The sequence below is a fragment of the Physcomitrium patens genome, chromosome 26, assembly GCF_059467195.1.
Source record: "Physcomitrium patens ecotype Gransden chromosome 26, ASM5946719v1, whole genome shotgun sequence".
NCBI lineage: Eukaryota > Viridiplantae > Streptophyta > Bryopsida > Funariales > Funariaceae > Physcomitrium > Physcomitrium patens.
This window is the reverse complement of record NC_143435.1, coordinates 10,723,900-10,792,856: the sequence shown is the minus strand read 5'-3', so window position 1 is coordinate 10,792,856 and position 68,957 is coordinate 10,723,900. Positions and strand designations below refer to the sequence as shown.

At 38.9% G+C, this 68,957-nt stretch overlaps 6 protein-coding genes and 2 long non-coding RNA genes across 45 annotated transcripts; 5 read left to right on the top strand and 3 right to left on the bottom strand.

Moving 5' to 3' along the window:
- Positions 1-4,832: 4,832 nt before the first annotated feature.
- On the bottom strand, positions 4,833-8,626 carry LOC112277690 (uncharacterized). Of its 29 annotated transcripts, none has more exons than XM_073531821.2 (7): positions 8,372-8,626; positions 7,390-8,025; positions 6,281-7,164; positions 6,095-6,184; positions 5,836-5,892; positions 5,526-5,656; positions 4,833-5,310 (listed from the first exon to the last, which is right to left on the bottom strand). In XM_073531821.2, exons 3-4 carry the CDS (start codon positions 6,923-6,925, stop codon positions 6,128-6,130), a joined length of 702 nt encoding a protein of 233 aa, XP_073387922.1. In that variant the 5' UTR covers positions 6,926-7,164; positions 7,390-8,025; positions 8,372-8,626; the 3' UTR covers positions 4,833-5,310; positions 5,526-5,656; positions 5,836-5,892; positions 6,095-6,127. The 29 variants fall into 29 exon arrangements, with proteins under 29 accessions (XP_073387922.1, XP_073387924.1, XP_073387908.1 ...); XM_073531823.2 differs by having other exon boundaries at positions 5,526-5,603; XM_073531807.2 differs by having other exon boundaries at positions 6,065-7,164.
- Positions 8,627-12,669: 4,043 nt separating this feature from the next.
- On the top strand, positions 12,670-20,918 carry LOC112277834 (uncharacterized). 6 transcript variants are annotated; one of them, XM_090248121.1, is made up of 15 exons: positions 12,670-12,797; positions 12,992-13,128; positions 14,441-14,596; positions 14,846-15,009; positions 15,531-15,971; positions 16,265-16,385; positions 16,769-16,865; positions 17,115-17,451; positions 17,672-17,925; positions 18,115-18,269; positions 18,416-18,789; positions 18,996-19,106; positions 19,281-19,587; positions 19,916-20,142; positions 20,385-20,918. In XM_090248121.1, the coding sequence occupies exons 5-15, from the start codon at positions 15,721-15,723 to the stop codon at positions 20,515-20,517; spliced, it is 2,367 nt and encodes a 788-aa protein (XP_090104247.1). In that variant the 5' UTR covers positions 12,670-12,797; positions 12,992-13,128; positions 14,441-14,596; positions 14,846-15,009; positions 15,531-15,720; the 3' UTR covers positions 20,518-20,918. The 6 variants fall into 6 exon arrangements, with proteins under 6 accessions (XP_090104247.1, XP_090104245.1, XP_024366379.1 ...); XM_090248119.1 differs by having other exon boundaries at positions 19,269-19,587; XM_090248122.1 differs by lacking the exons at positions 12,670-12,797; positions 12,992-13,128 and adding an exon at positions 13,208-13,456 and having other exon boundaries at positions 14,441-14,622; positions 15,531-15,642; positions 15,788-15,971.
- Positions 20,919-21,601: 683 nt separating this feature from the next.
- LOC112277835 (uncharacterized) lies at positions 21,602-24,619 on the top strand. 2 transcript variants are annotated; one of them, XM_090248123.1, is made up of 6 exons: positions 21,602-21,740; positions 21,896-22,008; positions 22,112-22,968; positions 23,218-23,324; positions 23,557-23,661; positions 24,061-24,619. In XM_090248123.1, exons 3-6 carry the CDS (start codon positions 22,675-22,677, stop codon positions 24,455-24,457), a joined length of 903 nt encoding a protein of 300 aa, XP_090104249.1. In that variant the 5' UTR covers positions 21,602-21,740; positions 21,896-22,008; positions 22,112-22,674; the 3' UTR covers positions 24,458-24,619. The 2 variants fall into 2 exon arrangements, with proteins under 2 accessions (XP_090104249.1, XP_024366387.1); XM_024510619.3 differs by lacking the exon at positions 21,896-22,008.
- A 1,957-nt stretch (positions 24,620-26,576) lies between these two features.
- On the bottom strand, positions 26,577-28,794 carry LOC112277735 (protein LATERAL BRANCHING OXIDOREDUCTASE 1). Of its 3 annotated transcripts, none has more exons than XM_090247934.1 (4): positions 28,406-28,794; positions 27,799-28,231; positions 27,299-27,626; positions 26,577-27,166 (listed from the first exon to the last, which is right to left on the bottom strand). In XM_090247934.1, the coding sequence occupies exons 2-4, from the start codon at positions 27,891-27,893 to the stop codon at positions 26,918-26,920; spliced, it is 672 nt and encodes a 223-aa protein (XP_090104060.1). In that variant the 5' UTR covers positions 27,894-28,231; positions 28,406-28,794; the 3' UTR covers positions 26,577-26,917. The 3 variants fall into 3 exon arrangements, with proteins under 3 accessions (XP_090104060.1, XP_090104061.1, XP_090104059.1); XM_090247935.1 differs by having other exon boundaries at positions 27,799-28,111; positions 28,406-28,675; XM_090247933.1 differs by lacking the exon at positions 28,406-28,794 and having other exon boundaries at positions 27,799-28,395.
- Positions 28,795-28,954: 160 nt separating this feature from the next.
- Positions 28,955-32,763, top strand: LOC112277737 (replication protein A 32 kDa subunit A). Of its 2 annotated transcripts, XM_024510420.3 has the most exons (10): positions 28,955-29,348; positions 29,701-29,814; positions 30,132-30,229; positions 30,664-30,711; positions 30,971-31,048; positions 31,309-31,384; positions 31,519-31,691; positions 31,853-31,924; positions 32,037-32,137; positions 32,432-32,763. In XM_024510420.3, the coding sequence occupies exons 1-9, from the start codon at positions 29,232-29,234 to the stop codon at positions 32,116-32,118; spliced, it is 858 nt and encodes a 285-aa protein (XP_024366188.1). In that variant the 5' UTR covers positions 28,955-29,231; the 3' UTR covers positions 32,119-32,137; positions 32,432-32,763. The 2 variants fall into 2 exon arrangements, with proteins under 2 accessions (XP_024366188.1, XP_024366187.1); XM_024510419.3 differs by lacking the exon at positions 32,432-32,763 and having other exon boundaries at positions 32,037-32,405.
- Positions 32,764-33,357: 594 nt separating this feature from the next.
- LOC149986238 (uncharacterized) lies at positions 33,358-33,979 on the bottom strand. The gene is made up of 2 exons (XR_016501171.1): positions 33,831-33,979; positions 33,358-33,659 (listed from the first exon to the last, which is right to left on the bottom strand). It is a non-coding gene; the product is annotated as an uncharacterized LOC149986238 (long non-coding RNA).
- A 1,734-nt stretch (positions 33,980-35,713) lies between these two features.
- LOC112277736 (serine/threonine-protein phosphatase PP2A-2 catalytic subunit) lies at positions 35,714-39,272 on the top strand. The gene is made up of 5 exons (XM_024510418.3): positions 35,714-35,972; positions 37,426-37,540; positions 37,756-37,864; positions 38,074-38,343; positions 38,638-39,272. Exons 1-5 carry the CDS (start codon positions 35,720-35,722, stop codon positions 38,809-38,811), a joined length of 921 nt encoding a protein of 306 aa, XP_024366186.1. The 5' UTR covers positions 35,714-35,719; the 3' UTR covers positions 38,812-39,272.
- An 836-nt stretch (positions 39,273-40,108) lies between these two features.
- Positions 40,109-41,478, top strand: LOC149986237 (uncharacterized). The gene is made up of 2 exons (XR_016501229.1): positions 40,109-40,242; positions 40,727-41,478. It is a non-coding gene; the product is annotated as an uncharacterized LOC149986237 (long non-coding RNA).
- Positions 41,479-68,957: the final 27,479 nt, after the last annotated feature.

Here is a 68,957-nt window from a genome sequence, read left to right as displayed (position 1 = left end):
CAATATGCTTACACTCAAAAAACAATAAACATCTCAGTTTTTTTTTTTTGTATTATTAAAATTAAATCATATGATTACTCTTAAATACTATCCAAGTGTATCTTGTAAAATATCAAGGTATACAAGACACTTTAATTTTACCACCTTATTAAGCATAATTGAATAAGTTAAATTACGATTTTAAAAAATTGTAAGGATTTGAACTTGAATCATGTTTAAAAGATTTGTAAAATTGATAAATTAAGTTATATGATTTAAAAACTATACCAAGTTTTCTTGTATATTCATAGTAGCATAGAAGATACTTGGTACACTTAATAGTATTAAAACAAGTCATAAATCTTTTTGTGTCCATTGATTGTTTTTTTGGTGTTATTGAATCATTCTTAAATGGATTATTGAATGCCTTATTATTTTCCTTTGCTACATGTAAGTATATTGTGACAAAACAGTATTCACCTTTATACAATATGAAATAGTCTTTTTATATAAAGTTGTTTTATAATAGATAGACACCTTCCTACCTTAATAATATATATATATATATATATATATATATTCAAATAATGTGGTGGACAAATACATTCTTTCTCTCAAAAATCTGCTACTTATCAGCAAACAAATAAATATCCTGCAAATTTGGTAGGTACAACACTGTACAAGACTGTACCCATCAAAATGATCTATTATGTTTGGCCTCAAGAAATTCACGACCAGTTAGTTTTTCAGTTGTTTGACAAAGTTGCACAAAGGACACACTCTTTGTGCACAGGAAGGGGACAAATACCATTGAAGTGGAACTGCGAGATACTTCGTTTGCATAGAATGTGATGAATTCTACACTTTTCATGTCGTTGGTTTCCCAAAGCTTTTAGCATTCAGAAGGTCCATTTCATTATGTTGCCGTCAGCTATGCTAGAATAGAATCACTGAGGGACCTCACATTGTCACAAGTTCACTTGTTTTGCAGCTGTAGATGGCAGCAACTGCTCTGCCACACCTTCACATAACAGTCAAAGCTTCTTTCTCATTTGGGTATCTTATCTATTGAAAGGTGCCTGTTTTGGCACAATTCATAGCTCCAACGGTGATCAACGAAACTTGAAAGCAGAAATGAGATACTGCAGTCTCAAAACAGATAGACCCAAAATGAATACAATCTGATCAACAGTAGCAGAAAAACATGGTGCACTACACAGAAGAAGACCACTGAGGTTTCTGATAGCAGAGAGAACAAAACCAATTCGTTGTTTTCCTAGTTTTTCAAATTCACAAGCCAGTGACAGAGCTCTTGCCATGGATCATAAGATGAGACTCACTGTGGCGCCCGATTTGTGTGCTCTGGATGTCACCAGTTCAAAACACCAAGAATATTGCTTGAACAAAATATGACAACCTGCGGTTAGAACTTGACCAAAGCCTGCACCCAATGTAAGCCACAACACATGATAAAAGTTTGATGTTGTTTATACTAAAGACGCTGAATGTTGATGAATCGGTGGCAAACATAGGAGGCTGGAATCGTGAGTGGTGAATAGTTCCTTACAACGGTTGAAATCGAAGGTCTTACTGGTTAGTTCTAATCGACTTTAGCTCCCAAAATTATGATGAGTTCCATACACATCAAGAATGGACCCACAACTTGAAGCTGTTATGGAGATGCTAGCAGTCAATTCCTTGTGCAGTAGGTGAAGTAACTGTGAAGGTGGAATTTGGAATACATGTATACACAAACATACAAACGTGTAACAAAATCAAAGCGATTTACTTGTACGAATGTAATAGTATGCATAGTTGAGCTTTTAGTATACATCAAATACAGAATCAACATCACAGATAAAAAGTGAAAGCTGTGCATGAAACTCAGAACAAATGATACGTCTAAAACGTCAAAGGAAAGATGTATATATATATATATATATGTTACACAAGAACACATTTTTTAGTTACAGATGTGTAGCGAGAACGTTTGAGAATGCATTGATTCCATTTTTCATCGTCTTCCGTGATTCCATTTTTCATCGTCTTCCGTGATTAGCGTCGGCGTTGCACTACGGACAAACTTCGACAGGACATGATTCGTGATGTGGAGCTGCACTGCACGTCGACGAATCGGAGCAAATGCGCAGGGACAAGATGAACGGACCCATCAAGTTGGCCACAATCTGTCTCGCTGCGGAGTGTGCTGCGGGCCGCGCCTCCGACAGCCCTCCTTCTCATCAACCTGGACACGTTCGAACGATTCTCGCCGCAAAATCGCCTTTTCCAACATCAACACTTACACATACACACACACACACAGCCAGAACTCGCACGTGTCGGCCTGACTCCCCTACTTTTATTTTCGTCGTAACCTTCAGGATGTCGTCGCTGGCATGTTCTTCGAAATCGAGAGATTTTCATGAGAATGTGATGACTGCGCCGAAGTCCCACTACACACTAGAACGTCCTGAGATAACTGTTGCGGTGCGACAGTATGATTTTTATCAGCAGCACGTCGGTTTGAACTTTTTGCGCGATCTAAATCCTCATGGCATGACTGCTCTCGACCTTGGTGTCGAGAAATCCTATATAAACGATATGCAAGCCAGGAATAGATATGCATATTCATTCAACTCTCTTCGAGTTTCAGCAGATAGTTCACGCTCGACCTCAATCGTTGCGCAGATTACAGCTCACCATGGCGTCGAGCATCAGGATGTTCAACTCACTGGCGGTCCTGGTGGTGGCTGCGACACTCCTGGTGAGCTGTGCTGCAGGCGCGCACGGGCTTTGCTTCGAAAACAGTCTGAACGAACCCATTGAAATTATCTATGCTGTGCGGGGGGGACAGCTTCGGACTTTTGTTGTTGCGAGTGGAGAACGGTTCACACTTCCAGCAGGCACACGGTTCCCTCTTGTTTCCCTGACGATAGTGTCCTGTGAAGTTAGATACGTGGTGTCTTCGAATGACCTCGTAAGAATCCTCACTGCAGGGGCTACGGTTGTCGTCGGCACGGGCGTCTGCGGACAGAACGGTCTTCAAGCTTGTGTGTGGCTGAACGGAACGAAGCTTACTTCGATTTGCCTCAGTGCTTCCTCGTAAAAGCCACAATCTTGTGTCTTCTCGCTAAGAAAACTACATAACATTCTGCGTCCATGTGCGAACGTACTGTGCGTTGAACACAATTTTTCCTTCTACTCTTATCAGTCTCTCTGATCATAAGTACCTTCTCGTGGCCGAATGAGTCGAAATGCGACTACGGCGTAGTAATCTAAAGTATATCAGCTCAGTTTTGTCACCAAGTCTTCAGATGTTACATTTGTTGTCAACGCTTCTGGACTCATAGTTCGACATTGTTATTTTTACACGATATCGTAACACCCCATAAATGACAAATCTGCATTCATTTTACTTCCGGTCTACAATGACACTCTCTCTTTCTCTCATTGAAAGTGGGTGACATGAACTGCGTTTCTCTTCACGGTAACATGCCTCCATTGAATGCTTAGCGGCAGCTGAATTTCACTCTTCTTGCAGTGCACATTGAAATGTTGTAATATGGGCACATTAGCTCTACTGTTAATATTTCTAGTGTTGATGATTTATTGCTTTTAATGTTGGTATCAACTTCAATTTATAATTTGTGATCAAATTCTCATTTGAATGGTTGTTATATTCTGTAATAGACTTAATTACATGAAGTTTTGATTGTGAGGATTTGTACTAGACAAGAGAGTTTCAAAGGCAATTCATGTTACTATTGGAAGGGTTTACATACAAATATCAAAATCAATACTTTATAAATATACATCACATCAAAATTATACATATTGTGATATATATTTATAATTTATATATCACAATAGATTATAAATATATATCACATCAACATCAATATGATATCAAATATCAACATCTCTTAAAGGAGAAAAATATATTCACATCTTTTACCACTATTGTTGTTTATAATTAGAATGATCCAATTGGACTAACAAACATAATTTATATCAATTTTAAGTCCTTTTTAATTTCTCTTAAGAAAATCCTCTTTAAAAAATTCTTGTTTTTTTCATATTATTGATGAGGATATTTCTTTGGACAAAGATTTATTTTTCTTCAATCAAAGCTTGCATAAATTACAATTTAAAATTATTTTAATGACATGTATTGATAAGTTTACAAACCTTAATAAATATCTTAAATAGAAGTTTAATATAAAGATACAAGACCTAATCAATAAAAATTAAATTAAATTACATTAAACATGTTATTAGAGTAATGTTACAAATGTTAAATTAAAATATTATATACAAAGATTTTAACTTTGTATCAAATAGGGCATTGTTTTGTAATTTCTTTCAAAATTATCAAAACTAATTACTAGATGATTTGGATCAAATTTAACATTTATTTGTAAGAATAGAAATATGCATTTTTTATTAAAGATATCTCTTAGAAAAAGACATCATTGTAGAAAAATAAATCATTTGATTGTAAATTAAAACATGCAAACAATTCATTTCAATATCTTTACAAATCCAATAATTCATGTTTAAAATATTTTATATTATCAAATCATTCTAAATGGTATAAAATCTGGTCTTTCTTTAGGTTTTTTTGTCCATTATTTTAGTTGAATACTCTTAAATTTAATAATATTTTAAAGGATAAAAAAAATGTAGAAAAAGACACAAAGTCTTTAGATTTATAATAAAGCATATTTTAATATTGAATGGTATTTGGTAAAGTTTGTGTGCATATTTCTCAATATTTTAAATAAAATTAAGATTAGATTGATATAAGTGTGATTTTAGTAGATGTTAAGAAATAAAGACACAAGCTAAATATGTTGGAGTGAACTGTGTTGGTAAGTTTTCAAAATTTAATCAAAATTTACACATGCTAATAAATTGAAATTCCATAAAAACCTTTCAAAGTTCCTTTCTACATAATCAGCCTTGTATTGTCTTGCATTGCATCTTCCTTCCTCTAATTGTCTTCAACATACTCTCATACTCCACATGCATCAATCAAATTACAAGTGGGGCTGGCATAAACCCTAAACCCTAAACCCTAAACCTTTGCATACAAACAAATTGTACAAAGTATCCATGTGAATTTTGTTTCATCTCCATATTCAAGGCTTCATGTAAGAATGTTGTTAAATATGATATACCTTGATTTCCAAATGCTTAAGATCAGATATGTCCGCAGGAAAGCTGAAAGTATCGAATTGTTGTAGGTGATATAGTTTTTACTGTCAACACTGTAATTGGTTGATACAATTTGTTTTAAATATTCTCATGCAAATTTGACCTGCCAAACATCTGAAAGCACGATTTAGTTGCTTCTTATATTGGATCTGGTTCATCCTTGTACTTAAGATTTTGGCAAGCTAGATACATGTAAATGCACGTGATTGGTGGTTTCATTGGCACAGAATCGTGATGGGCGATACTTCAATGCATTTGAAAACCACGCTTCAAAGCAAACCAAACAAACTTGCAGAGACAAAACACAGAGAGGGAGAGTGTAGGTATACCCGAATTCATGTCAATGACACACACTCATAGCTGATTTCAGTTGTCGTACACGTAACTTGCAACATTTCACCAACTTCCTGATGCAGGGGCAACAAGTTCTCAATATGCCGTTCGAACTTTCACAGAAAATCTGTACACATCAAAAACCTACTCACTCAGTACAGACTTGGACTAGAAGATACTCCCATTAAACTTCTCACTATAGCCAGTGTATAGGTCGTTTCATGTCCTGGTCTTTTGAGATGTTCTGCTAATCCAACGGGCGCTTGAAGAAGTTGAGTATCAAACGATTGCAAGAACACATTCCACCTTGCAACATCAGTAGCTTCTCCTGAGGGATTCGGATAATTTTCGCAATGATTCAACCTACTCCACCACGTCTAATTCAGAAAAGAGCATCGTTGGAGAGCTCAGATGAAGAAGAGATGATGGACTACAACCTATTCCTAAGAAACTATGCTTGAAACTTCAGGCATTCGAAAATTGAAAACCAACGCAACAAAGAAATAAAAGAAACGCATGGAATATGCATCCATACCTCGAGCTTGTGAGAAAGATATCCTATTACCTCAGATAAATATATATATATATACTTAACCACTCATTTGCCCGTGAACGGTCGGAATCCCATCACGATACTCGTTTCATAAACGTGTTCCTACTCCACGAGCCAAAAGAGAAAATTCAGGAAGATGCTGCGAATCCGAAGAGGTATGCAGCAACAGAAATGCGCCTGTTCCTGTACAGAACCTACCCGTTCATGACGGATAAGGCTATCATCCACAGAGTGTCGTGGGTTGAAAGGGCAATTGTCGTGAGTCCCTGGCCATCCCCAGTCAATCCATGTCACACCAGCTTTTCCCGAGCCTTTGCTCGCAGTACCAACGCTTACTTGAGCAGGCTCGGATCCCTTTGAAATTGGAATTTGTCGGCTGCCCCTTTCAGAGGAATTCTCTAAGCTTTGAGATGTTGAGCCAGAAGAGCCTTGAGATGTTGGGCCAGAAGAGCTTTGAGTCTGCGTGGGTCCTGCGTCAGCAACAGCCGGGGCTTGGCCACTTCTGTGGTTAGGACAGGATTCTGGCTCATTGCAGGTAGGAATGGAATCAGTGGTATTCTCAGGGGAACTGGTTGAGGAAGAGTTTGAAGAGGATTGATGGGGTGATTCTCGGCAGCTGGTTTGCGCCGAACACCGTTGAGATTCTTTGATAGATTGGAGTGAATTGACAGCACGCAACAATGCATGCGTGTTGGAGGGATCAAAAGAAAGACCATGGAGGCTCCCGTACAGACTAACAGCGTCGAGTTTGTTCTCTTGAATTGGACGTGTGATCTGAATCTCCCCATTGTTCTGAAATCGGAGTGGACGAACCGAATTGCAACATATACTGTTATGATACATCACTCTTCGACATGCTTATGGCTCTGAAATCATGATGAAGGATAGGGACCAATGAGCCAGCTCGCTGAACTTCACGAGGCCATCGTGATCAAGTATTCATGAAATAATGCGGAGGATCACTTTCGGAATGAAGGATAATGGCCAACATCAGGACCTCCTTGATCATGCAACTTCGATGAACAATCCTGATAGGCATAATAGCCTAATTCCCACTTTCTCGCAGATCCACTTCCTTCCAGCTGTCCTAATCACTTGGACAGATGTCAGGAATTACATTTTCATAAAAATAAAATAAAAAATAATTATTTTTTAAAACCAATCTATTTCCAGGCGATGTAAAAATTCTGCCTCTGTAATCTACCATATCTACAATGACGCTTAGCGCCTCTTCTGGCAGCAATTCATGATCCCCTAACGTCAACATTTCCGGGTTCTTGAAATTAGAAATCTGAAGAAAGACGTACCTTCACCGTAATTTGCACTTTTCGAATCGAAATCTGTTTGCCCCTACTTCAATCTCCACGTTAAAAAGGTTTTTCATAAGACTTAAAACAGCATGCCTACACGAGATTTGGATTAAGATGGAGACCTCCGTGGTTATGCTGATCCAGTACCGCGTCGTTTCAGACAATTAAGCGATGAACAATGTGCAAGATTTGCGATAAGAAAAGGTAAACCCAGCAAAAGTGCTTATGAATAAGATCGATTCGGAAGAAGAAGAAAGGATTGAGAGCAGAACTTCCTTAGGTGGCGGTAATATTGCCAGAAGTTTCACTCCAGAGGCAGCACAAAGACTAAGTTGTCTTCTACCAACGTTTCACATGGACTACCAAAACCTGAACCGCCGTCTTCACTCTTCAGCTTTGTTTTCTACAAACTTCCAATGTCTCTCCTCGTGATTAGATGCATCTTATCAAATCATTAGCGTAACCTAGGTCGTGTGCTGATGCAACCGATATCGTTTCCAAAACATGTGCCAGTTCCGAAAAATGGTTCAGCTTTCTGCTTGAAGTATAATACCAAACGCTAGTGTCTCGTTGACACTGGAGTAGATAGCTTGGTATCATCCAGAGACGCCATTTTTCAGAACTTTGTAGACACTAAACAACACAACGGTTACAAATTAGAATTACCATCACAATCAGAAATAGAGGAATCAACAGCCAGACATGAACTCATTCACTAACAACACCTTCGAGATCAGTGCATATAGAATGTGAAAGCGTACGATCACGCGCTAAGCAGACCTTCCCGCATGGTAATTACGAGCGCAAGCCAAAGCTAATTCTTAGAAACTTGGTAGGTTCCAAGGTGGACGGTCTAGTTCAATCTCACTGACTAATGGTCCAAAATTCACGAGAAGTGTGTTCTTATTTAAAATTGAGTTTGGCATATCGTTCTAACTGTAGAATAAGGACAGAAATTCACGTATCAACTTCTCTTAACCTGATGTGAAGAAAGGACGGCAGCAATTGCATTCGACAACTTCCACCTCCAGATTTGATACAAAGGGCTACGAGTCACGAACAGGAATGATGCATCACCAACTCTTCTTTCTTCTCACAAATCATAAGTTGTAATGTGCGTAATCACTGAAGTCGGTCTTGAGTTAATTGCAATCGCGGCAACTCAGCAATCCTCCTCCGCTGCGGAGATACGAGGCTGTGTCCCGGACCCCACTCGGCACAAGCCCTCGTTTTCAAACGCCTCCATTCGGAGACGACGACGGTTCTGGAGCAGAACGTCACGTCCTACCCCTGGTCACAAATTCTGCCCAGAATCGTTGCGGAATCTGCCGTCGATCAGCAACGAACTCTGTTCTGTCTTAGTTTCCAATTTAACTGGAAAATAAAAAGTAAGAAAAAAGGAAAAGGAATAGACATAGTTACTTTTTTTTAGCTCGTCTCCCCTATATTCTCATGTAACCATATTTTGCTATTATATGATTTAAAAGCTATCTCAAAGACCCAACTAACTGTTTTAACACCTTGGTATTATCTTTAATAAGAAAGAATTATACAATTACTTCGTGATACCAATTTTTATAAAGATTCTCCTTTTATATTAATTCTAAATGGATTCAAAGACACTTATACATCTTACACACAAACATGTATACACTTGTTTCATATAAAGTCTAGTAAAGTGTATCATGAAACATAAATTGAACAAGTAAATTGGATGTTTTGTCATAATTATAATTTTTTCACAGTGATTTTCAGATGGTGTTCTCAATTCAATTTGGAAAACAATCAAAAATCTAATTTTAATATTTTAAAAATCAATTTTTAAAAGAAGTCACACAATGATTTTTGATAAATAGATACTAATTATTATTGAAACTTTATTCATGAAAAATAATAATGTATTTAATCATATAAGTACTTGAGTGACTTTTAATTTAATTCTCATGAAGATACTTGTTCTATATATTTAATAATTTGGAAAATTTGCTACACTAGAGGAAAACAAATTGGAAAAAAAAACATTTAATATAGCAATTTTTAAAAACCAATAAAACTTTTATTCATAAATATTCTTTTATTATTGAACTTAAATTATCATCATAAATTCTCTTATTTATTTCAAAGAGGGAGAAGATATATATATATATATATATATATATATAATTTATTATTCTAAATTTTACTTTCAATTCATTCTATTTTTTTTTTAAAGCATCACATTTAAACAAGGGAACTGCTAGGTGAACACTCCACACACATATCCTCACAAAAAATAAATAGTTTTGATTTTAAATGAGATTTTTTTAGCTTTTATTTTGTATTAGTGAAATATTAAAACCTAATCTTTTATGGTTTTACCATTCAAAAAAGAAAATTGACAAAGGTTTGCAAAGATGAAAATTTTAAAGGGTGAGAAAATATTGAAGAATAAAATACAAATAAATAAAGTTATATTAAGTTGGAGAAAATAGTAATAAACACAATTTGTATCAAGATTTAAAGTAAAAACTAGTTATTTTGTGTGGGAGGTATTGGTGCACCAAAAGGGGAGTGTTCACCCAATAATTCTCTTAATAAAATGTGATCCTAAGCAAACATTGGCATTAAATCATCTTGAAGTTTCTATAGCTAATCATAGATATTTCAAGAATTTTAAAGTTTTTTAATGTGTTTTAAAAGAAAAGATTTGAACATGATGTCATTTGTTATTGCTCTATAATAAAAATGTAACATTGAAGAGCTTAAGCAAAAGCCAAAAAGACAATAGTCCACAAAACTAGATCTATGATGTGATGTAACAATCAACACATTTTTTTTTTTGAGATAATTAAAAATTACACTAAAGCACATTCTGTATATTAGTGTTAAAGTTCAGATGGAACTGTGTTAAATGTATATGCCTAAATTAATTTTCTCTCTTAGAAAAAGACAAAAATAAAATAGAAAAATATAATATGAAAAAAAAAGGTAAGGAAAATTTGTATTGATTTATTTTCAAATATAATGCTGATTTTTACTTATGTAATTGAGATAAAACTGTATTTGTAAAATTTTCTGATAATAACCCCTAAATTTGGATTATTTTTTCTTTAAATTGTCTAATAATATAATTAAATATATGATTTTTTCAAAGAGGTATTTTCAAGCACACATACGAAATATCCAAAATGAAAAAAGTGATTGTTCAATAGATAGATGCTTTTTATGGAATTCTATGCTACACATCCATGATGCAATTGCTTTGAAAGACAATTTCAACAGATTGTGGTCTTTAACTTGAGTTCTTCATACCCTCTGTTAAAAAAATTACATGCCTTCCTTTAAAATTATACATATTGTTTTTATAGTAAAGTATAGTTCTTTGTAATAAAAACCAAATTTATTTGAAAGGAATTTCAATAGTGTAAAAAAATCCTAAAATAAATAAATAAATAAATAAATAAATAAATAAAAACACAATCCATATGTATTATAATTGCCATAGTTTTTAATGCTCAAATAAAATTGACAGTGACAGTCTATTCATTCTTAGTCCATTTTATTTTACAACACATGGTTCTTTTTAGAATAAAAAATACATAAAACAATTAAAAGGTAGTATTGCACTCACACATCAAGAAGAAAGCACGAAAGCATTTTTTAGTAGTTTTAAAGACATTCAATTGAAGAGATACATAAGTTGTCTAGAACCAAATTTAAGCAAGTGCGAAAAATTAAAATGTGTAATATTTATTAGTTGAATTATTTATAATCTCATTTATTATTTAGACATTTCAATATTTTTAAGATTATTTTTTACTTCAAAACAATCATAACCATACTATTTAATTCTTTTTTCAAATTCAATTTTCCTTGTATTTTTTTCTTATAGTTCTTTAGATGTTTGTACTTTAAAATCTATTATTTTAATATATAATGGCATTAAAACTATAAGAGTAAAAGATAAGACATATTTAAATGTTTAAAATAATATATCTTAGATAGAGAGTACTATGTGTTGGTGTAGTTGTAATACTAGAAGGTTGGATGCTTTAAGAATGTTTTGCTTTATTTTCCAATCAATAAAGAAGATTAGTGCTTCTATTGATACATTAGAAGTGGATAATGCTTGGATATATTCTTGGGTGGTTTAGCTAGCAAAAAACTAATAAAATAACATTCTTTTATAGATTTATTTTACATCATAATAAAATAATTTCAGTAAGTTATAATGAAAATAATCTCTACGATTCTTTTTTACATTTTTATATTTTGTAGTACTTTTATCTATTTTAAAGAAGAATTTTTATGTGATGTCATTTATATTTCTAACTGTTGATGATTTGACACAAATGTTTTATAATCAATAATCTCATATCCAATTCAAATTTCATAATACCATGTTATAATTTTTTTTTTTTTTATTATAATGTTAAAATGACTTAAAAATTTCTAAATTATTATCTAATTAAGATAAACAAGAAATTATTGGCTTTGTTTAAGAATAACACTATTAATTTTGAACAATGTAAAAACTAGACAATGAAGTGGAAGGTTGTTTATTTAGAAATGGCACCATTCTTACACACAAGATCAACAATAAATTTCATACAAATTACATATCCATTCAGTATTTGCAATTTGAATCTATATTATGACATATAAATAGCCTATCATACTTCAAAAGAATACATCTATGTTTTCTAATCCATAGAATTTGTTATTAAATTGTTTTGTACTTCATATCAATGCCAAAGTTACAAATTGAATTTTAGTGCTTATAAATTACAAATTGAATCTTATAAGCACTAGTGACCTGACACTTACTCCCCTAAGTGTAGAAAACCTTCTAAAAAAACAATAAAGCAAAAGATGAGCAAGTGAGAACAAGAGAAACAAAACCTTCGTAAGATCAACAAAAGATGGGGCAAGATGAGTATAGAATAATTCCTTCAAGATAAGATCGAAGCACACCACCTTTTATTTTTATTATTATTATTATTTACCAGTAACAATCATCACCCGAAAATTCACTCTTTCATTTTCCCAAACACTTTGCACCCAATGGAAGTAAATGGCTCCTTTCCAAGGGCGAATAGCACAAAGCCCAGAAGCAGCTACATCAAAATCTATTCTTTAGAAGAGTTTTATTTACTAGTTTTATAACGACAAGCATCCTCTGCAGTTCCATTCAGCAAAAAAATTAAATACGGGCAACCCAATTGTAGAAAACAAACAAAAAGCAGAGACTCAGAAGAGGGCTTTTCGTTTTATTTTTTTATAATTTTTTTTTTATAATTTTAGGGCAAAGCAAAGGCGGTGTGTGTGTGTGTGTGCGCAATGATGTTCGTAGCCGTCCTGGAGAATCATGCCATGACATTTAATGTGCAGAATCTTCTGCCACAAAATAACGAATTCCATGGAATGTGAGTGCCGACTCATTTTGCATGGAGCACGATTCATGAAGTCGATTCTCTTTCTGTCTCTGACTCTGTCTGTGTGTGTGTCGCTTTCTCTATCCATGGCTGCATTCAGAAAAGCTTCACGTGAAGCAACGTGAGTGTAGTTTTACTGTACTTGGAATTGAAGCAAAGCTGTTTTTGTGTTGTTGTTGCAAAAGTTTGTACAGCGATGGAGATGGTGCGTGGAGAGGATGAGAGAGATGTAGAAAGGGGAGAATGGTAATGGCAGGACATGGCGGAGCTTGTGTGGCGCCGTAGCCATTCAGGCCGATCGTGTGATAGTTAAAATTCGGTGGTATGGGTAAACTTTTCCCTTCTTCTTAAGCTTCATTTGTTTTGTATTGAAGTTGCTTACCGCTGCTGAGAGTGGGTTTGACGTGACTTGCGACGATGGCGAGTGGTGTGTGGAAATTGTGTCTGCAATTGTTTTTGCAACTGGTGTAATCACGTTCATTTGCTCGGTGAGAGTGTCGAGGGGCGTGGAACCGGGAATGAGTGCAGCAGCAGGGGTTCTAGTGCGTGATTCGGGGGTTTCGCTTTTGGCCCTGCACGCGGTGGACGTTGAATTGGTCAAATGCATTAGTGTACATCTGGAAAAATGTGTGGGAAATATTCTGGGAAAGGTGGGTGGAAGAATTAGAGCGCCGGATGGCGATATGCTGATTTATGCATGATGGTGGTGGAGTTGGTGAGGTTTTCTTTTCGATTGTGGGTTGAGGATATGTGGGGCGCATGATTTTTGCCATAGTGGGTGGGGTTGTGTGTGTGTGCGCGACCACAGCGGGGAGGGAGAGGTGTTTAGGGGATTTTTTTCGAATTTATTGGGTTCTGGCAAAGTGTTGGATAAGCTCAGCATTCTCGCATGTCAGAGATAGGCAGCTCTTCACCGAATTCTTCATTGTGTGAACGATAGTGATCGGGTTTCTTATTTCGTACTTGATCAATGGAGCTTGAGTTTGAGGATATTCAGGGCTGATTGCAGTTCTGGAGTTCGTCTTTTTCTCTTCACTGGGTGGCGAAGCAAGTCTTATGAAATAAAGGATGACGATGAAGGGTGGGAAGACGGTCTAGTCTGTGAGCCTGCCTTTTTTTTTTAGATGTTGCGTTTACGAACAAGGTGAGCAATCGTGGCTGGCGAACAGCCTTCCTCGCATTGGAAGTCGGTGTGAGGAAGAGAGGATTTTTTCCACCGAGCTAGCAGCTTGTGTAATCTGTGGGTTCTATTCCCCGAATGTTGATGCTTGATACAGAGGTTAAGAAAGCACCCTTTGACCTACGACACCTCTAATTTTGATGATTTGGGCTAGAGACGAACAATTCCTCTCACAAGTAATGCAATTACTACCTCAGAGCAGCTAGGAGCCACTACGCCTTTGAAATCTGGTGATCGTTTCGGATATGTCATGTAGGATGCTGATATACTACACACGAAAGGTTGAGTAGCGACTATGGTGAAATGCTCATCACGTTCGTTTTTACGTGGATTCGGATGTGGTACGATCGCGAAATCATTGATGTGATCAGAGTCAAATTTGTATGGTCCGGGGTCGTTGCTGGGATGCAGGGTGGTGATGTGAACGTTCTGAAATATTGGGTTGTTTCTGCAGACAACGATTAGTCGTCTATGTTCTTGTGGAAGACCTATTGCAAACAAGTGTGGATCCTGCCAGGTTGAGTGACGCCTGAATCCCACATTGCCGATTGGAGCGGGTTTATGAATTCACATTGCGAGACTGCCCGTGGTTGCAGATGCCACGCCGGAGGTTGTGTTGTATCCCCCTTTGTGAAGGCGAGGTCATGTGAACCGTAGCTTCTAGAAATTTCCAAAATGTTAGGATTCGGGGAGGGGACCAACAGACATGAGCATCGCCATTAATTGCTATCGTGGTTTGTGACTTTCGTTGAATCTTAGGATCGAAAATTAAGTTAACTTGATCATTGCTTACTCGTGTGTGGAGAGGAGAATTGAAGGGAAAAATGTTTCGGGTTTTGGCATCTCTGCTTGCCTGCAGACGATCTAGTGGGTTGATGAGCATAGAGTAGTCTCTTGAAGACCCTCCCAGAATGATTCTGTTGAGGCTGCTGTGGATTAGGCTTCTTCCAGTATCTCTGTGTCGAACGAAGGAGCGGTCGAAGGTGGGACAGGCTTGAGCCCCTTGAGCCAGCTTCCCATGAGGTAATGGGGCCGCGACTTTTGTACTCTACCTCACTCGTGTATGATTGTTGACCATCTAACAGCAATGAGCCTCACGCTTCATCTTGCTTGAGCGTTACCTGCTGTGTTAATGGTAGTTTTTTTTAGGAAGATGTAAAACATTTTGTCTTTTGTAGTTCACCTCAAGGCCAAAATGATTCAACCTAGGTGCATTTTGTGGAAGTGTTTTAGAGTTTTGTTATTGGATTCTTGAGGGCAGATATTGGTAATTTACATGGTGGCGTTTAGTAAGTGTGAAAGTGTGAGAGACGTGACGTATCAACCATGACATGAATAGTGGGGACGTCCATCGGATGAAGAGATCCACTTTTAAAGCTCAAATGATTTTAAATGAATTTCACCAATGCTTGCACTTATCGCGTCGAATATTAAAAATTGGATTGTCATGATCAACACGTTCTGGTTTATCATATATTGAGATGCAATTTAGTTTCTACAAGGTACTTACTTAATGTTCTGAGTTTTTGCTTTTGATAACCCAGGGCGTGATCGGAATCGACCGTGTAATGCGTCATGTGGATGTCCTCTTACGAAAGGTGAAGGACTTTCGGGCAGCTTGATAAGAAATCCGGAGCTGGCAGTCCCTCTTTGACGGTTAGAAATATCACACCATTAACACTCTCAACCGCACTCAGGTGGAGATTTAACCCTTGTAAACAAAAAGAGGAAGAGATGGCTATGGAACCCTCGGGGATAGAATTGACGGCTTCAGTTGGCATGCCTCATGATGAGTGTCCAGGAGGCAAGCCAAGCGTAAAGAATGATTTGGAGGGACGACCAGCTGAGGAAAAGCAACGAGGCACACCTGTAGGTGGAGCGTCTCCAATCGATCAGATTAAGTCGGTTGATGAGCTTGATAGACAAACGCAAGCAGGAAATGTAGATGAAATCGCTGGCCTTGAGTCTTCTGAATTTCTGGACAGGTGCTTTGGACGTACCTCAACTATTTTGCACTAGCCCTCGTTTCAATCTCCCGTTATTTGCACTTGTCTTGTGAACAAGCTCTCTTCGCCACTTGTCTGGTGTGACAGATCTCTCTTTCGGCAACAAGGCTCATGGTATCTGTATCAATGCTGCAAAACTTCAATCAGTCCTATTCCTAAGGTTGTTTGATAGACAATTTGATAGACAACCTTGTGAATATCGCTGATTGCTTTTGTCATCAAATGAGCATAAACTGAAACTAGTTTGTGCTCTTGCATGCAACGTCTTGAAGGAAGCTATCTTCAGGAGACGATGTCATGTCGATGACAATTGAATGCTTACGATCTAGGCTTCTGTCTGAACGTTCTGCATCAAAGGCTGCGAAACTGAGAGTCCGACAGCTTGCTGCGCAGGTGAAGTTTACTTCGTATTTTTCGGAAGATTGTATTGTTTAGAATGAACACAAGGTAGTAATTCGTAGGGTTCTAGACATAGGTTTAATTTAGCACCCTCTGTCACTTGCTTTGCGAAGAATTTGAAATAACCTTAACCAAATTATAACTGCAATGTTGATCATCAGTTCTCATCAATGTTGGTTGATCAGTTCTCATTATTCCTTCAATAAACTCATGAAGCTAATGAGTTCTCTTTCTATGTCCTTCCAGAGATCCTTTACTTAGCACTTTCCATTATTCCGTAACGGCCTTTCTCATCTTTAATTTTAGTTCTGTTCGCGAGGATGTTATTAGAGAGAGTTAAGAGTTAGCAGCTCATGCAGATTTGTGTACATTGCCAGGTTTCTGAACTGCAAGTAAAGCTGGACCAGGCGATTGAAGATCGGAGGAAAGCACAGGTCGCTACCCAGGAAGCAGTCATGAAGTTGAAATTGGCAGGTTAATACATGCCATTCTCCCGTGTACTGGTCCTAATTCGGAGAATTTGTCATCAATGCGAGATTTAATGAAGTTAAATGTGATGCTTCGTGGAATAGTGGCAACCTGATACGCTTGCAGCTCAATAGAGTGCATACGTTGAACTGGGTAAAGAGATTCATATTTTAATTTTGTTCATTCTAATTCAAGAACCAAGTTTTAGATTTTAAGTTTTATGGGATGACAGGTTTTAATCTATTTTGGATGCAGAAAGCTCCAATCCAGTGACAGGAAGGACATCATGCGAGGTATCAGATAGATACATTCCAAATTTGACCAGAGGGTCCTCGCTTTCAATGCCAAGGGTGGGTATAGAGGATGACAAGTGCTCCTCACGGCCCGATGTAAGCAGTTTTGAAAAATTGTCGCAGACAAATTCTTATGGAGCTCCTGTTGAGGATGAGGATCCCAACACTAAAAAAAAGTTTCCAGACACTGCTAGTCAGATTGAAGAACGTTCAGCTGTGCCAGTTCGACTCAGGGAGAGACCCACTCCTCTGAAAACGTTAGAGCGATCTCAAGGGACTCCTCAGAAGCAGGATAACAGGTAATTGCAATGACCATGACGATCTCGAACTTGTAGGTATTTTATTGAGGCTCTTTTCCAGTGAGCTGGTCCTGTGCTCTCAAAATATTAGCACAATCACTTGATCAATTTCACTGTGAGGCAGCTTCTCGTGTCCTTTTTGTGGAATTGTTAACAAATACTCATATTTAATTTGTGGTGGATAGCCACGTTAATTAATCCCCTAAATGTGGTTGGACAGGGTTGCCATTGAAAACCGCTTACGAGACTTATGGAATGGGATTAGTGAAGGGATTGCTGCTCTTGCCGAAGAGAAAAGCAACGAAGATGTTGAGCGTGAAGAGATCATGAGCTGGATGGGCCAAGTACCTACTGTGCTCCAGGATATTATTCCTAAGAAGCTAGTTAGCCCCTCTCATGATATGTGCATGAAATATGAAATTGAAAAAATGAAATCTCAGGATGCACCAGTGCAAATGGTAGAAGATCATCCAGGTTTGTAGAGTGGATTTAGAACTCCCCATTCAGGAACGCCATTTTGGCAACTAACTATTTTTGGTGGTCAAATCGTATTGTGCTGTCTGTCCATTTATCTTCGGAAGCTTTATTCAACGCAACGATGATAATCAGGTGCTCCTTGAGCGATGTCACTCATTTAGTCTCTTTTCGATTTGAAAAATGCAGAGCTGTCGTCACACATTGTACAAGAAAAGGGCCAGTGGCAGGGAGATCCGAAGAAGGCAGCATTCTGGCATGAACAGTTCGCAGCTCAAGAAATTGTGCAACGAGAATGGGAAAGAAACTACGTGGAATCTCAACGGAAATTAGAGCAGTTTAAGGTACGTGCACACCTCCCTTTCACACTTAGCCTCTGCGAACTGGAACGTAGGAAAACTGTACGAGCAGAGATAGTACCCATCACTGTTTTGGTCTTGATTCCGTCAGTATTGCAATGCTTCAATGGATCGATACCTTTTGATGGCAGGGAAATGATCTTAACACCAATCGATTACCAAAAGCTTCTGCCCGGCATCGGCACCATCAACATGCAGAATTTAGGCATGAAGCAAATGACGTCGCAGATAGTTCGTCTTTCTTGAGGTCTCATCAGGCAAGATTGGCCAAAAGCAAAAGCACATTGGACCTTCCTACGGGATCCGATGGGCGAAATTCAGAAATAAATTTACCTCGCCGTGAAGAGCCGTTCGTTGAACCAGACTCTTCGACTAGGGAGAAGCCGTTGAGACATGGAGCTGGTGGCCCACATCATGAAGCAGTATACATGCAAGTGCCAATTGATCCTACCTACTTGAACCATAGTACTCGAATGTACAAGGATCGCGCTGCTGCACCTTCCATGTGAGTCATTTATATCTCCATAAACCCTCAAGTGTGTAGGCGTATTCGTACTTCATGTCCGAGGACCAATTGCTTTGACGATTTTTCACTGCACTTGTAGTTCTGATATGGGCTTCTTCCCACAGCCAGTCCCAAAGTGTTACTTGATATCTGGATAACTACCATACGTCAGAGGTCTTCGTGAGAGATCTTAATTTTTCTGACAGGTCAAAGGAGGATGTATACCGAAGCTTTCAACCAGATTTTAGGGTTGGACAACCCATTTGGGAGGGCACTGATCGGGGTATCAGTGAACGTCATCTGCAAGCTCAGCCTGGGTATGGCGATGCTAACTGTCAAATGGAAATAAATAGCTTCTACGTGGATGAACTATCAACTTGAATCATATCATCAATGCTCGATGTGTATTCTGTGTTGTTGGTGCTGTGTTGGAAGTTTTCTTGTAACTGGCACTCATTAGTGACATAATTCCATGGTAGTCATTGTGGCAGGGATAGCGAAAGAGAGGAGTCTTGCACTAATTCTCAACCTGGGAGTGCTCATCGTCATCAAAGTTCTCACTCTGATAGTAATGGCTGGCTAGCTGTGGAAGAGTATGATGGGATTCATCAACGCTACGAATCAAATCCTGGTTTAGGGAGACGACAGTCCTATCCTCGGCATCCTGCTGCATTGGCTTCGAATACATCTCATACAAACTTTGAGAGGGCCTCCGGATCTTATGACGATCGGCGTTACTCTGATGAAAGTGTGCATGGGGCAGGTGGGCAGAGACGGGTCAGCTTTCCTGCTGCCAAGGTTAGATTCTATTTGTGGAACTTTGCCTGGACTGTAGTACTGCTCGGAGTTGCTGTATCTCCGCTACGTTCGAAGCTGGCATCTTGCAGTCATCGTTGCGTCTTTCTCATATGCATTTTAATCAACTATTGGCCATGTCTACTCGTGTATGCTTCATCTTCTAAAGCCTTCGAATCTGATTAGCTAGGGTAGATCACAAGAAATATTTTCAGTACATTTGTACTAAATCTCTAAGTACTGTCTGGAAGACAATTCCTTCTTATGCTGCTAATGTTTCCGACATGCTGGCGATATGAATAATATTTGGTTATATCTTTTGGCAAAACAGATAGACTGCGATCTCAGACAGCAGCATTCACATCGAAATGGCTATTCCAGTGCTGAGCTTATTCTAAGTCTTGGATACGGGCCGACACATGATTTCCCGCAAGAAGGTTCCGCGGTACAACGATCTCCAAAATCTGAACCTAATAAAAACATATGTGATGTGCTGCGTGCGTTGCAAGTGGCAAAAACCAACATTCAGAGTAGGGTTACAAGCACCAAAGATCAAAGGTCAGTAACATCCTCTTCAGTGCGTACTCAAAATGTAGTAAATTTTATGTCTTCCTAATCCAGGATACCAAGTTTGTGCTTGCACTATCTCTAACTTTCGCACATTTGCTAGCTGTCACCAGTTGATATTCAGGCTTTTTGAATCTCGAATTCGAGCTTTAAAGTTTACTCAATATTTGTTAATTAATTTTTCAATGGGTAATTTAAACTCAGACTACCCTCTTTGAGTGGACTTCTTGCAGGCTATTGAAGCCAGGCTATGGGATGGAGCCCTCCGCTCAATATATGCAGGCATTCCGGCAACCGACGTCAGAACAGATCAGATACTCTGAAAGGCAAATTCTGCATTCACAATCCTCGAGATCTGCATTCTAGTCCAGTCACCGCATTTCATTCTGCAAAACATAACTCATGTGAAGCAGAATTTCATCGAGAACGATATTAATCGGAGGGTGACGCTATTCCTAGCATCAATACAAAGAGTAGTTACGTCGACCAGCTAAATGTTGTGCAGGATATCCTACTTTGATCTATAGGATAGTTCCAAAAAAATGCAGGTTCATTAAAAAAAAGAAAAAAGTAAAAAGAAGGTTAGTTTCTTGATTCCCCGATTCTTCTGAAAGAATCGCAAGTCACTGTGACAGGTCTTGCTACACTTTTTTCTTTTCTTATTTTAATTATCAAGACAGTACGACCGTAGCTTTTCCTTGAGTCAGGAAATTAGAGATAAAATGTGCAGAACTTTACATCTGCTAATCTTTACGCTTTGAATTGTCCATCCCGCAATCACTAAGTTTGACTAGTGCTGACCCATGTCCAAGCGGAAGAGCTTTTTCTATGAAGTCTTAACTTGACTCTACAAGGATAGTGCTGACTGTAAAAGTCTTCTGCGTGACTTCAACCTTTGAATCCAGCAACATATCGTTCAATCTCTGTTTGGACCTCAAAACCCATGAGATCACAATAACACGGAGACATGAAGTCTTCCACATATTTAGTTTTTCCACATCAACGCCTCCAGGTAGGGGCTTAGGGTGCCACTCGGACACCCTAGCTCAGAGTAGTAGTAGGCATGGCGTCATTTCAGATGGTGGTGAAAACGAGTCTTGCATGACGGTGGACATGTCACCACTTCGATCGAAAAGACCCCAACTTCATTTAGCAATTACTTCCAGACGCATGGCTGTCGGAGCGATCGACACACCCAGAAGATTAGTCCGTAATTTCACAACGAGAGATGGTAACACATATGTCAGAATCACAGAGCAAAACACAGCATAATCCACATTCTCTGGTCTAACCAACTGGTATCGACCGCTGAGACTCCGGGAGAGAAATCCGACGGCCACCGGTGGGGCTTGAACGTGGGTCTCGAATTCTACAGCTCAGGAGGGCTCCACCGAGCTCTTCCATGGTCGCTTTTGTGTGAAACCCTCGGCAGCCATGTCCAGTGGTTTTGTTTAGCGATCTGATCGAGCTGCGGGCTGTGATTGCGTCGGTGTTAGGTGGCTTGGTTGTGGCCGTCGTGTGGCGGTTGCAAAGTGCTCTCTTCCTCGGGAATCGGACCAGCCGTTTGAATTTGCGTGGACACTGAGTGGGTGAGTTTTTGTGTTGTGGTTCAGCTTGCGCAGGAAGTTGCTGCGAGAAATAGAGGTTTGTAGGCTAGCGCGAAGTGTTTGTGGTGGTTTTTTGACGTTTGTAGCGATTGAATTGGCTTGGTGGACCTTGTGTTGACAGTTCTTGTGCTTTTTAGAAAGTTTTACAGGCTTTGAAGGTGGTCATGTCGGAGGTGGGGAGATGGAGCGAGGCAGCATTTGAATGCCGAAATAGTATTCTACGATGATTGTTTTAGTTGGATTATTTAAGGTAGTAAGTTTTTATGTGGAGTTGGTGTGGTGAGGGATTGGAATTGGCACTCAGGCTTTTTCCATGGCTGCGTCGAAAGCTGATGTGTTGATCCTTGGCTCAGGAATTTTGGGACAGTCTCCGACCTAGAATTCTGGTGCAGTGAGCGTTTCGGTTCTTTTCAAGGTCGTGGATCTTCCTGGTGAAGAAATTTCATTGCCTTAAAGGCTTGGTTCTGTTACAGACTTCGTTCCGATGCTTGGCATCTTATTTCGGCACGCGTTGTCGCTACCGACCCTGGGCCCCCTGGGTGCTTCTTTAACGAAAGTCCGCCCCAGGAGGTGGATTCCCGTGAGGTCGCGTTCAGCTACTAACATTGAAGGGCTCTCACTTGTGTTACTTACATGATTGGAGCTGGTATAGAGCCTAATTGCGGACATTTCAGGAATTGACAACTTTGGGGCTCGCATCCACCACTTGGCACGAGCTTTGCCTTAGCTGCTTTTGGTGTGATAGTGATCACGAGTTCGGCGGGCAAGAAACAGAGTAGCGGAGTAATACGATTACCTGCACCGTTGCAGTTTCCCTCTCAATTGGAATTAACCTGGTGTACACAATTTTCAGATCGTCGAGTCTACTGTGCATCTTTTAGAGCTGATTCAGGGTTTACTCTGGAATTCTCGAGACATGGACGGAATTGTGGCAAGGAGTGACACAATGTCTGTCAATGAGGTATGGACTGATGCAGTTGGTGGTGGTGCGGTTAGTGATTCAGCTGATAGTCATGGTACGTATGATGAAGCTTATAACACGGAGGAGTTATCCGGAATTGTGGCCTCACTTTCGTCAGCAGCAGAAGTTCCTGGAGGAAGCACAGGCCCCAAGGAATCTCTGGGAGGAGTGCATACACATGCCGCCCTTGAGGAGAAACTTGAGGAACAGGCTAGTGTTAGTGTACCAGCCTTGACTTTTTCTGATGTGGTGAGTTTCGAATTGTCGTTGCATGTTTAATTCTTTATTTCATTTTAACAACTTGTTACGTAGCTATGCGTTCAGCACTGCTACTATCGTGGGTTTTATTTTTATTTTTTACTCAGGACTTGCCTGATATCTTTATCACATGAGTCATTCTTTGAATGACGAATAATGATTTTTTGGAGTTCAGTTTGATTTGCAATGCAGGTATGAGACTTCTTCGTGTAGTAAGTTGTGTTCATTGGGGGGTGTCAGGTGGGCGGGAGCGCAGGTCCATCTGATCCTGATATTTGTGCCATCTGCTTAGATAGAATTAAGCTAGCAGAGACATCTCAAATCAAAGGATGCGAACACTCTTATTGGTAATATTTCCAGAATTGAATCGATGGCGGATCTCGCTTGTGCGTATTTGATTGACAAAATATCATTATTTGCATATGACTGTGGCCAACCAATATGTAGCTAGATTTTCTGGTTGTGTTGAAGGAGTTATCATGTTACCCTGGAAAGTTATAAATGTTTGTAATCTGGGGCTCGTCTGTTGGTTGTGGCTTGTTGAAGTAAATTAACCCTCTGTTTATCTAATTGATGCAGCGTTACTTGTATATTACGATGGGCCCTGTATCAGAATAATACCTGGTGCCCTCAGTGCCGACTTCCTTTCACCGAGATGTATGTATACAGATCGCTTGATGGGAGGTTTGTGTCTCAAACCTAGTCCAATTGTGTTGTAGAATCCATATTCTTCTTCAAATGATTAATGTAACTCGTGTAAAGTTCGCACAAACGTCATGATCTTTGAGCATAACTGAACGTGATGTTTTTATTCAGAGTTATGCCTCTGTCTGTTCAACAGTTGATTGCCTCAAGGTTTCTGCTACTTATGGTCAATCTACATGCAACTCTTTGCCACTGCGGTCATACGTTAGTACGGGAGTTTAATATTGTAAATTTCAGTGCAGGTGTTTGAACTGTTTCATTATTACGGCCTATTCTTATTAATCAGCTGACATGCTTATATATATATATATATATATATATATGTGTGTGTGTATATATTTCTGAATGAGTTTTCTGAGGAGCAATTGTTGTGTACAGCCTCAATGATTATCTAATTGAAGAAAGCGTCTGCCTTCTGCTGAGAGCATCTTGGTTTGAAGGCATGCCCGTTTTCGCCCAGCCAGAAGAACCCGAGGACTACTATGAAGATGAAGAATTTGATGATTACTATTTCAAGTCTAACGTGCGCATTGGGAATCGACGTTGGGGTGACAATGGTTATGTCCGTGCTGGCCGTCGCGAGGCACGACCTGTGGGCGTCCGGCATCTAGCAGCTGCAGTTGCGCAAGCTGATGAAGCGGGATCTTCTTCCTTCCGTCCAGGAAAAGGCAAGGAAAAGGCTTCTCCGAAAGAGGCTACTGGCCGCCGGGCCAAGCGAGCTCAGAAACGTGAAGCTCTTGATAAACAACTAGCTACACAGCGCTCTGTTAGGTGAATTGGGTGTCTCTAACATGGAAGCGTCTTAGTTTGTTGCTCCCTAAGGTGTGTATTGCAGTCATGAGTGGCACAAAACTTATATCTTTTGCTAGTGTTGGAGGGGATCATTAGTTGTTACTCCTTATACCTTCAGCAGTAAAGGATATGTTTGATTGTTTGATCCTCGTTGCTCTCATTCTTCACCCTAGTATTAAGAATGCGTTGTATGGGTTGTGTAAGGCTTCTCGACTTATCACTTGTCAACTCGTACATGTGCACCAATTTGGAACAAACATAAAAGGTTATGGAAACAAGCGCTATTTTGTTTGACGTTCTCACTGTTCGTCAATTATGTGTAATGACCATATTTGTATGTGGTTGTTCTTCCATGTAAAACATGCAGTCTTTGGTGTGAAATTGCTATCACAAGGCTGCGGCATATAACCCTGCTTAGTATATTAACTCCATGTTTGATTGTTGTTTTCTGAATGAGCCGAAATACACGTATAGATCGTGCTTGTCAACGTAGAGTCGTCAGTTTTGCATCACAGAGATGCTCGCCGGAGCATTGCAGTTTGTGCAAATTTTGTTAAAGTTACTTAGTTCTTTAATGTTTGAGTTTACTCTAATTCACAAGTGTAATATTCTACTTATGTGTCTAGTGGCACAGTAAAATACTTTAAATTCATTACATTAAAAATAAAGAGATCCAATTAGGTACTAAAAATCGAAATGAATTATTAATAATGATAGAATATTAGTTGCATTCCAAAAGGGTTGACTAGATGTTAAAACCAACAAAAACAATTCAATTAGTAAATAGAAACATCAAAATATATTTTTATACATATTGGTTAAAAGAACATCTTATTTGGGATGGCTATATATTAAAGCATGGTTTTTAAAAAATTATATAGAGTTTAGTAGACATTGTGCAATTATTTAAAATAATTTTTTTTTATAGCAGTGACACCACTAATAATAATCAAAGTACAATGCAATAGTATCAAATAAGAATATAAATTTAACTTTAAATTTATACAAATAAATAAATAAATTTAAAAATATGATATCTATGTGTAATTACAAATAGTTAAAAAACTAGTAGATTAATTAAGCATTAAATTTTAATACTATGTTACATCTACAAAAGCATAATAAGTAATAAATAATATATTACAATCATTTTTATATGTAACCAAAAATCCTTAACAACATTTCTAAAAAGCTAATATGTATGTTAAAATATAAACATATTAAAATTTTAAAAATAAATTTACAAAAAAAATATATTAAAAATGAAAGTAAATATGATTATAAAAGAAGAAGATATTAAAATAGTTATTACCAAGTTTAAAGGATTAAATAATCTTGAATTAAGAATAAAATACAAGATAGCTAGTGATAATATAAAGAGTGGTCTTAGTTTTGTCTTTGTACATAATAACCAACAGGCAGGCCATGTTGAAGACTTTATGTTTTTTTGGAATATTAATTGTTATATATTATTATTTTTATTTATTAGAAGATACTTTACATGAAAAGTAAACAAAAGAAGAAAAAATTACAATTTTCATGTGGATAGCTAGGTGTTGAAAATTACACAAAGATTGAAAATTTGAAAAATAAATTTAGGTTATTCTAAATATGTAGTTCTGCTCTTATGGTATTTATTGCAAAATAGAAGAAGTAATGAAATTTAAACAATTATGTGCTATCAAATAAATAACTATTATGCAATAAGTTATTAAAATCGTATATTTATACGTTGTGTAGGGAAAAACCTCTATCACATGCTAAATGTATACAACAACTCTCAAATGTTGTATAATATTGTATATCATAATGCTGTAGGACTATTTGCTAGAGACATCCCTCAAGATGAACAATCTAGAAAATTTTCTTTTATCACTCCAAGAAAAGCAAAACAAAAAATTAATGTGCTGTTCTGCAAAGATTTTCCAAATGGCCATTCTCCAAAGTTCGATTCTGGTGCTTTGCTTATTTAGCTGGCTCTCAACACAGAACATTGCATGTTTGTTAATTCAGGAGATGTTTTAAAGTGTCAATTCGTTACTTCATGAGAAAGAGGAAAAGAATCTGGACCCCAAAAACACATTCACAAAAAAAGGAGTAAATGAGTTAAGTAGAGCTTGCTAAGTCTTTCACAGTTCTCCATTGAATCATCGAAGAAGACATTTATCACCACACTGCTATAGGCTGCCCACCCTCTCCGACATGCACTATTTACTTGGGAAATTATGCTCAATCTTCATCAGTTGAAACCCAGAAATACTCATCGAGACTTCTGCAGTCCTTGGCTGGATTATGGATATTGAACACCACGATGCAAGCAATAATATGGACTCTAATGGAGAAAGTACATCTACAAACTTCTGTTTAATTAAAGGCTCTCAATTTGATGTGATTTTTGCAACAGCAAAAGTAACCTTTGCAGCAAACCATGAAAGATTCAAAGCTACAGAAGAAGAGAGTTGAGGGGACTCTCGAAGACTTTCTTACCGCGATTCTGCAGGATCTGCTCGACGAATTGTTTGTATACAAAACTTCTATATCGTAGGGGACAATCACTGCTTACCAACGCCGGTATAGGGTCTATCTTTGTGTCAGGATGAGGACCGAAGAAGTAAACCACCGATAATCTGGGTTCTGTTGTGTTTACGAGGGCCCTGTGCATCACGCTCTTGATTCTCCCGTTACTCCAAGCCTGCATCCATTAGAAGATGCATGTGACTTACTAGCTCCAAAATTTCAAGCAGAAGCTTGGTTTCTAGACAAGCGTTACGAAGTTGAGATGATGGTTCAAGGATATGAGGGTTTTGGTTTTACGATAACGCACATGTAAAGTGTCGCCGACATTGACAACCAGTGCGTTAGGATTTGGCTTCACGGTGACCCACTCGTCATTGTCCTTAAGCACTTGCAGCCCAGCAACGGTGTCTTGCAGCAGGATTGTGAAAATGTTGAAATCCGAATGTGGCGAGATTCCTAGCGTCCGAGAGGGCTGTGGGCAAGGTGGGTAGTAGTTCATGCGCACAGTTGAGGTGCTCGACCCTGCAAAGTGCCGAGAGAAGGTTGTTGCGTCCAGGCCAAGACCTAATGCCACAAGTTCCATGAGCTGCACGGCCAGCTTCTCCGCCTGAGAAGCGTATTGCTCCACCGCCTCACTTCAAAAGTATCTCGCGCATCGATAACAAATGTTAGAATTCGAAAAATTCGTAGTGATTGTTGATAAGTCGCCCGAAGTCAACCCTAGCATGAGAGCATCAGAATCCATATTTTGAGAGGCTTGGAAATTCCATGTACAAAACTGAACCAGGTTACCGCAGAATTGCTCACCAGAAACCTTCGAATTGAGGTTGGGGAATCCCAATTCGTTCCATGTGCCTGCGCACTTGTGAGGCAGGTGTCCATTCCATGTGAAAGGCCTCCATCCATGCGTTGGGGGAGTACGTACGTCCCTTCGCAATTCCATAGCCATAGAAGCTATTTGCGCTACATGCGGCTGCTCGCTCCTTCTGTTCCAATGGCAGCTCAAAGAATGAGTGAGAATGTGCTCGTAGTCGGTTTAGAAGTTCCAGTGGGATGCCATGATTTTGAATCTGAAAAAAGCCCCAGTCCCGGCAGGCTGCGGCCAACTGCTCCGCTGCGCCTGCACAGTAAAGGTCGATGGTAGGCAATGCATCAGAGGAAGAGAACAGGTTCTGCGCAGGCAATGGCTGGTCTGAATCTTGGAGGACAAATTCCCCCAGCGTCCGAGATTGCAATAATCCTGAGTTCAATAAGATATGGTTAGCTGCGTCGGAGAGAGTCATGGCAGTGCAATTTCGAGAAATTGAGTCTCGATGACAAACGGAGACAAATTCAAAGTGTGAACCTCCCCCTTCGGTTTGCGAAGACCAGTTGGCTAGAATGAAAATGCTGTTCAAAAGCAGAACGGAATTACCTATCAAGGATAGAAGCTCCGCAGTCGATTGTTCGCATTCGATTCCGGATAACCCAACTCAGTTCTCACACTCAAAGGATTCATTTGCAGCTTTTTCTGGGCGGTGCCGTGACACTTGAAACATGATGCTGGCAACTGCAGATCCATATATTGCTGGACACGTTGTATGAAACACTTGGGATTCGGTCATGCTCGGATTTCATAAATTCATTTACCGATGAGCAAATCCTACCAAGATGTACACAGTCCAACGACATGTTGAGCAGCTTCACTTGCGAGTCACACATTCAAATCACGCATGATCCATCATATTATTTGATATTTGTCTCGCACTGTTCACTAAAAGCTCATCTATTCCCTGAAATACAACGATATACTTCCCAAGTCGTGCTACAAGATGATTTTTACAAGTTTCCCTCCCTACCTCAATCAGACCCAAAAAAAGCGCAAGGACTACTGCACCTATGACTGCGTATCCCTACCAGCGTGCCCTATGTCCACGAAGGTTTAAGAATCGGGGTTCGTGGTGTCGACGACAAATGGGCGGGAAGACGTTGGTAGAAAGAAGAGACGAAGGGACAGACCCTACCTTCCATTGATCCTTTAAGTATTTTTGGGGGGTTCGAACCACGGCGCCACAATCTGGCTTTGTGTTTGCAGCGTAAAAATTCAAACCCGCACGCTTCTGCAGCGTGATTCGAGAGGTTCTAGTCGTTTTATGTTTCAGGGTGCCACTGTTGTTTGCTTGTCAAAGAATTGAGGCAGGTTTGATATTGAGGATTTGTGAAGAGAGCGAGGGAGGGAGAGAGAAAAGGAAGGAGAAGACATGTATCAAGAGAGTGGAGGTGGCGGAGATGCGTCCTTGTTTGCTGGGGGTGGCTTCATGCCGTCGCAAGCTGCCACTGGCAATGAGTTCAGCAGCTCTGTCTCAGGAGCTAGCAGGGTACGCACTATTGTCCGACTAATTTGTGGGTCCTCAAAACTCGATCGTGCATGTAAACTTTATGAACTTGAGCTGAACTACGACATGCACTTCATTTACACTGGATTTGGAGCTTGCTTATTATTTTTCTCTCAATTGTGCAACTGTCTCCTATGAGGCGTGAACCCTGGGCTTCTATCTTAGTAATCCCCTAATAGTGTTGCTGAACTCATCTTTGCCAGAAGTTAATGCAACCCAATAACTAGAAATGTTTAGAATCGTCGCATTCGTAATATTCTTGCGGTACCTAGGGTTTATTGGACTTCGTTTTAGGTTCGCTGATGATACTGAGGTTTTTGGCGGGAGTTTCCAGAGATCAGGGGGTCAGGACGGTGGACTGCAGCCCTTGACAGTGAAGATGATCAGTCAAGCTTCACAGAAGCCTGGAGATGATGCTTTCTACGTCGATGGACTGGAGATCAATAATGTACGTGTGGAAAAGCTTGCCTATTGCACCTGCTCCTCTCTTATTGCCTAGTCGTTACATACCTTGCTCCAGTCCTTTCTTCATTGCATGAGAAGGTCTTACTTTCTCTGTGAGATATTGAATTCGTTTAATTGAGCAATGTAAGCGAAATCAATGTCCATTTGTGAATATGAACTGTTAGGTGGTTTCTCTTACCTTCAGTCTCTTCAAATCCTTTATTTTTACTTATCCAAGTTTAAGGTCGTCAATGCAAGTTGTTTAGGATGCCATAGTGACTTACACGCTTATTCGTTGTCTTTGTATTTGTACCTATGCAGGTAACCCTAGTGGGCATGGTGCATGACAAGGATGAGAGAAATATCGATACTTCTTTCATGTTGGACGACACAACAGGCCGCATCGAGGTCAAACGCTGGTCAGTTTTCTTTTTGTTTTGCCTTTGCTTTCATGATCCGCATATTTATGTTGGTGGGGATAATTATGTTAACGTGTAACAGTCATTTACAACACTATGTGTACCGTACCTGACTTTATTCAAAGATCAGGATCATCAATTGCTTATCGTAATTACGCAAGTCCGTTTAGCTACTTTCTCTTTGCATGCTCTTGCGACGGGTTTGCACCATTTCCTATCAGCTCATGGTCGATCTTCTGAATTCCCAGTCTTTGACCAACAATGGCTAGGCGAGTCATTAGTCCAGTATGTAATGTTTATACTGTGTATATTAACTTACCTGTGATGGATCCAAATTAAGTGCTGTAAATCTATTTGTAGCACTTCCAAACTTTCTAATTGGAAGGATGTTCGTCCCAGTGTTGTAACAAAAAAATCATGATGCTCCACCGCAGGATTGATGGCCAGGACTCATATGAGTACTTTGAAATGCAAAGCGTACAGTAAGCACACTTTCTCATTGTGTATTTATGTGAAAACGGTTGGGTTATTGATGAAATTGGTTTTTGTCGCATGGTTTGAGATTGATCCAACAGTTCTAATAGTTCAGTGCCTTCTTCCCTTTGGCTTTATCAAGTGTGTAGGTGCTGGTTTTGGTAATCTTTAATGTGGATGCAATGTTTTGACTGCCTCTTCAGGCTGCAATATTATCATTATGTTCTAATCATGTGTTGACTGAATTTAATCTGGGTTGTGCTCCAGAAATTTTATGTACGTCCGTGTTCACGGTCATTTACGGACTTTTCAAAATAAGCTTAATGTAGTAGCCTTCTCTGTAAGGTACTTGCTGTTAAGGCTATTGCATATTCTATATTCATCTTTCAAATGTAATTGCGATCTGCAAAAGATCGGCCTTTCACATGCAAATGGTTCTGTTTTGCATGCAACGTTTTAGTTATACGATCGTTCATATATATTCGAAGAGGATGGATTCAAATTGGCCAAACAAAAAAATTATGTGCAACGCAAATAGATTTTGGCAGCCATTTTCTTGTTCTTTCAGCATGTTTGATCATAGCCTGTTACATACTTTTATGCAGGCCTATTACTGATTTTAATGAAGTCACGTTTCACTTTCTCGAGGTGATCCATGTGCACCTTTCTCGAACACGGAAGGTGAGTATGCCACTTCCCTTGAAATTGATTTCCTGGATCTTTCTATTGTTGGCATAGCCTATTGCGAGGTATATTCTCGATCTATTTAAGAATTCAACAGATCCTAATCAGTCTGTTAAAAAATCATGTTCTAGGGGGGAGTATCTGCGGTTGCTACACCGGCTCTAGGGAACACAATGGCAACTCCACAGAATGGGATGTATACGCCAGTGAAGACACCCATTGCTTCCTCAGCAATACCTGCTGGTGGAGCCAAGGAGGAATGTCAGAGGAGGGTCCACAGCATATATGAAGAGCCTGCTAGCCTGTAATACACAGTGCCTTTCTTTCACTCTGATCTTTGAGACTATGACTCCTTTATTTTGCACTTATATTTCATAAACAGGGTAATATGCATCTTTTGTAGATGTACAACGAGTCTCAAAAGGACTTTCCAAGCTTACGCTCGAATATTTGTCATGTCTGTAGACAAGTTGAGCAGGGACTTCATGTTGATCAAGTTGTTCAGAGGATGGTTGGCTTTACTCGAGCTCAAGTCAGGTAGTTATGATCTTGTTATTTCACTGCTTTGATTCGTTGAAATTTCTCGTCCATGTGTGTTCACTTAGACGGTTCTACAATGAAAAAAATCTTATCACGTGGAAATTTGCAGGGAGGCGATTGATTTTCTTGTCAATGAAGGTTATATATACTCCACCATCGATGATGATCACCACAAGTCCACAAATGGGTAACTAACTAGTGACAGAAACGGTAGGTGTTTCTGGGTTTTAGTCTTCAGTTTTTGCACCTAGCTCTTCATCTGCAAAATGGGGCTTGATCTATGTATGTGAATACGATCACTTCTGCTGATCCCGGATGGTTTTGCTAACTGTTTCTGCTTTTTCATCGATTGTTCAGGATGCAATTAGTTTACGTGCACTTTGCTTTAGAACACTTGTCTATTGGTCAAGCCTTAGTAAATGTGTTCCAGTGCCTTAAATGATACATCTTGCTGCTGTATAAATTTGTTCACTTATTATTTTCTGGTGTATTATCTCGCCGTAGGTGAAGAAACTCTACATGCTTGGCCTACCGGAAAGAAAACTTCACTCTCCAATACACGTTGACAGGACAACCCCGTGCTTGTATTGGACGAAGTGTATGATAAAACTCTGCCTTTACTTTTTAGATTTTTTTCGAAGACGTGTCCATGTAGACATGCCTTGTGTACTAAATTGGGTCGGACTTTTCTTAGCCTAGAAGATCGGAGACTGCATGTTACTCCATATTTTCGTCTTGGTATTACGAGCGTGGGGGCGTCCATTCTGCACCTACCAATGCAGCTGAGTTTGGAAGTTAAATAGATTCTGAAATTCCAGAATTTTCTAGTTTCATAACTAGAAGGTACCCATCTAGCAAGTGAAATGATCGTTATAAACAACATTCAACATTAATGGGAGTTTAAAATAAAAACACCACACTTAGCGAAATGTAATAAACACTATACTCTCACATTCTGAACACATATTTTAGTGCAATAGAATGATTCTATGATCAGCTAATGAAAAAATCGGCTGCTGCATGGAGGGATTTAAAAAATAATGAGAATATTATGTCTCAATTGTAATGATAACAACATTACAATAACATCAGAATTAATGTTTGATTAAAAAAATTGATTCTACTATGAAACACGTTGCACATTTCACATCCTTCTACGCAAATGAAATCACTTACACAGAAGCGTAGATGTATTCACATTACATACCCTCACTAAATTACCTTAGCCTTGGAATGACGCGGGATCAATTGTCATGAATTATAAATCAACGATCATCCTGTATCCTTGCGCAGCTTCGAAAGCTTTGGAGGAGAGTTGTCACTGACATCCACGGATTGCGTGTCACTATTGCTGAACCAACCGCTTAGTTCTCTAATCTCCTCACATCGAACAAACGTGCTAATTCAAAATGCAACTTCACTGTCAAGAGAGCATTGGTTGAGACACTACATCATTGCACGTCAACGGTAAACTGAAAGCATAGCATCTTTGAAGTCGACCATTTGTAACGTCTCCTGAAACCTGTGTCGCGCGGCCTCCAATGAAGTGTGCAAAACCCTTAGTATCCCGGTTTCATACTCCGAGTAAGAAAATCTCGTGGGGAATCACTCGAGTCTTTGTTGTAAGCAAATGCTGGGAATTCACCCTTAAAACCCATTGTTTAAGATTTAAATGGATTCGTCGTGGGTTTGCCTGTGGATGTTCTGATGTGAGTAGTCGAGGACCACACACCTGCACCGTCAAATTCCACACACGATTAACACATCCCCTGTTTATATATACACAGAAGTGCGCACTCTTTTCCATTTAGCACACAACCAAGAGCACTCCACTGATCATGGACCCATCACTCCCTTGAATTTCCATCCTGGAGAAACGAACACGGCAAAATCGGGTTGTTACCTTCTCGTTGTCAGGAGTTTCCATGGAGATGAACGCTGCAACCATGAAATTAACCATGAGACCTGGATCCAGAAGTGCGGCAGTGAGTTTTCCGTTCAAGTTTACATTGTGCTTTCATTCGAAAGCCTGCACAGGAGCAAAGGGCTTGCTGTTCATCAAACAAAAGCGTCAATTATACAACCATGGTCACACATCAATGTGAACGCAAACAATCTCGAAGCTAACTAACGATTCATCATTTTTCACTAAGCGTGGGAGATGATTGAGCTCAGATTATTCAGGTTTTGTTATTTTTAGGAACAGATTCCGAACCATTAATGAGTGTTTGCACTTAGGCAAGCGTGGTTGACAATCTTCAGATATCATCACATAGACACGTTATTGCAGGAGCAATGTTTTTATTAAAAAAAAAATTAATGAAAGTTTTATTGCTCATCTCCACTTGAAATGTGAAATCGTGCAACATACTGTAGTAAGTTATATATCAAGGAAAAATCATGGTACTTCAAGCCAAGTCTTAACAGCTTTTTTTAAAAATTTCTAATTCGTATTATTTATTATTATTATTTAAAAAAAAAAAAATCGTTCACGACTACATCAACCAGTTATTGTCTTTTTATACTCTACAATTCCCAAAGGAAAACATGGAACAAAATAAAACAAAACAACGAGCCAGAGTTAAAACAATGGTCAACAACTACTTTAGAATATTTAGTTGCTTTAGAATTACTGTAACTGCCAGATATCTGAATTCAGATAGGTGAGATAAACAATTTCATGTAAAATTACTGTATACTTTTATCACTTGCAGTGTCAATTATCCTTACACTTATTTTCAATTATTTACTACTTGTCAATTAACAACACTTCATACACTTAAATCTTTAAAAAATAATTATCTTGGATAATACACGACAACAATAAGTCCAATTTAAAAAAACCCCAATCCCTAATTGATTCAATTTCAATAAATAGTCCCATATAAAAAAACAAATATATAAGCAAAATCTAAGAACTTTGTCAAATACCCAAATTTACTTCTATTTAAGTCTACAATAATTAAATGAATATATCTCTATGTATAAGGTATTTCATTTTGAAACTCAAAAATAGACATACTTAAAATTCTAATATTGTTTTATGTTTCTTACATATCAGCCCACTATCAAAAACATTTCTAAAACCATCACCACGTGGCTCTCAGTAGATGGGATTAGTACCTCGCTGTGACCAGGGTTCGAACCCTCGACGATTATACCGAACTGAAACCACCTCGGGGTGTGAGTTTGCGAACCAGTGCGCTGTCACTGGACCCCACACCTGATCATCCTACGTGGACTCACGGAAACGCAAGGGGACAGCCAGGGGTATGCCGGCGGATAGGAAGCAGAAGTCGGGCGTCGGGCGGGGCTTGGGGAGGGGGTGGTGTAGAGCAGGGGAGCGTGGTGGCTGTGGCCGGTTGTCGCTGAGCTTTGACTCTGCCTCTTTCTGGACTCTGCCTTGGTTGTGCCTGGCCAGCACTCGCGCCCTCTTCACCTGCGCTGAGTCGCAGCTGGCAGGCGCAAGCAGGTTCAGGCATTGCTTCTGCAGGAAGGAGAGCTGCTCGCTTTGTTTCATTTCGCTTTTACGGACTGGGAAACGGTGCGGGATCGCGGTTTTTCTGCTACTTTGCGCGTGGGCGATAGTAGCTGGATCGGCTGAGCAGGAGGTGTTGCAGCGTGTGGAGTGTTAGTGTAAGTCCGTGTTTGTGGTGAGTCGTGACCGAAAGTGGTGGTGGAGTAGAGTGTTGTTGGAGAGGAAAGGGTGAGGGAAGGGGGAATCGAAATAGCTCGAGAAAGCGGGCTGGTTAGGGTTTGGTATAGGGCGGGGTTTTTTGCGAGGCTGGCACAATGCCGTCCTATGCAGATGTAGACCGGCAGATAGAGCAACTGACGGAGTGCAAGCCGTTGTCTGAGTTGGAGGTGAAGAACCTGTGTGATCAGGCTCGGACGGTCTTGGTGGAGGAGTGGAATGTGCAGCCTGTGAAATGTCCCGTCACTGTGTGCGGAGATATCCATGGCCAGTTTCACGATCTCATCGAGCTCTTCCGCATCGGAGGCAAGGCGCCCGATACGAATTACCTGTTCATGGGCGACTACGTGGGTAAGTTGCGGATTTATGTATTTGCTCAGATGCCCAATTTTAATTTCTTCTTCCTTTAAAGTGTCTGTGACCCAATGCGAGTGGCACTTGTGGTGAAAGAGGTGATCGTTCGTTACTGATCTTTTTCCTTGTGGATATCTCGTCTCCGGTCTGTCATTGGATCTCAAGGTTTAGCCCAAACAGCTCAGTGGTCGAGCTCTCGCCTTGGCGTTGTACTGTTCACGCAGTTTCCCTCTTTGCATCGTAGGAAGTTCTCTTCCTCCCGTGGGTAAGAGCTTTCTCGTGCACGAGATCTCCGCACTTTGTGCACTCAAAATAGTGCGTTGCGCTTGCATTTGCTTCGGTAGAATTTGGGTAATGAATCAATCTGGTCGCTGATCGCACAGGATTTGTTGGCTTTCTAGATAATCAAGTAGCGCTTGAATCGTCCTGATGGCTTCCTGCCCTTCAGAACGTGGTAATCTCATGGCCAGTTGTACGCACGTCATTTTCGGAACCGGCGTAAGAGATTATCTGCAATTTTATACACGGTGGTTTTGTTGCACGAATCTCTCACCCAGAAAATGGGACTGTGTACATGTTCATTTGTTAAATGCCAGTTGTGAGTGTGTAGCTGTCTGATACTTTTACACCGACAGATCATCGCAGATGTTCAGTCTAGGCCTGGGCTGCGGATCGCATCTGTATTGTGTGATCCACTTGCCACTTTATCGCATTGGCTTTTTAACTTTGACATACTCCGAAGTCATGCTCCTGTGATAAGATTAATAATGTTACTGGAGATCCTTTCTCCCGTCAACTAGCTCTATATCCGGTTTTTGGTTAATTGGATCAGGGGAATTTTAATCTTAGCATCTTGCTGGTCAGTACTGGTTGTTTCTGGTTAGGTGTTGCAGCTTCTTAACGAATGTGCTTATCCGCCCGTTTTTTCGAAAGCCTTCGGGAGATGGCACTTTCCAATGGGTAGTTTATCGTATCCTGTGTTAGTGAGATTGGTGATTTGATTTGGTGGAAGTAAACATGTTGGTCACATGGTCTGACGCAGTTGCCAGCGTGATTTTCGGAACGCAATCCAGTGTAGCTGAAAACTTCATCACACTCCCTGTACATGACCACCTGTTTTCCAAACAGAAGCCGTGTCGTGTGACAGGAATTTTTCCATGTGTGCTTGGTGCCGCAATTCCAAATTTCTTATATTGGAACTGTAGCAAGGTCAACCCGATTCAGTGAAAGACTGCTGTACCTGATAAAGGAAAAGTACTACAAGACTACAGGGTTCTGTGGTAGGCTTCTGTCAATGATTAGTGCTCTGATATAGAGCGATGAGAGATAGTCGCCAAATCTAGGCCTGTAGCTTTTTATTTTGGAAAAGGTTTAGTTCCTCCCAGATGCGTTCGATTTGTCTTGTTTATGGACATTTTAGGTAACCATACACTTGTTCGTTCTGTTGCAGATCGTGGATACTATTCTGTTGAGACCGTGTCGTTGTTAGTGGCTTTGAAGGTGCGGTATAGAGATAGGATCACAATTTTGCGAGGGAATCACGAGAGCAGGCAGATTACTCAAGTGTAAGTAGCTCCACTGTTCCTTTACTGAATATAAACGATGTCTAAATAGCACTGGGCTGTATATAAACTAATTGACATCGAGTATGCACTGTCATGGAGTCGTAATCGAATCGTTCTGTTTTGCGCTATATAATTTAAGATGCACCTAAAATACTACCTTCTGAAGCTAACCGGAGTATGCACCCATCTCTCAGCTGATCTCCTACTGATTGCAGGTACGGTTTCTATGATGAATGTCTGCGAAAGTATGGAAATGCAAACGTGTGGAAGTACTTCACGGACCTTTTTGACTACCTTCCTCTGACAGCTCTTATTGAGCACCAGGTATTACATTGACAAAGAATTCAGGACGTAGAAGAACTTCATAATTTTAAACCATTTATTATTTCCTAATTGTGGATGTTTGATAATAAGAGAATTTAATAAGCATATGTTTTCATGGGGAATCAGTGATTGGTTCGTAGATTAACCTTTTGTCTTTGCCTGGTGTTCCTAATTCGACACGTTCTACATTGATATGCTTTTGTGGGCAGATTTTTTGCCTCCATGGTGGTCTGTCTCCATCACTCGATACATTAGACCACATCCGTGCTCTGGATCGTATTCAAGAGGTCCCGCATGAGGGGCCAATGTGTGATCTGCTCTGGTCTGATCCCGATGATCGTTGCGGATGGGGTATTTCACCACGTGGTGCTGGTTATACGTTTGGCCAAGACATTGCAGAGCAATTCAACCACACAAATGGCCTTAGTTTAGTTGCACGTGCTCACCAGCTTGTGATGGAAGGCTACAATTGGTGCCAGGTTCGTTTGGTTTCCATCCCTGCTGTGCTGCTTGATCGTTATCCCTGTCGTTTCACTTTTGGCGTACCCCCGCTTTTCAATTGCTGCAGGGCATTTTCTAGTCAAGTCTGCTTGGAATGAATCTGTCTACTTTTGCTCGTTCTCTCTTCTATAATGTTCTACTGCTTCGAAGGTCTATTTTTATTTTTAAATATAATGATTAATTCAAACTAAAATTAAATTGACGTATGTTTGGAGAGGATGTCTCAGTTTTGATTTTCCATTCTCTAACCTAGCTGTTTTGATGAGCTGCAGGATAAAAATGTCGTCACAGTTTTCAGTGCTCCCAACTACTGTTACCGATGTGGGAACATGGCAGCCATAATGGAGATAGACGAAACCATGAATCGATCCTTCCTTCAATTCGAACCAGCGCCGAGACAAAGTGAACCAGATGTGACGCGAAGGACTCCGGATTACTTTCTGTAAAACATGGCCAACGCATGGCATCTGCTACTTCCCGACTTGTCATGTATAGTCACCCTCCATGGAAGCGATTTGCCACTGAATGAAGATATTTCCTTATGATCTAGTAGCAGAAAATTATCATCTTTGAAGTGTCTCCTCTTTCTCTGTACTAGTCCCACTATATATTCACAAGTTTATTTTCACAACTAAGGTTGTGTGAATATAATTGTGAAGGAAGGAGCAGTACCAACACGAGCAAGGGTGATTGTTGTTAGGGGAAGAAGTTGGCACTTGTTACTTCTGTTGGATTATAGACTTCTAAGGGAGAGATGACGATGGTGGAAACAAAGTTCATCTCCACACTTCCTGTACATGGTATTTTCCTGGAGATCCCAGATTGTTTTTTTCTTTTGTGTCAAGTTTATGTTCTCATCAATCCAATTTTCTACTACACTCGGAGCATTCTCCAGAGTCGTCTTCTACTCGTTCTTGTCTATTCCGTGTATGACTTTGCTGGACACATCGTCAGTGCATCGCTTCTAGTTGTGGTTTTACGGTTAACTTTTCATAGATTCCAAAAGGAGAAAAAAAAAACCTTGTACGGACCGATCAGTGAGTGGTAAAGTTATGTGCAATTTCTCAGACTTCAGATGACAAAGGGTGAAATCAACTTTAATTCATATGTCGATGAATATAGGCAAATTGGTTTGGGAGCAACGTAGCTGGAAAACCAGGCAGGGGTTGATGAACAGAGTGTAACCCAATCACCATTCTGTGCATCGTCATACGAATGAGTGTAAGAAGTGAGTAACTTTTTCATCCATTTAGAGTTGGGTTTCAGGCTCACTGACGGAGCCAAGCCTTCCCGTTGTTTTTTCTTGCCCTCGCCGCAAAACCCTGAGAGCTCCGTGCTTTCATGCTTCGAATTGCTCAAATCTGCGCATTCTTACACGCCGTAGCATCGCCGTGCTGTGCTGGACGCCAATGACGTGAGAGCGGGGAATTGCTGGTACGCATTTCCTCTTGTTCAGCTTAGTGTTGCTGCTTACAAGATCCGGTTGTCTGAGTGGCTGGGATCGGAGTGGGACACTTGCTGCGGATGTCTTGGTTGGAAAGGGGTCGAAGCGTGAGTCCGAGTGTAGGAGGACACGTCTTGCGGACCGATGCAGTGTGTTGTGAAAGCCGATAACAGTCGTGTCTAGGTAATTGGGATCTGTACAGAGCTCCCGGGGATGCCGCACGGGAGCTCAGGGGGGGAGGAGGAGGAGGAGGAGGGGGAGGTGGTGAATAAGAAACACTTGTGTGCATGATTGCTTCCGTTTTTGTTGTTTCCTTTGCTTCGAATCAATCCGTGAGGCGAGCGCTTGGTTTGTTTGCATCGTACAAAACCGACTCGCGGGGATTTTGTGGCGGTTCCTACAGCGAGTGAGGGAATTAACCCGGGCAGTAGAGGTGAGCTGCGGTGGTAGTGGCGCAGTCATGGCCTTGTCGGAGTTGGAGTTGAATGTTTTCTCTGATCATGGCGTTCTAGCAGCGAGGTTATGATGGTTCTGGCGGTTGTGAGGTTCTGACTGGGGTTCTGAGCACAGTCAGAGTGTGTTGGTCGGACAGCATTGATGCACTTGTTTAGAGAAGTAGTGGGTTTGGGGAAGGGTGATCAGCCCGTATTCATGCCAACCGGAAGTGAAGGCCGTCTAAGTTAATTCGCAGAGGACGACTTCGGGTTGTCTGTTGTTAAGAACTAATTTCGCGGTAGTTCTGTCGTGTAAGTGTAACACAGAACCTCATTGTGCTTCGATAAGTATGGTGAAGGCTGGGTCCCGTCGAGGTCGAAAGTTACCATAGAGTAACATGTACTCAGTTGCGATGGCAGCGGATTGGTGATCAAACAGTAATACGTACCAGTGGGTTCACATCATTGTTTGGATGTACACAGGTGTCAAAGCAGAAGCCAGATTTCTCAAAATGGACACTGCGATACCGTGCTTGTAACAGAGATTTTGGGTGTGTAGAAAAGGAAATAGTGACACACAACTTCACCATTACTCATCGATTACTAAGGAATTTGGAACCAGAAAAGCATATTATACGAAGGGAAATAAAGAAACTGGACGCCCTGCAAGAGGAATTGACAGTCGTTGAAAATGAAGAAAGCACCAGGAATTCGTGTAGGGATATTGATGACTACGTGCATGATATTCACCCCCTCGCTTCTGTTGAAGATTAGAGATGCCGGATAGATACGTGTTCGATTTTGCCCTGTTCGGAATTCGAGTTTTGGACAATCCAATCGGTGGTAAACATTGGGAATGAAAATTGCAGGTTGAAGTAAACGTCGACCTTGACAACAAAGTCTTTTGCCAGCAGTTGTGTCTTTTTTGTCGATTTGAAAGCTCCGTTGTGATGAAGAGTGTGAATGAAGTGTTCAACACTCATTGGAGTTAGTAGCAGCATAGGACCTTTTCCCCTCCACTATAGTGCAGAGAATGGGAGCGACGGATCCCGAGGTAGTGCCCTTGATTGCAACATGCCCTTGATCAGACATGAGTTGCAGCAAGTAGGTCATAGTTGTTGGAAATGTACATACATATAATTATACATAATTATATGTATAATTATGTAAACAACTTACAATTATGACTTATAATTATACATAATTATATGTATAATTATATAAACAACTTACAATTATGACTTATAATTATACATATAATTATGACTTATAATTATACATATAATTATGACTTATAATTATACATATAATTATGACTTATAATTATACATATAATTATGACTCATAATTATACATATAATTATGACTCATAATTATACATATAATTATGACTCATAATTATACATATAATTATGACTCATAATTATACATATAATTATGACTCATAATTATACATATAATTATGACTCATAATTATACATATAATTATGACTCATAATTATACATATATTACATATATTGTCTACATTATTGTCTACATTATTATGAAGATATTGTTGGTAAGTTAGATAAAATTTTGATTAAACATATTGTTGGAGTTGCAATAGGGAATAATTACATTAATGTAGCATTGCTTTGGTAGTAATTTTAAGTTTGTAATAAATTAGTAATAATTTTTTTCAATAAATTGGCAATTGTGTGCTCTTGGTAGGATTATGTAGTGGTTTGTTGATGGTGTAGTGGATTAGATGGATATTGTTATGAGGGCAAGTATTTGAAATTAACATTCTTAGAATGAATTGACATGGTTGAGATTTTCAAATTATATGGACAATTTGAATTAGTAATAGTTGATTTGTGTGCATTTGTTGGAAAGTCTTTATCTTGGTTTAAGTTGTTAAGTCTCATAATTAGTTGAGATGGGTGACAATTGCTGAATTAGGTTTAATATGTTGTTGTTGGTGTAATTAGAAGTGTTGTAAAATTAATTGATAAAGATTGTTGTACCTTGCTTGCTTTTCATAATAAATAGATAGTTGTGTTAATCCAAATGGATTAGAGAGTGGTGTGTTGATGGTATGATAAATTAGATGGATTGCAAAATGAGTACAAGGACATGAAAATAGTTTTTGGAAGATTGAGGGTTTGCTTTTTCAAATACTGTATTTTATGTCATTAGTTGTTATTAGAAGTAAAAAATAATTAATTTATTGTTTTTATTGAAAATTAAAAGTGTGCTATTTTAAAAGAGAATAAATTTAGTTTATAAGTAAAAGTTGCATGAGAATAAAATGAAGCTATGTCTCTTTATAAAATAGATTTTTTTAGTACAACAAATTTTTTTATTTAGTTTTTTAAAATTACTTAATTAATTTATACATCATAATCTCTTATAAATCATATTTTAATTTTTTATATTATATTCAATTAGATTTATACTTGTATATATTAACAAAATATTAAGTGACTTAATATATTGTATCAATTTTTTTATTTTAGTAAAAAATATGGATATTTTTAGTAGAATATCTATAAATGTAGATCGAAGAATTATTTGTAAGATATTTATTAATGATTTTAAAATATTTAATGGATTTTGGATTTAATTTTTTTCTCTTATAGAAGCATTTTCATTTTTATTTATATATAAGATGTATTTATGCTTAATAGTTAAATTATATTGAAGAATGAATATATGTATAGATATAGAAATAATTTTGAATTGGTGTAGTAAGTGATACTTTTATTATTTTTATTTTTCATGTTTCTTTTGTATATTTTTATGGCAAATTAGAAATTGCAAGAGTCTAGTGATGAGTGAATGTAATTAGTATTATCAGGTTTAAAAAAATGTAGATATTGATATTTTAATTAGTAAGAGTTGTCTATATAATTTTCAAGTTGAAATTTGAGATGATAGAAGTTAGTAGAAGTATAGGTAAAGTTGAGTGAAAAGGACAAATGAGTCCTATTTATAATATAATTGATAGAATTTAAAAGTTAAAAAAGAATATTGGATGGTTGAAAGTTATTCTTATTAGAATTTGCAATAATAAATCTTATTTTAGTTGGTTAATTACATATATTGTTTGGTTGGATGTTTTTTAGATCTAAAGTTGGTTTTTTATTCAATCAAATAGTGAGTGCATTTAAAAAACTTCATGTTGTGATTGTAAATTCTTGAAGCATGTTTGCATCATATCAAATTATAATTGAAGTTATGTAGGAAAGTTTATAAGATGAATTTTCTTAAGTAGATGACATTTACAGTTCAAGTTTATCTTATAATATTATTATTTTTTTAAAATTAAAGTTGTAGGTTGAAATAAAGTTATTAAAATATGTAAAGAAATAAATTATTGGTTTTAAGATTATTTAAGATTGATGATTTAGCTTTAGAATTATAGATTGAATTTGTAGGATGAATAGTTATATGGTTTGTGAAACAATGTAGTTAAAAGAGTGTTTGATAAATATTCTTGAAATATCAAACAAATTTAATATGTATTTTTATTTTTATTTTTTATTTATAGGTATTGAAAAGATGAAATTGGATTTTTTTAAAATTAATTCATCATACAGTACCTTCTAAAACTATTTAGACAATATATAATCATGGTTTGGAGCTATGTACATAATTTGATCATTTCAAGGTTATTAATTAGTATAGAAAAATGTGACCAAATATCAAGTATGCAAGGTACTTTTGAAGATACTTAGAAAGGATCCAAAGTCTACATTGGAGCATTTAAAGTTTTATTGAAGAAAAAAATTATTAAATAAAAACCAATGTGCTAATTTGTACAAGAAAATTAAAGAAGTTATAAAGGTTTTTGGTCATCTAATAATTTGTACCCATGGTGGATTAGAGATTGGACTTTTATTGATTTATTTTTTATACTTAATAAAACTTATTTTGTAATAGAAAGTTGTGGAAAACCAAATTAGTGTGAAGAAGATATCTTCTACTTGAATAACAAAGAGACTTTTAGAGAATTAATTTTGGATTTAAAATTTTATTATGATGTAACAAATAATATGCTTTCAAAGTATTATTCCAATTAAGTTGAAGACAACTCCTTGGCTACTTTTTAGATAGTAAAATTTCATGAAGTAAAAGAGGATGTTGAATTTTTACAAGAGAAGTTGATTATGCAAGTAGAAAAGAAGATTTTGAGCATTTTGGATTAGCAAAGCATCTATTATACAAAACAGAGGATTTGCTTCACATAGAAGGTCGAAAATTGGATGAATTAAAACAATTGTCAAATATAAAGAGTTTTGAAATTTCAAATCATATAAGTAAAGAAAATTATAAAAAAAATTATAAATCAAAGTGGATGGGACTTGTATATGCATTTAAAAAGGTTGATATAATATTTGATAATTTTTTTATGAAAGAAGTGAACATTCTAGTAAGCTCAAGCCATTCCAACTTAATAAAATATTATTTTGCAATGATAGGTAGTGCCCATAGAAGTATTGAAACTTCTTTATTAAAGAATAAAAAAAATACTTATGTATTTGTAGAATAGATATTAATTTGTTTTTGTAAGATATTAGTAAAATAGATTAATAGTCTATAGAATAGTCAGTTTAGGAGGTCGGATGATTGATTCAATTATTAAAAGCGGTTATTATAGGATTATGGTTAGAATCTAGTAATCAATAGCAATTATATAGAAGTTTGTTGGGGCGCTAGACTGTGATAGTCATGAGCCGGGATTAAGCTTGGTGCTTCCTCTTTGTTTCTTTTGTTTTCTTTGTTGTTGAAGAATAATGGATAGTTTCTGAATACTGAGAAGTGAGTCTATGGAATAAATCAGAGATTGATTTATGAGTTATTGATTATGTAATTGGAGTATTGAGTCATTGAATCATATGAGAAGTTATTGGAAGCTTGATTATGGATGGAAGATTATGATTGTTGTTTATTGAGAGTTGTATGTGTATGTTTCGACAGAGGAAGTCTATGATTACAGGAATTCAGTGAATTCAGATTGATTGGAGTGAAGTTTGTTATTCCTGGTGTTGGATGGAATTTATTGAGTTTTGAGCGGTCTTTTGAGAGTGCAGGGTTACACATTGTGGTTATCAGTTGATGAAGGAGTATTGTTACTGGGAGGAAGCATTGTAGTATTTCTTAGTGTTTTAGTGGTTTAGAATATAGTTAATTGTGTGATCCTAACAAGTAAAACTCATGCGCTTAGTCTTTCCATGTGTTCGAATTTTCCTATACAAGTTTATTCTGGAAGGAATTGTAGAATAAGTAAAACGACAATCACATTTTTGGCGCCGCTATCGGGGATTGACAATAGCATTGAGTGTTAAGAATTAACTGCCGGATGAGCAGATGGAAAATAGGAAGCAAATTCAGTAGTATATAATAAAAGATTATGGTTATTAAGAATGAGAACATTGCAGTAAAGAAAATATGCTAGTCGAAAGAAAGATAAGAGAGAGCGCAAGCAAGAGAGCCGTTGCAAAATGAGCAAGAACGCAAGTTAAAAAAGAAGCGTTATCGTACTATAAATGCTTACAGTATGTAAAAATTAGTTAAAACATATTATATGTTGATAAATCTAGATGTGTGTTAGAGTGGCTAGTAGATTAAATTAAAAGAAGTTGGTATAAGAAACTTTACTTTGTTTCTTTATTTCTTTTGTTTTTGACATTAAAAAATATATATATATATATATATATAGGACCTAAATGTTTAGTATGAAGCCTTGGGAGAAGGTGGAAACCTAAGGATTAAAATCTAAACTAGTAGGAGGCTAATTGGGAGGGATGAAAGTAAGGCATGGTCGGATGAAGGCAAGGAATGGAAAACTTCATCCCTATTGGTCGAATACCATGCCCAATGGGCTTTGAGGAGGCTGCCCACGACCTTAAGAAGGGTTTCGGCGACTTCAAAGAGGCATTCGGAGATTAAAAGCTAGGGTTGTAAATTTTAGGGTTTGGAGTACAATTTTTGTACAAAAATTAAAGGATTTGGAATTAGGGTGAAGAAGTTATAGCCATTTGAAGTTAAGGTGTTTATTTAAGACATACTATTACTCTTTTGAGGGTACGAGGAGTTTTACAGCAGCTTTTGAAGATCGAAAGGTGCAAATAGAACGGCGATTTTAAGACCTACATCTTTCATGAAAGAATTATTTCTTTTAGAGTTTATATGAAGGAGTTGTAAGGAGTTGAAGGCGGCGCTTCCAAATCAAAGGCAGTAAGTAAGTGGTTTTGTTTGTAGTAATGGTTGGAGCCATAACTTGAGTATTTGGATGAATTTTTGGCTCAAACTTTTGGAGAATGTAAATTTTTGTGTTAAAAAGCTATACATACAAATTTCGTGGCATTTAAGCTTATATTTTGTGAGATATGAAGAAAATTGCACGTGAATGTATAAAGACAAGGGTTTGAAGCGACTGTTAGGATTTTCAAGATATTTCAAGATCTGCAACGAATTTGCGGTTGAAATTTGTTGTAGAAGTTAATTAGAATATATCAGTACCTTATGTAAAATTTGAGTTTGTTTGGACGGTCGGATTAGGAGATATGAGGTGTTGAAGTTCGGAAAAATCTCTACATCAGAATAAACAAGGTTTTAGAAGATTTTATCATATTTTGGAAGTTGTGGGTTACTTGAGGATTGTGTATTTGGTGTAATTACTCAAAAAAAGAAAAATTATATATAAACTTAGGGCTTTCCTTATTTTCAAGCTTGATTGAATAATTAGTGATAGCCAGAAGGCCAACGTTCTCTTGAGGCAAACTCTCTCTACTCCGACAGTGTCGAAAAAGTTGGATTAAGCCATGGTTGCATGCCTGCTGGCATATCCAAGCATATCCAGAAGCTGACCTTTTTCTAATATTTCAGATATATATACCATTAAAAAAATTGCCAAGAGCACTCGCAAGAAATTTTGTCAACAGCCCAGCGTATCTCTTGAGCTCGTTAACTACAAGTGGAAGAAACGTAGAAGAATTGGGTACTTAATTGGATACCTTTTCAATAGTAGTAACTGCCAATTCTGTAAAAACTGGTTCCATAGAATGGCATAAATTGCTTGCCAATAAGAGCCAATTCAGCGTATTTCAAAATCCATCATTTTTACCTCCAATTCAACCAATAAACTTATTTAAGGATAATAATAGTAAATTTAGGAGGTTGAAAAGACTAAAAAAGATAATTGGAGAAGGCAATGGTAATTTTAATAAGAGATTAAGCAACACATTGTCTTCTTCAATGGCAACGGATGGTCCAGCGGTTCCAATAGCAGTACAAATGGGTGACATGAGCGATCGCACAACGAGCGTGGCTCCATTACCTACTTTTAAGGGCTTTCTGGGTGTGGATTCCAATCAACATTTATCTCAGTTTCTGACAGCATGTATAGCCAATAATAGAAGAATCGAAGATATTTGGTTATGATGGTTGCCAACAACCTTAAAGGACATGGCATTTGAATGGTACAACCATCAACTAGTGGGTCAATTTTTGAATTGGGAAGCATTAAAGAATGTATTTTTAATCCATTTTCGGCCAATAAGTTTTGAGGATCATCTTCGAGAGAGTGTAATGAATAGCAAAATGATCCTAGAGGAGGCGGTGGAATCGTATTATGGTCGGGTGGTTGATATACTGAGTAAGTGGTTGAATCACCAAATGTCAGAGGCATTTATCTTATCCATATTAATCAATGGTTTGTAGCCACCAGAGTTAAAAATATTTGTGAAGGAAGCTCAATCCGTTACGGTGTCTACATCCTTTAATAGAGCCAAGGTTTGGGAGGAATGCCATTATGATAAGTTTTTAATTGGGGGAGCTATGTTGATTCCAATTCAAGGTAGTTATCAAAATCCGACTTGGAACGGATCAGTGGGTGCTTATCCATGGATGTTAGATACAAGGGCCAATTCCAGTGCCAATATTCAGGGGCCAGTTAATGTCACCCCATTGCAAGCTATACCATCAAAAGTGACAACATCGTATGCTCTTTATTTTCAGTATCAACAACAAGTGTTAATTACGATAGAGTTACCAATAATACCAGCACCAGAAGATTCAAATGAAGCCTTGTTATTGAACCTGACGAAGAAAATGGAAGAAATGGCCATCAATATGGCCAAAGATAAGGAGAAGAGGCAAAAGCCTACCAATACTAGAACCAATGTTTGGTGCAATAATTGTAAGGGCTACGGTCATTTGATAACAGAATGCCCTTCACCCTCACAAATGATGGATCAATGTACATTTTACGGACGAAAGCACTTAACAGCTAATTGTTGGAATTTACAAAGGCAACAACAATTCAGTAATCAGACCATGATTCCACCAACTCATTGGGACATCAATCAAGTTCAATCGGAAAATACGTTTGGATGGAATGGAAATCAATTTAATCGACAAAATGAAGGATTCAATAACTTTCAAAGTTCCAATTTTAATCAAGGATCTGTATCAAACCCCCAGAACTACGAGAAAGAGCAGCAGAGGTATTAGCAATATGCTCCACCGGCATCATCAAATCAAGTTCTCTCCATTCCAATGGGATAACCAGGATCATTTTCTAATCCTACGTGGAATAAGTTTAGTAGGTATATATCGATGGAGACACCAAATATGCCTAATGGGAGTACAAGAAGACCACTTCATTATTTCCGTCGCAGACAGATTGGCCATTATGCTAGTAAATGTTCCAATCCCAGAGCCAGTGATGATTATGCACCAATTTGTGGGAATTACAAGTAGTCGGGGCATACTTATCAGCAATGTAATGCTCTGTTCAATTTCAATAATCGAGATCAACAGATCCAAAACCAAGGAAAAATGGAGGAGATACATCAAGGGCTTCAAGATTCTTCAGTAAATCGAGTGGAATGTGTCCAAGCCATTCTTACTAAGAGTCAACAAAAAGAGAAAAGACCAATTCAACATTTGGGTGATCCTGAAGCGAAGGGCCAATTTGACCCAATTATGGGGACATCCAATCCAGGTCCTATTATGGGCCTCTTACCCAGTATGCTACCTGACTCGGTTGGGCTATCTAATGAGTTACTGATTACAAAGGCTTCGGATCCATTTCAAGCTGTTCTATTTTCTATGTCGTTTCGAAAAATGTCCTGTCCATTGAAAGATCCTCTAGGAGGCTTGAATTCCAAAGAAGCTCCGTCTGCTATTCCAATTCCGAGTCTAGGGCGGAAGAATATCTTACCTCAAGGAATTAAACTCCAACCAATGAAAAGAAAGAGGGTATTGGGTATTATCCTAAATATAGAACTCTATGACATATTAAAGGATCTGGATGCTATTCAGCCTTCTATTTCTATGAAGCAACTTCTAACGGTCATACAAGAGTGCCGTTATACATTGAATTTATCGATAACATGGCATAGGCAACGTAATAAGGAAGTTTGTAAAGTTAGTTTGAATCCTGACCCAGGTGCACCAACCATCAATGTTTCGATTGACGGTATTGTGATCTCGGATATTCAGGTGGATGGTGGTTCCAGTGTCAATTTAATGAACTCTGATACAATAGATGCTTTAGATTTGGAACACTTAGTACCCACGATATTGGTATTACGGATGGCAGATCATAGCCGGGTTAAACCAATGGATATTTTACGGAGTGTTCAAACTATAATTGTTGGTATTGCATATGCAATTGACTATATCATCTTTCGGCTACAACGTTTGACTTTATCGTATCCAATTTTATTGGAACAACCTTGGCTTTATCAAACGAAGGCCAAGAATTATTGGAGTCGGGGTACTTTGATAATTGATAAGGATAACAATAAAATGGTATTACAAATGTACTCAGTACGCTATCATGGGGAGTCTTAATTGCCAGCATCTGAATTGACATTGGACGATGAGCTTAGCTCCAATGATGATGCAATCACACCAATTACGGAGGCGTCCGTGGAGGCAACGCAACACCCTGGAGTGGTGTACCAATGTGGAGGTCCGAGAGAGTACTTGATATACCCGATGAATTCAGAAAACTCTGAGTATGTTAGTATTGATTGGATTACCAAGTATGATGTGCACCATGTTAGTGCCTTGGATACATGATTCAGTACTTCATACATGTCAGACTTACCGACTGGTTTTCAACTAGCGTGGGAGTTGAAACACAACATCATCGTTGCACCTTTATATCAAACTATTAACTTGACGACCACAGCAGAGCGATGGACAATTAAGGTCTATGAAGGTATTAAGGACCAAAAATTGACCTGTTGGACAGAATTTTTCTTACATCATAAGTCCGCTTTTGCTTGGACTTATGCTGATTTAAAGGATATTCTTATTGACATTTGTGAGCATTGTATCTTTTTAGAGGAGAACGCTAAACCGGTACGACAAAGACAACATTGTCTTAATCTTAAATATTCCTTTATGGTAAAGGAGTAATTGGACAAGCTTCTTACGGTTGGTTTCATTTATCCAGTGCCGAATAGCGAGTGAGTTTCTCCAATCATCATGGTGCCAAAAAAGAATGGAAAAATCCACATTTTTCAGGATTTTTGGAAACTTATTGCGGCCACCAAGAAGGATTACTTTCCGTTGCCTTTCACAGATAGTATATTGGACGCCGTCATCGGTCATGAATATTATTTGTTCCTCAATGGATTTTTTGGATATAATTAAGTTCAAATTACAACAGAAGACCAGCTTAAGATGATCTTTACTATGGTTGGGGCACATTTGCTTATCGTGTGATGCCTTTTGGGTTATGTAACGCCCCATCCATGTTTCAGAGAGTGATGACTCAAGCCTTCCAAGACTATCTCTGGCTATTTATGGAGATCTTTTTAGATGATTTTTGTGCATTCAGTACAAAATATGATCATCTTAATTGTATGGGCAAATGTTTGGCTCGGTGCGTTAAGTTTGGCATATCTTTGAACTCGAAGAAGTGTCAATTTGGTATTCTATCCAATAAATTATTGGAACATATCGTCTCTAGCCGTGGTATTGCTACGGATTCGAACAAAGTGCAGCATATAATGAACTTATCCCACCCAAAGATGGTCTCTGGTATTCGTGGGTTTGTCGGCCATGTTAGTTATTATTTAGGATTCATTCGTTCGTTTGCAGTTATTTGTCAACCTTTAACAAACTTACTAAAGAAACCTCCGCCAGATGGGACTAGTTCCATCTGGACCATAGAGTGTACCGTTGTCGTGTTGTAATATGAGTATACCGTGAAAATATAAAGAAAGAGGACTTTTTATTAATGTTCAGTTACCTCGAATATTGGGAGCAACAACCAATTCTAGTGCAAATACTGAAAGGCCAGGATCAGTCACCCCGTTACAGTAAGTCGGGGCATACTGAAATGCTCCGTTTGATTCCAATAATGGGAGTCAGCAGAATGGAAAAGGACCAATTCAACGACGGATGAATCTGGTTCGAAGAGCCAATTGGATCCAATTTCAAGACATCCAATCCAGGTCTTACTACGGGCCTCTTATCCAATATGAGATCTGACTTGGTCGGGCAACCCAATGCGGTCCAATTATGGGAACATCCAGGTCTTACTACGGGCCTCTTAGCCAATATGAGACCTGAATTGGTCGGGCGACTCAATGTGGTCCCGATTACCAACCCAATGCGGTCCAATTACGGGAACATCCAAGTCTTACTATGGGCCTCTTAGCCAATATGAGACCTGAATTGGTCGGGCGACTCAATGTGGTCCCGATTATGGGGGTTCTGATTCCGTTTCAGGCTGTTCCGTTGTCGGGGTAGAGAGAGTTTGCCTCAAGAAAGCGCTGGGCTTCTGGCTGTCACTAAATACTCAATCAAGTTTGAAATATAAGGGTAACAATTTAAAAATATATAAAATCCTCTCCTTTGGAGCAATTACATCAATATACAAGCCTTAAAATCCAAAGAACACCAAAATACTTGATAAGGTGTTATAAAAAACTTATATATCCTTATGAGGAATTTTTCCCGAAGTTCAACAGCTCATAACTTACGATCTAACCGTCTAAACAACTCCAAATTTTACATGGAGTACTGATATATCTTTAGCAACTACCACACCAAAATTCAACCGTAAATTCGTCTTGGATCTTGTGATATCTTGAAAACCCTAACTATAGCTTCAAACCCTAGCTTTTTTACACCCGTGTACAACTTCCTTCATATCTCACAAAGTAATTATTCAAATACTATGAAACTTTGATCTAAAGCCTCTTAATCCAATTACACACACTTGTGGAAATTTTGAGCCAAAAATTCGTCCAGAAACTCAAGATATGGCTTCACCCATAACTAGCAACAAAACGATATACTTACTGCCTTCAAATTACAAGAACTGTCTTCAACGCCTCATAACTCCTTCACCCAATCTTAGAATTCACTATACAGTAAGTAGAATGTGTAGCCGAGAAAATGCTCCCTCCAAATCTAGTCGCCGATCTTCCGTTGCTCTCCGTATTCGTATGTGATGCCCAAAAGAAGTGACAGTAGGTACGAAATTGACACCTTATCTTTGAACATACATATCTTTTCCATAAAAACTCGAAATCACACAAAATCTTCACCCAAATTATACCCAAAACCCTAAACCTTCTGATCCTAGCCTCAAAAGCTCGAATGGCCTCGAAAGAGGAACCCTAATTCCTAATATGGCCTCGGGCAGCCTCCTCAAAGCCCATTGGGTATGGTATTCGACCAATAGGGATGAAGTTCTTCACCCCTTGCCTTCATCCAACCATGCCTTACTTTCATCCTTCCCAATAAGCCTCTTTCTAGTTATATTTTCATCTTTTAACTCCTCCCTTTCCTTAATCTTTATACTAACTATCTAAATCCTATATAATATAAACTCTATAATCAAACTAGATTAACTTCCAAATAATTTTTCTTATTTCAATTCATTTTAAATTAACATACTAACTATTCTAACTCACATTAAGACTTATAAACATATTACATGTTTTCACTAATTTTTACATACTGTAAGTAATTACAGTACGACATCGTCCTTTGTGTCGTTCCGGGAACATCCTTTCGATAAAAGGATCTCTTAAAGGTAAAAACGGAGGAGAAAGCTCTGACTGCGGAGCCAATTCCGAATCTAAGATGGAAGATTGAAGAAATTCAAAGGCTAGGGTTTGAGAGAGGGGAGAATTAGGGTTAAAGGGGAGGATAGGTTAAGAAATGAAGGGGAGAGAATAAGGTTTTGGGGGGGGGGGGGGAGAGTTTTTAGAAAGGGAAGAGCTAGCTTCATGCTTCATAGCGGGGAAAAAAGACAGAGAATTGGGGTTTTTTTTTTCTTCATAGGGTTTTGGGAAGACTGAGGCAATCGTTGCTGAAGTCAGTGCTGTACTGGTGAATCGGGATTTTAATGAAGTGGATGTGATTACTCTTAATTGTTTTGTGAAATTGAGTTACGTCTGTGATGAAGAATTAAAAGGGTGCATATAGGATTGAGTATGCGGAGTGAATGAAATTTATTGGGTTAATCTAACAAGACAATCAATGGATATAAGATCGTGAGTATAAAGCGGTATCGAAGATTACTAGTTCGGGTTGTTCGGGGTTCTCTATAACGTCTAGAGACCTACCGGCTGGGGCAAAAAGGACTATCAATTACTGTTAGGGACATAGTCCTTAGACCTTTCTAGAGACAAGTTTCTAGAACCTTCTAGAAAGAAGTCTCTAGAAACTTCCAGAAGATTCTTTGAATATTCTCTTAGAATATTCTTCAAAGATTCTCTTAGAAGGCTCTAGAAGATTCTTAGAATATTCTAATAGATTCTAAGAAGTTACTTGAAAAGCTTCCTAGCTCTTGGGTAGTTGCTCGAGAAGCTTCATAGTTCTTGGGAAGCTTCTTGATGCGCTTCCTTAGAACCATAGGCCAGTAGTATATATAGGAGTCGAGGTTGAAGAGTTCTTCAGTCTCGACAACACATCTCTTGAAGCTCTAGCTCAATTTTCTTGGCGTTGCTCTTGTACTCATCTGATAATCTAGTTCTTATCATTACTTCTTGTTTAGATTTCTTGTTTGTATTTTTGGTCCGTGACAGTTTGTCGAGACTACCTTTATCTTAATATCAGAGCTGAATCCTTCTTGTTTGAGAGCGGATTACCCCTCTTCTTAAAGGTATTCTAGCGCTTTAGGGGTTGCGGATTACCTTCCTCTAAACTGATATTTTCTCAATCACAATATCAGAGCTTAGTTCTTTGAGGAAGAGAGTGGACTACCCCTTTCATTGGAGATTCTTGAGCGTTCTAAGGGTTGCGGATTACCCTCTCTTGGACTGATATTAATTCCTTCTTTTTGTTTAGCATAGCTAGTAGAAAAGACTATTAACATCGATTTCAGAGCTTTGCCTTCTTGATAGAGTGCGGATTACCCCTCTTCTCGAAAGCATTGAGGCATTTTTAGAGGTTGCGGATTACCCTCCTCTAAAACTGAAATCGTTTAGTGTTTTTTTTTTTTTTTCTTCGAGTAGGTTTTAGTGACAGGTAGTGCTACAATTTTCTCCAAGAGACTTAGCAATTTCTTCTTCTCTCAAAATTTTAATCCATCTATTCTCTAAATATGGAAGTAGACTAGGTCATAGACAGTGCATCTCCACAAGTAGATAATAGAGTGGCAACTCTTGCAGATCTTCAAGCTCTTATGAATAGTGTACGAAAGGAGATTGCATTTCTTCGCAATCCAAGTAAAGAACCTCAAATTGATCTAGTGACCGAAGAAGCTAGACGCGAAATTCATAGCCTACAACAAGAGATTATTCGATTGAGAGAAGCAAGACATGTGTCACATACGACCCCTATGGATACTTCAAGGATTAGTACGAAAGAACCAAAAGCGAGTATGCCAGACAAGTTTGACGGAACAAGAGCCAACTTCCGAGGTTTTGTGCAACAAGTACGGCTTTACCTACGCCTATATCCTTCTCATTATCCGAATGGATTTAGCCAAGTTGCTTTCATAGGTACTCTTCTATCAGGAAATGCTCGCTCTTGGTTTGATCCACTATTGGAGAAGGATTCTCCAATATTGTACAACCTAGAGGCTTTCATAGAGAGACTTACTGCTGCGTTTGGAGATAGCGATCGAGAAAGAGTGGCTGAAAGAAAGATACAAAATCTGCGACAAGGATCACATTCTGCTTCAATTTATGCTGCAGAATTTCAACAGCTTACATGTGATCTTGATTGGAATGATAAGGCGTTCATGACACGATTTCGATATGGACTGAGAGATGATGTCAAGAACTTATTGATCACCATGCCTAAGGCGGATACTTTAGAAGAACTTATATCTCAGGCAATTATTTGTGACAACCGCCTCTTTGAATTACGACAAGAAAGACGATCAGGCTGGAGAAATGATGGAGCATTTGCTACATTTTCAAAAGATCCAGAGAATCACTCCACAGATCCTGAACCCATGCAAATTGATGCAGTACGTTTCAAATCCCTCACAGCTGAGGAAAAGAAGCGACGGTTTGAACAAAACTTGTGTTTATATTGCGGAGAAGCGGGCCATAAAGCTGTAGATTGTCGGAAGAAACAGAAGCCTCAAACAACAAGACTCAAGACTACAAGCATGCAGGAAAACAAGGACGCCCAGCCACAATAGGGACCGTGCGGCTGGACATCTCAACATCCAAAAATAATCAAGGTCCCTTTCTCTCAGCTCAACCTTCAGATTGTTTTATGGTACCTTTACATCTGGGTATTCAAGAACTACAAGTCGATGCTTTATTAGACTCGGGTGCATCCGCTTGCTTTATAGATGAAGAGTTTGCCAAGCTTCACAATATTTCTCTTGTAAAGAAACTTAAGCCTGTCCATGTAGAAGTCATAGACGGACGACCATTGTCTTCGGGCAATGTTATCCATGAAACTAAACCATTGAAGGTACGTCTTGAAAACCATGAGAGCAATATTGTGTTTAATGTTATCAAGACCCCTTCATGTCCTATCATTTTGGGACTATCTTGGCTTGATAGATATAATCCATTGATAGATTGGAAGTTGCGAAAAGTGACATTTCCAACAAACTCCTTGAAGGTGGAATCTGCCAAGACAATGTCTAGAAACAAATTCTTGTTTATAGGTGCAAGGGCTTTCATGAAGGAAGCCAAGCAAAATACACCTCTTGTCATCTTCGCAACTCCGACTCGAGAAGATGCAACTCCGACTTTGGTTATTCCAAAGCAGTATGAAGAATTCAAAGATGTCTTTGAAAAGAAGAATGCTGATATGCTGCCAGAGCATCGACCCTATGACTGTGCCATTGAATTGCAAGAAGGAGCACAACCACTTTTTGGACCAATCTACAATTTGTCGCAGATGGAGTTGACTGAGTTGCGGAAGTACATTGACGAGAATCTAGCCAAGAACTTCATCCGTCATTCGAAGTTGCCAGCTGGGGCACCAATCTTATTTGTGAAGAAAAAGGATGGCTTACTACGGATGTGCGTGGACTATCGAGGTCTCAACAAGGTGACAAAAAAGAATCACTACCCACTGCCTTTGATCTCTGGTCTTCTAGAACAACTTGGGCGTGCAAGGATCTTTACAAAGATTGACCTAAGGGGAGCTTACAACCTTGTGCGAATTAAGAAAGGAGATGAATGGAAGACAGCGTTCCGAACAAGGTATGGCCATTTTGAATACAATGTCATGCCATTTGGTCTTACTAATGCTCCAGCGGTCTTTCAACACATGATGAATGACATCTTTCGAGAGCATCTAGACGATTTTGTTGTCATCTATCTAGATGATATTTTGATATTTTCTAAGAACGAGGAAGAACATGAGAAGCACGTTCGTCTAGTACTCAGAAAACTATGGGAGCGAGGACTCTATGCCAAATTGGAGAAGTGCTTATTTCACCAAACTGAGATGGAGTTTTTGGGATTCATCGCGACTACGGAAGGCTTGAAGATGGATCCAAAGAAGGTGGAAGCAATCATGTCTTGGGAAGTTCCGAAGACGGTTAGGGACGTACAATGTTTTCTTGGATTTGCTAATTACTATCGGATCTTCATCAAGAATTATTCTCAAGTTGCTGCCCCCATCACTCGGTTAATGTGTAAGGACAAGCTCGAATAGAAACCTATCGTAAAAAAAACATTTCAAGATTTGAAGATGGTATTTACTACAGCTCCTATCTTGGTACATCCGGACTTTATAAAGGCCTTTTATTTGGAGACAGATGCTTCGGATTTTGCTTTGGGAGCTGTACTTTCATAGATGGGCGTAGATGAGAAGCTCTATCCTGTTGCGTTCTATTCTCGAAAATTCTCTATTGCTGAGATCAACTATGAGATCCACGATAAAGAACTCCTTGCTATAGTAGATTCTTTCCAAGAGTGGCGTCACTTTCTCGAAGGAACTGCACATCCAGTGACCGTATATACGGATCACAAGAATTTGGAGTATTTTATGTCGGCTCGGGTTTTGAATCGGCATCAAGCTCGGTAGAATATGTCGCTATCCAAGTTCGACTTTGTTATTACTTATCGGCCTGGGAAGCAACAAGGGTTGTCCGATGCATTATCAAGGAGATCATATCTCGCGCCAAAGGCTGGAGATGCAGCATTTGATCAACAGTGCACGACATTGTTGAAGCCACAGAAATTTCGGCTCAACGCAGCTATTGTACCAATTGATGCTGACTTCCTCGACCAGGTACGGGCCGCAACCATTGAAGATTCTCTAGCCCTTGATATCAAGCAACATGCTAGTGATGATAAATTCAAGATGGAAGGAGATCTAGTATATTTCGAAGAGCGGTTGTATATCCCAAAAGGGCCAACACGACTCCGAGTTCTTCAATCTCGTCATGACTTTCCAGCTGCGGGACATTTTGGATTCAATAAGACCTTGGAACTTATTTCCTGCGATTTTTGGTGGCCTCAAATGTGGAATGATGTGAAAGATTTTCTTGTATCTTGTGACATTTGTTCAAGATCCAAAAATCCTCGACATCGGCCTTATGGACTTCTACAGCCATTGCCTATTCCGCGCCGACCATGGTCTTCAGTTTCCATGGACTTTATTACGGATCTACCACCATCGAATTCATTTGACAGCATTTTTGTTGTCGTAGATCGGCTTACAAAGATGGCGTATTTTGTCCCTTGCAAGAAGACATCATCAAGCGAAGACACAACAAGACTCTTTCTTGATAATGTGTATCGATATCATGGTCTACCAGATGATATCGTATCGGATCGAGGAACCCAGTTTGTGTCAAAGTTTTGGAAATCTCTTTTTAAAATATTGAAGGTGGATATCAAGCTTTCTTCGGCATTTCATCCTCAAACGGACGGTCAAACAGAACGGGTGAATCAAGTTTTAGAGCAATATTTACGTTGCACCATCAACTATCAACAAGATGATTGGGTCGCATATCTACTGCTAGTCGAGTTCGCATATAATAACACCCTTCATGTGTCAACTCAACAAATGCCATTCTTTTCCAATTATGGATACCATCTGAAGCTTGACTTATGGAGTTTGTCAACGATTAACAATCCGACAGCTGAAGGATTGGTGAAGGAGCTTTCGCAGCTTCAAACTACATTGAAGCTTCAATTGCAAACTGCCCAAGAATCTTACAAGGCGTCCACGGACAAATTTCGGAATCAGGCACCTAAATTCACGATTGGAGACAAAGTTTGGCTTCTTCGACGAAATATTAAGACCAAGCGGCGATGTGACAAATTGGACTATCGGAGATTGGGACCATTTGTTATCCAGAAGCCGATCAATCCTGTAGCGTATCGTCTGGAGTTACCAGCTACTATGAAGGTACATCCTGTCTTTCATGTTTCTTTGTTGGAGCCTTATCGAGAATTGTCTTTTCTTGGAAGAGTACAATGTCCACCACCTAGCATAGAAATAGAGAACCACGAAGAATACGAGGTGGAAAAGGTCCTGGATTCACGGCAAAGACGGGGTAAATTAGAATACTTTGTGCATTGGAGCGGTTACGATATTAATGAACGAACATGGGAGCCGGCCGAAAATCTCGCGAATGTGCCGCAAAAGGTACAGGAGTTTCATCGACGATATCCTGAGAAATCCAAGCCGGTTCGACGATAGCTTCTTAGTGAAGCTTGCTCATCCAAAAAACAGAAAAGAGGAGAGAGCACCACCAAAATCCATAGTTGATGTAGTCATTCTCTCCAAGATAGCGTAGAACTTTGTTAGTAGCCCAAGTTTGTTCTTATTGTTTTAGCCTTTGAATATGGATAGCCAAGATACTACACTTGTCATGTCATCTCAAGCAACTAGCTCACGAAGACGATTGCGAGATGAAGAACCGCTTGCACCACGACGACGTCGAAGGATTTCAAGCAACAGATCGCTGGTGATTGTATTTGAGGTCGAGCCTACTTACAATGGTCAGCCAGAAGGAGTGTTTGTAGGATAATTTCACAATGAAGACACGGAGGTTCATGCTTGGTCAGAAGTTGAAGGCGTGGGCCACTACCGTTGGCTTCAAGGACCATTGAATCACTTGCCTCGTGAACAACAATTGGAGTTCATAGCAGAGGTTATGCGACAGATCTTCATTTTCTTGCGTTGGTATTGACTGACGATAACATTGCTTCTCGGAGACCTCGAAGCTAAAGGAGGAGGTGATGTTAGGGACATAGTCCTTAGACCTTTCTAGAGACAAGTTTCTAGAACCTTCTAGAAAGAAGTCTCTAGAAACTTCCAGAAGATTCCTTGAATATTCTCTTAGAATATCTTTAAAGATTCCCTAAAGATTCTTTAAAGATTCTTTAAAGATTCCCTTAGAAGGCTTTAGAAGATTCTTAGAATATTCTAGTAGATTCTAGGAAGTTACTTGAGAAGCTTCTTAGCTCTTGGGTAGTTGCTCGAGAAGCTTCATAGTTCTTGGGAAGCTTCTTGATGCGCTTCATTAGAACCATAGGCCAGTAGTATATATAGGAGTCGAGGTTGAAGAATTCTTCAGTCTCGACAACACATCTCTTGATGCTCTAGCTCAATTTTCTTGGCGTTGCTCTTGTACTCATCTGATAATCTAGTTCTTGTCATTACTTCTTGTTTAGATTTCTTGTTTGTATTTTTGTTCCGTGACATTTACTCTCAATTATCGAAGGAAGAAAAATTAACATTGGAGCCGAATAAAGTTGATCTATTTCTTCAAGCTGCTGATGGAGAATTGCTGTTAGGAACATATTCCTTAGAACTTTCTAGAGAGAAGTTTCTAGAACCTTCTAGAAGAGAGGCCTCTGGAACCTTTTAGAGAGAAGTTTCTAGAAGCTTCTAGAAAAGAAGTCTCTGGAATCTTCTAGAAGAGAAGTTTCTAGAAGCTTCTAGAAAGGAATCCTCTGGAACTTTTTAGAAGCTTCCTAGTTAATAGAAGTAGCTCAAGAAGTTTCTAGAACCTTCTAGAAAGGAAGCCTCTAGAACCTTCTAGAAGCTTTCTAGTTAATAGAAGTAGCTCGAGAAGCTTCCTAAGTAGGAGTATATATAGGGATCGAGGCTGAAGAGTTTTTCAGTCTCGACAACACATCTCTTGGAGTTCTAGCTCACCTTTCTGGTGTTGTTCTTGTACTCATCTGTTTAATCTAATTCTGCCACTTCTTCTTGAACTTCTTGTTAGATTTCAAGTCTGTATTTTGTGTCCGTGACAGTTTGTTGAGACTACACTAACTTGAGATATCAGAGCTAGTTCTTTCTTAGTAGAGTGTAGATTATCCCTCTACTTGAAGGTATACTAGCATTTTTTAGAGGTTGCGGATTACCCTCTTTTAAACTGATACTTCTTCTGTTACAATATTGGAGTCTTATTCTTCTTGGAAAGAGTGGATTACCCCTCTTCTTGAAATTCTTAAGGCATTTTATAGGTTGTCGATTACCCTCCTATAAACCAATATTGCCTCTTATAGGGTCATTTTTGTCCTTTTTTTTAGAATGGCCGGAGGTCAAGACATTAGTATGACAGAAAGTTCGGAGTCTAAGTTAGATGCTATTATGAATGCCCTCGCTACATTATCACAAAGAATTGCAGAGATTGAAGGAGTGGTGGCAAGGCTTCATAATGATGGAGTATCTGGGATAGCACAATCTAAACTACACCAGCCTCAAATTTCGGCACTTGGAGAAACAACTTTACCTCAGGTTCGACAAGAACCACTAGTTCTACAACATAAGGAGCCTCGAGTTAGCCTTCCAGATAAGTTTGATGGAACACGTTCCAAGTTTCGAGGATTCGTCAATCAAATCAGGTTGATAACAGTTTTACAGCTCGAACGATACCCAATGGAGGAGTCACGTGTTGGGCTTGTTGGAACCTTACTTACGGGACAAGCTCTATCATGGTTTGCTCCTTTGTTTGAGAAACGATCATCCATATTAAACAACTTCGAAACCTTTTTGGAAGCATTTGCGAAAGCATTTGGTGAACACGATAAGGTTCGATGGGCTACAACAAAGATCCGGTCGCTACGACAGGGGATGCGTTCTACATCAGTCTATGCTTCGGATTTCAGGCAATTAGTATGCGACATCAATTGGGATGAAGAAGCATTGATGAGTCAATTCTATTGGGGTTTAAGAGATGATGTGAAGGATTTGCTGTTAACTCTTCCTGATCCACGAACGCTCAATGAAGCCATTAGCCAAGCTATGAAGTGCAATAATCGCCTATTCCAATGTCGCCAAGACCAACGCTCAAGACAACATACAATTCGCCATGCTCCAACTATGTCGGCAAGCAGTGTGAATTCGCATTCAGAGGTGGAAGACATGCAAATTGATGCGGTACGTATCAAATCTCTTACTTTAGAAGAAAAAAAGCGACGTATGGAGGAAAATTTATGCTTGTATTGTAGTGGAGAAGGCCACAAAGTTGGAAACTGCCCCAAAAAGCAAAATCGAGGCATAGTCAAGACTAGGAGAGTATTTGTTCAGGAAAACGAGGATGCCCAACCACAGTAGGAACCGTGCGGCTGGACAATGAAATATCCCAACAACAATCAGGTTCCTTTCTTTCTGCCCAACCTGCACTTTGTTTTACAATCCCTGTGTTTATCGGCCCTCAAAAATTGAGAACCTTAGCACTACTAGACTCAGGAGCATCTGCTTGTTTTTTAGACGAAGAATTTGCAGAGCGTCATAAGATCCCTTTAGTACAAAAATCAAAACTTGTTCATGTTGAGGTCATAGATGGGCGACCTTTATTGTCTGGTAGCATCACCCATGAATCAAAACCTATAGAAGTAACGTTTAAAGACCATAGTAGTCATATTATTTTTAATATTATTAGAACCCCATCAAATCCTATTATTCTTGGTCTTTCTTGGTTGGAAAAACATAATCCATTGATAGATTGGAGGTTACGGAAGATGACTTTTCCTACAAAACCACCCATGAAAAAACCTAGTAAAAAACCTCGAAAAAAGAAATCCTTATTCATTGGAGCAAGAGCGTTTATAAGATCATCTAAGGAAGGCACTCCATTTGTCATTTATGCGGCTCCAACTACCGAGGAGAAGATCTCAACAGCAAGTATACCGGAGCAATATAAAGATTTTGAAGACGTGTTTCAAAAGAAAAACGCCGACATACTACCGGAACACCGACCATATGATTGTGCTATAGACTTGCAAGAAGGAGCACAACCACCTTTTGGCCCAATCTACAATCTATCGCAAACGGAGTTGGTAGAGTTACGAAAGTACATCGACGAGAATCTAGCCAAGAACTTCATTCGTCATTCAAAATCATCAGCTGGAGCACCCATCTTATTTGTGAAGAAGAAAGATGGATCATTACGGATGTGTGTGGACTATCGAGGCCTCAACAAGGTAACAAAGAAAAATCGTTACCCATTACCCTTGATTTCTAGTCTCTTAGAACAACTTCGACGTGCGAAGATCTTTACAAAAATTGATCTAAGGGGAGCTTATAATCTCGTATGAATCAAGGAAGGAGATGAGTGGAAGACAGCATTCCATACAAGGTATGGTCATTTCGAATATAATGTCATGCCTTTTGGTCTTACCAATGCTCCAACGGTTTTCCAACATATGATGAATGACATCTTTCGAGAACACCTCGATGATTTTGTTGTCATCTACTTGGACGATATTCTAATATTCTCTAAAAACGAGGAAGAGCATGAAGAGCATGTTCGTTTGGTCTTGAAGAAACTACGCAAGCGAGGACTATATGCCAAATTAGAAAAGTGTTTATTTCACCAGACGGAGATGGAATTTTTGGGGTTCATTGCGACTATAGAAGGTTTGAAGATGGACCCCAAGAAAGTAGAAGCAATCATGTCTTGGGAGGTTCTGAAGACGGTTAGAGACGTACAATGCTTTCTTGGTTTTGCTAACTTCTATCGGATCTTCATCAAGAATTATTGTCAAGTTGCTCCTCCTCTCACTCGATTAACATGCAAAGATAAGTTGGAATGGGGACCTTTGGCGGAGAAGGCGTTTCAAGATTTGAAGATAGCATTTACTACAGCTCCAATTTTGGTACATCCAGACTTTACAAAGGCCTTCTATTTAGAAACTGATGCTTCAGATTTTGCTTTGGGAGCTGTGCTTTCACAAATGAGTGAAGATAAAAAGTTCCATCCAGTTGCATTCTATTCTCGGAAGTTCTCTGCTGTTGAAATCAATTATGAGATCCACGATAAGGAACTTCTTGCTATAGTGGATTCTTTCGAAGAATGGTGTCACTTTCTTGAAGGAGCTGCACATCCAGTAACCGTATATACGGATCACAAGAATTTGGATTATTTCATGACGGCTCAAGTTTTAAATCGGCGTCAAGCTCGATGGAATATGTCGCTATCTAGATTCGATTTTGTTATCACTTATCGACCTGGAAGGTAGCAAGGACTATCCGATGCTTTATCAAGGAGATCGCATCTTGCACTAAAGGCTAGAGAAGCAGCGTTTGATCAACAATGTACAACGTTATTGAAGCCAGAGAGATTTCAACTTTGTGCTACTATTGTATCATTTGATGCTGACTTCCTAAACCAGGTACGTGCTATGACCATTAAAGATTCAGTAGCCATTGATATCAAGCAACGTACCAATGACGACAAGTTTAAGGTGGAGGGAGATCTTTTATACTTTGAAGAGCGATTGTACATTCCAAAAGGACTAGCACGACTCCGAGTTCTTCAATCTCGCCATGATTTTCTAGCTGCGGGACATTTTGGATTCAATAAGACCTTGGAGCTTATTTCCCAAGATTTTTGGTGGCCCCAAATGTGGAAGGATGTGAAAGATTTTGTCCTCTCTTGTGACATCTGTTCATGATCTAAGAATCCTCGACATCGCCCTTATGGACTTCTATAGCCATTGCCAATTCCACGTCGACCATGGTCTTCAATTTCTATGGACTTCATCATGGACTTGCCATCATCAAACTCATTTGACAGCATCTTTGTCGTGGTAGATCGGCTTACGAAGATGGCACACTTTGTTCCTTGTAAGAAGACATCGTCCAGTGAAGTCACAGCAAGACTCTTTCTCGATAATGTGTATCGATATCACGGACTACCAGATGATATCATATCAGATCGAGGTACCCAGTTCGTGTCAAAGTTTTGGAGATCTTTCTTTGGGATATTGAAGGTGGATATCAAGCTTTCTTCAGCTTTTTATCTTCAAATTGATGGCCAAACGGAACGGGTGAACCAAGTCTTGGAGTAGTACTTACGATGCAACATCAACTATGAGCAAGACGATTGGACTGCATATCTACCGCTAGCCGAGTTTGCATATAACAACACCTTCCATGCGTCGACTCAACAAACACCATTCTTTTCTAACTATGGGTATCATCCGAAGCTTAATTTATTGAGTCCGTCAACAAATAACAATCCAGCAGCTGAAGGATTTGCGAAGCAACTATCAGAGCGTCAAACTATGTTGAAGCTTCAATTACAATCCGCTCAAGAATCCTGTAAGACGTCTGCAGATAGATTTCGGAATCCAGCACCTACTTTCAAAGTTGGAGACAAAGCCTGGCTTCTTCGACAAAATATCAAGACCAAGCGACCATGTGATAAGTTGGACTATCGAAGATTGGGACCATTTATCATCCAGAAGCAAATTAATCCAGTGGCATACCCGCTGGAGTTACCGGCTTCTATGAAGGTACATCTAGTCTTTCATGTTTCTCTGTTGGAACCTTATCGAGAGTCATCTTTTCTTGGAAGAGTGCAATGTCCGCCACCTAGTATTGAAATCGAGAACCACGAAGAATACGAGGTTGAAAAGGTATTGGATTCACGGCGAAGGTAGGAAAAGTTAGAATATCTTGTTCATTGGTGCAGCTATGAAATTAATGAGCGAACGTGGGAGCCAGCTGAAAATCTTGCGAATGCGCCACAAAAGGTACAGGAGTTTCATCAACGACATCCCGATAAACCTAAATCAATTCGATGATAGCTTCTTTCTGAAGCTTGTTCTCCCAACAATATAAGAAAAGGGGAGAGCACCAGCAAAATTCATAGTTGATGTAGTTATTTTCTCCAAGATAGATCGTAGTTTGGTCTTTTGATATGGATAGCTGAGAGATAGATACTATGCCAGTCAGAGTATCGCAACCGAGTAGCTCATGAAGGCGACCCCGAGATGAAGAACTACATGTACCACGACGACGACGGAGGATACCGAGTAACCGATCACTGGTGATCGTATTTGAGATCGAGCCTGCTTATGATGGTCAACCAGAAGGCGTGTTTGCAAGACAATTTCACAATGAGGACACGAAAGTTCATGCTTGGTCAAAAGTCGAAGGCGTGGGCCACTACCATTGGCTTCAAGGGTCGATGAACCACTTACCTCGTGAACAACAGTTGGAGTTCATAGCAGAAGTTATGCGACAGATCTTCATTTTCTTGCGTTAGTACTGATCAACAACATTGCTTCTCAGAGACCTCGAAGCTAAAGGAGGGGATGATGTTAGGGACATATTCCTTAGAACTTTCTAGAGAGAAGTTTCTAGAACCTTCTAGAAAACAAGCCTCTGGAACCTTCTAGAAGAGAAGCCTCTGGAACCTTTTAGAAAGAAGTTTCTAGAAGCTTCTAGAAAAGAAGTCTCTAGAATCTTCTAGAAAAGAATCCTCTGGAACTTTTTAGAAGCTTCCTAGTTAATAGAAGTAGCTCAAGAAGTTTCTAGAACCTTCTAGAAAGGAAGCCTCTAGAACCTTCTAGAAGCTTCCTAGTTAATAGAAGTAGCTCGAGAAGCTTCCTAAGTAGGAGTATATATAGGGATCAAGGCTGAAGAGTTTTTCAGTCTCGACAACACATCTCTTGGAGTTCTAGCTCACCTTTCTGGTGTTGTTCTTGTACTCATCTGTTTAATCTAATTCTGCCACTTCTTCTTGAACTTCTTGTTAGATTTCAAGTCTGTATTTTGTGTCCGTGACAATTGTAAGGGAATTAGAAGTCCTTCTTGAAGACAAAGAAGAAGATGAAGGATTGACAACAAAGTAGAAGAATATTGAAGATGCAATGGGGTTACTTATAAAAAGAGAAAGGAGGAAGGATAGGAGTAATATTCCAAAAACAGTACAAGCACCCAAAGCTCCAGTACGTACAACACCACCAACAATGCCTACAATTCAACCTTCGACATCCTTATCAAAGAAAGCAGATATGGGGATGGAAGAAATTATACGAAGAATGAGAGATCTTCAAATCAAATTAGCAAGACTTGAAGAGAATACTTCTACAAACAATTCGAAGAATGTTTCAAAACAAGGATATGTACAAAGATGCATTTGGTGTAATGATGCTTCACACACTAGAAAAGATTGCAATGAATTTAATAATATGATACGGCAAGGAATTATTTGCTGGAAAGATGGGAAGATAGCATTAAAAGATAGGGAGGATCTTCTTCAAACCAATTTTGGCAAGAAAGGAATGAGAGCATTGGTTCAAGATTACCTAAAAGAGCATGAAACAGCAGCACGAGAAAGTGCAAGTTATGGTGCTAGAGTAGATGATGACCTTGGTGGAAGTACGGAAACTAGTGAGTTTTGGGCTTCTGCCATTTCTACAATGCAAGAAGGGAAATTACCTCAAGAAGCGTTATTGAGGACTGCAACTACAATACGAGGTGCAATAGGTTGGAAGGATCGTGTTGAGTCTCTTTCAGTTCATGCATATATTGCTAAGAGACAACATGAAGCTTTGATGGAAGAAAAGAGACGAGGAAATTTTGATGATACGAGAGAAGGAAATTTTTCTAAGAGGCAAACTCGAGGAGACAAGGCTCGGGAGGCAGCTTCACAAGAATTGCCTATAAAGGATACCTCATCATTATTGGGAGAAAAAACAATGGAGACAAAAGATAAGGGCAAATCAATTGCTTATAAGCTACTTTCTGACATTGAAGCGGCAACAAATTTGAAAGGGGTGTTGGAAGAACGTATATTAAACGCTAAGGTGGAATTCACATTGAAAGAAGTCTTGGGAATTGTAAAGAAGGAGTTTCATGATGTTATCATTGACAGCATTAAGCGAAAGAGGCAATTAATGGGCGAAACTGGAATGAGTCATGCTATTGATCCAAGAATATGTAGAGATGAAGAAGAGGTTGATATTGGTTACAAGCAACCAACAAATGAAAAGAATGGGTATAATTAGCGAGTACGTTTCAAAAATTCTAGTGATAAGAAAATAGAAACTTTGAGCCATTATACTCGAAAGCATTGGGCAAGGGCAACTATTGAGGTATTGGTGAAGGTAGGAGATATAGAAGAACCAATAGTTGCTTTGGTGGACCATGGTTGTGAAATAAATCTCATGTCTAAAGATCTTTATAAGAAGCAAAAATGGCCAATTGATATGGAACATGGATAAGCAATACGAGCAGCTAATCACACACGGGGCGAATTATATGGAGCTTGTCAAGATGTCAAAATTTGGATTGGAGATGTTGCGACGGAGCAACATTTCTTTGTTCAAGATACAACGTCTTATCCGTTGATTTTAGAACAACCTTATATCATGGCAACACGGATGGAAACAAAAGTTCTTGACGATGGTTCTGCTTATGCAAGGGTACGGAGCGAAGATGGGAGGAAAGCTGTACAATTTCTAACAACACCTCCTAACCATGAACGGAATCGAGATAGGTTGAAGGAGAAACCATTGCCAAAGATTGTTGAAGGATTTAAGGATTTTGGGGAGGTACCACTGTAAAGCGAGATTATGGAGGTACAAAAGAGGAGGTACTCTCGCAAGATGAAGGTGCCTTTGATGCGAGTTTTATTGGTATATTGGAGAATGGAAATATTATGTATAAGAAAGTTGATGATTTTAAAAGAAAAGAAAGAAAAAGATTATATAATATTGAAAGAGAATTACGCAAGTTAGGTACATTGTAAGATGATGAGAGGATTTTGGGTGTTTATGAAGAAAATGGACTAGAAGATTCATTGGAATTGATTACATCTATTGGGTTAGGAGATAATGATAAGATTATTGAGATTCATTCAAGAGAGGTTTATACCATGCTTGAATCTTTTCAAGCACTAGAAGTCACAGTAGAGACGAGATATAAAACAGCAGATAAGAAGGTAAAGCCTGTTGCCAGACCATTATCAGAATATTCTAAGGAACAAATATCAAAAGAAGTAACTTTAAGAGATCCAATGAGTATTGGAAATCAGTTTACTAAAGAGACTTTTGAAGAATTGAA

Excerpts from the sequence above, each read along its gene's own strand:
- LOC112277737 (XM_024510420.3), top strand. The coding sequence starts at position 29,232 with ATGTATCAAGAGAGTGGAGGTGGCGGAGATGCGTCCTTGTTTGCTGGG. Across the intron at positions 29,349-29,700 it reads CTGTCTCAGGAGCTAGCAGG|AGATCAGGGGGTCAGGACGG; the intron begins GTACGCACTATT and ends GGGAGTTTCCAG. Across the intron at positions 31,049-31,308 it reads GTAGTAGCCTTCTCTGTAAG|GCCTATTACTGATTTTAATG; the intron begins GTACTTGCTGTT and ends ACTTTTATGCAG.
- LOC112277690 (XM_073531797.2), bottom strand. The coding sequence starts at position 6,925 with ATGTATCATAACAGTATATGTTGCAATTCGGTTCGTCCACTCCGATTT. Across the intron at positions 5,657-6,280 it reads GCCTTATCCGTCATGAACGG|ATTTTCTGTGAAAGTTCGAA; the intron begins GTAGGTTCTGTA and ends TGATGTGTACAG.
- LOC112277834 (XM_090248119.1), top strand. The coding sequence starts at position 15,721 with ATGGCTATGGAACCCTCGGGGATAGAATTGACGGCTTCAGTTGGCATG. Across the intron at positions 17,926-18,114 it reads AATGGTAGAAGATCATCCAG|AGCTGTCGTCACACATTGTA; the intron begins GTTTGTAGAGTG and ends TGAAAAATGCAG. Across the intron at positions 19,107-19,268 it reads CATCTGCAAGCTCAGCCTGG|TCATTGTGGCAGGGATAGCG; the intron begins GTATGGCGATGC and ends ATTCCATGGTAG.
- LOC112277736 (XM_024510418.3), top strand. The coding sequence starts at position 35,720 with ATGCCGTCCTATGCAGATGTAGACCGGCAGATAGAGCAACTGACGGAG. Across the intron at positions 35,973-37,425 it reads GTTCATGGGCGACTACGTGG|ATCGTGGATACTATTCTGTT; the intron begins GTAAGTTGCGGA and ends GTTCTGTTGCAG. Across the intron at positions 38,344-38,637 it reads AAGGCTACAATTGGTGCCAG|GATAAAAATGTCGTCACAGT; the intron begins GTTCGTTTGGTT and ends GATGAGCTGCAG.
- LOC112277835 (XM_024510619.3), top strand. The coding sequence starts at position 22,675 with ATGGACGGAATTGTGGCAAGGAGTGACACAATGTCTGTCAATGAGGTA. Across the intron at positions 22,969-23,217 it reads CCTTGACTTTTTCTGATGTG|GTGGGCGGGAGCGCAGGTCC; the intron begins GTGAGTTTCGAA and ends GGGGGGTGTCAG. Across the intron at positions 23,325-23,556 it reads GGATGCGAACACTCTTATTG|CGTTACTTGTATATTACGAT; the intron begins GTAATATTTCCA and ends TAATTGATGCAG.
- LOC112277735 (XM_090247933.1), bottom strand. The coding sequence starts at position 28,274 with ATGACTCTCTCCGACGCAGCTAACCATATCTTATTGAACTCAGGATTA. Across the intron at positions 27,627-27,798 it reads CCTCAATTCGAAGGTTTCTG|TGAGGCGGTGGAGCAATACG; the intron begins GTGAGCAATTCT and ends ATACTTTTGAAG. Across the intron at positions 27,167-27,298 it reads ATGTCGGCGACACTTTACAT|GCTTGGAGTAACGGGAGAAT; the intron begins GTGCGTTATCGT and ends TAATGGATGCAG.